The sequence below is a fragment of the Amblyomma americanum genome, chromosome 8 (genome assembly GCF_052857255.1).
Source record: "Amblyomma americanum isolate KBUSLIRL-KWMA chromosome 8, ASM5285725v1, whole genome shotgun sequence".
In the NCBI taxonomy this organism is placed as follows: domain Eukaryota; kingdom Metazoa; phylum Arthropoda; class Arachnida; order Ixodida; family Ixodidae; genus Amblyomma; species Amblyomma americanum.
The window spans coordinates 28955799-29027887 of record NC_135504.1 but is presented as its reverse complement, the minus strand read 5'-3'; the positions used below and the strand labels follow the sequence as shown (position 1 = coordinate 29027887).

At 46.7% G+C, this 72089-nt stretch overlaps 1 protein-coding gene, 1 long non-coding RNA gene and 1 pseudogene across 2 annotated transcripts; 1 reads left to right on the top strand and 2 right to left on the bottom strand.

The window, feature by feature from the left end:
* Positions 1 to 36048: 36048 nt before the first annotated feature.
* LOC144102254 (uncharacterized) lies at positions 36049 to 48578 on the bottom strand. The gene is made up of 5 exons (XR_013308192.1): positions 48549 to 48578; positions 41754 to 41783; positions 40395 to 40410; positions 37565 to 37668; positions 36049 to 36305 (listed from the first exon to the last, which is right to left on the bottom strand). It is a non-coding gene; the product is annotated as an uncharacterized LOC144102254 (long non-coding RNA).
* Positions 48579 to 49442: 864 nt separating this feature from the next.
* On the top strand, positions 49443 to 51421 carry LOC144102253 (uncharacterized; annotated as a pseudogene).
* A 3893-nt stretch (positions 51422 to 55314) lies between these two features.
* On the bottom strand, positions 55315 to 62281 carry LOC144100177 (BTB/POZ domain-containing protein 6-A-like). Its single transcript, XM_077633198.1, has 2 exons — positions 62067 to 62281; positions 55315 to 56058 (listed from the first exon to the last, which is right to left on the bottom strand). The coding sequence occupies exons 1-2, from the start codon at positions 62279 to 62281 to the stop codon at positions 55470 to 55472; spliced, it is 804 nt and encodes a 267-aa protein (XP_077489324.1). The 3' UTR covers positions 55315 to 55469.
* Positions 62282 to 72089: the final 9808 nt, after the last annotated feature.

Sequence of the window (72089 nt, the reverse complement as noted above, 5' to 3'; positions counted from 1 at the left end):
TGATTCCGTTTACTTTTGCGACTGGCTAGCGGAGTGATACAGTATGCCGCGGACCGTGGCCCAATGTTAAAAACTGCGGTTTTTTTAAGTTGTATCCTACTATAGCACAATTTTTCCTCCAAATACCAGAGATCCTGAGTTACTTGGTCCTAACATGCCGACTATGCCGTCTATAGTGCTTCTGAGGCTTGTATTACTTCTTGCTTTGTCACCACTGATTTTTTATCAGTAGCGCAGTGGTTGTCTAGGGGTTCGAGTAACTGTATTTTTTTCCATGTTTCCACTCTTCAATTTGGAGCTTCTTGTTCCAGTCGTACCGTCGAACCTACTTAGAACGGCTGCAGTTATAACGAACGCTCGGTTATTAGGAACGACGGCAGTGCTAACATGCAAATATGCATTAGGGGAATGTGACTGCGTTTGAGATGCAAGAAACAACCGTGGTGGCGTAACTATGTTAGAACGAACGAGGAGGTGCGGTTAACTCGCACCCGCAGTCGTAAAACTCTTCCGTAAGCACACAAATGGAAAATGGTTTCCGGGCGGCCGGTACACTCTCCCTCGAAAAGTACGCGGCTACCCAAAAACGGAATAAAAAAGGCGAGGCAGTGTCAATAAAATAGTGCAGTCTTACCAAATGATACCATCAAAAACGCATGCTTTAAAAGAGCCACAACACCACTGGTGAAAAACTGGGTAAGCTTTAAGATCAACCTTCCATTGTGATACCAGCGGCCCCTTGCCATCGGCAAATCTCGCGTTGTACATTGCTTTGAGAGCTACGTATTCTTACGCTACAGGCCGAACGCGACGACCTGGGTATCGCGTACCTTTAGTTTCATGCGACGAGCGTGCAACCAGGCAAAAATTCCAATGCAGTGGCGGGTATTGCGTACAGTTTGCTCACCGAGTGGATTTTTGTGTTCAACCATGACATGGGAAAAAAAAATACGAGCTCCAACTCGTGCAACGCACCACGTGTTGCCTTCTGTGGCTGTGGTCACAACTTTTTTCTCGCCACCAAATGACAAATGCTGCTATGGGCGTCAGTCACGCGTTCCAGTTGTACGATCATCGGTGCATCATCCAGATGATGTCGATAGCAATTCACCCGCCAGATGGCGATGTTCTAGTTCGGATATCCTACTCGCCGCGGTGGCTCAGTGGTTAAGGCACTCGGCTACTTATCTGGAGTACCCCGGTTCGATTTCAACCGTGGCGGCAGGGTTTCGATGGAGGCGAAACGCTAAGGCGCCCGTGTGCTGGGCGATGTCAGTGTACAATAAAGATCCCCAGGTGGTCGAAATTATTCCGGAGACCTGCACTACGACACCTCTTTCTTCCTTCCGTCTTATACTCTCTCCTTTATTACTGCCCTTACGGCGCGGTTCAGGTGTCCAACGATATATGAGACAGATATTGCGCCATTTGCGTTCCCCAAAAACCAATTTTCAATTTTTGTTCGCTGCTGAGTAAATGATTAAGACCATGTGGATGGGACTGACTGTGGAGTTCATCAGGAATTGCTTCCACAAAGAGTGTTTTATGAGAACATTGTTGAACATCAGCGAGGTTCGACACATGTGGATTTGTAGCAACGCGTTGTTGATGCACAGGTGGCCGGACAACACTTCTCCTGAGATGACTTCGGTGGTGCGAATTATGACGCGGGCATTGCAATGTCATACACTGCCGAAGCCATTGTAGACGAAATGCGATGACAATTTTTTGACGATCAGGAGATGGCCGAGATACCACTGGTTGCCGTGAGCACTTTAACCACTATTAGTTACATCCTGTTGTTAAAAAATTGGCAGTGGCTTTACTTGGATAATCCTGGAATTCAGCGAAAAGCAAGGGCGCTTGCTAAGTGTCTGAAGTTCGTCCATGGCAGCTTCGCTACACGTTCATGACAGACGTTCTCTATATATATATATATACCCACACGATCACGTGGCTATGACGTAGTGTCACATGGTCTTACGACACGCCCATCAGATGTCATCACGTGGCTTCACATCACCCCATCGGATGTTCTTAACGTCAAAGGTCAGAACCCAAAGGTCAACTAAAGGACATGGGTCAAGGTCAGGAGTCAAGGATTCGACACCATAACTGTACCACATTTGGTCATACACGGCTAACGTTGTTGGGCTGAAGGTCGTTCAAGGTCATTCTATGGCCTACGCGACGACTGCTTTACCTAGTGTATAGTGAAGCTTTCCGCTCCAAAAGAGCTCAACTGCTGGCACTTAGCGCCTCGGCGAGGAACATAAAGAACAACCACTCTTGAAGGCTTAGAAAGCGCCGTAATATGGTCTCCTATGAAGAAGGTTGCGTACGATACGAAATTTTGGAAGAAATAGACGCTAGTTTCTTTGGTCTTTCTGGCTGTAAAATGAGAAGTCTACTTACTACAAACCTCGGATACAACGAACGGAATTCGCGTGACCGTCAGGCTCGTTACAAGTATGCTCGACTGTAGTTCTGAAGACGGCAATCTACGCGTAAACGCTGATATGAATCCAAGGATTTCTGCGCATTCCTTGAATCGTAATGGTAAAGGTAAACACATAGTGGTAAACGCATAATGGCAAACACAAACGCACACAAATCGAACAGCTCGCCCGTGCACTGCAATTGATCTAGATGTTTTCTTTATTGCCTGCTGCACCTTTCTTACAGCCTTTGACATGATTCACAAAGCAGCCTTGCTGTCCATTTGTGTCGCCATCTTGGCTGCCCTGACGTTGGCGCTGCCGCAAAGCGCCAAGGACAAAGGCTGTGATTGGTCTAAGTGTTCCGACAGCTGTGTCCAGGACGGCGGTCTCTCGGGAAAATGCGTGAATGGCGTCTGCTATTGCCGTGCAGCTGTGCTAGCACATCGTCGAGAGTCACTCGGACGCTAGCGAGGCCTAAGAAACCGTGCACAAGCTGCGTTCTGTGCTTAGCATTGGGACTAAAATAAGCGTGGAATAAAAAGCACTTTTACCTGTCGCCGAGTGCCGCTGAAGAAGAGATTTTTTTTTACATGTATCTTCGTATTGACGGATGAAGAGCGGAAGGCTCAATGCTAGTCTCTATTTTCCTGAAAGATAGTTGACCAGCAAAAGACCACGGTTAAGAGAAGCGCACAGGCGTCCTTTTTTCCTTAGTGCTAATATCTTTTTTCACTTCTTCTACTATCTTTGACGTCAACAAACTAACTACAAGGATGGCTGCTCTGCTACAACCCATTGGCGGTCTAGGGAACATTCGCTAATAATTGTGTCAAATACGTCGTCTGTAAACTCTCTCCAGGCAGCGCAGAGGGAGGCATTCAACGTCAGTGTGCTCTCTGCCCGTGGTGAATGGTAACAACAACCTCAGTGGCAGAACCACGTGCAAATTTCATTTTTGCGATTTCCGTGATTAATGCGAATTTTCGAGTTGCTTTCGCCGGTCAGAGTGAGCTCGCTATACTGAAGGTCTCCTTAGGCTGTCAAAGGACTTTTCATAAGACCTCCATCGCTCATTGATGCATGCGCCTCTAATGAGCCACCGGAAGCCCGAAGTGCGTCTCCAGCTGTGCGACCAGGAGCAATGAGGACGAGCCCGGCTCTGTGCCTTTCTGTTCTGCATTTCCCAATTTCATGTCAGCACTTTCTTGACAGGGGAAATGCGCAATACAAATGGGCAATGACTTGCATCATCCTAATTTTCTGCGCCACCAATTTTATTGCAATCGCATTAAAATTGGGGTCACACCAAGGCCGCGTATAATAATAATAATAATAATAATAATAATAATAATAATAATAATAATAATAATAATAATAATAATAATAATAATAATAATAATAATAATAATAATAATAATAATAATAATAATTGGTTTTGGGGGAAAGGAAATGGCGCAGTATCTGTCTCATATATCTTTGGACACCTGAACAGCGCCGTAAGGGAAGGGATAAAGGAGGGAGTGAAAGAAGAAAGGAAGAATACGTGCCGTAGTGGAGGGCTCCGGAATAATTTCGACCACCTGGGCATCTTTAACGTGCACTGACATCGCACACCACACGGGCGCCTTAGCGTTTTTCCTCCATAAAAACGCAGCCGCCGCGGTCGCTTCTCGGCCTCTATAACGGCTAAGATCAAAGTGTAGGCCGCGTATCGATGGAGGCGAAACGCAGAGGCGTCCGTGTGCTGTGCGATGTCAGTGCACGTTAAACATCCCCAGGTGGTCGAAATTATTCCGGAGCCCCCCACTACGGCACCTATTCCTTTCTTCTTTCACTTCCTCCTTTATCCCTTCTCTTATAGCGCGGTTCAGGTGTCCGCCGAGATGTGACAGAGACTGCGCCATTTCCTTTCCCCAACAACCAATTGACAAATTTACAAAATTGCGCCGATTCCCGAAACGAAATTTTTTGATTGATGAGAGAGGTCACGTTTCCTTGTGACGTCATCAAAATTTGCCCTTCGTGGCAGGTGGTAACCGGCCCATCGTGCAAGGAGGGAATTAAACAGATGACAGATTAACAGAGGTACGTTACCTTGTGACGTAATGACAACGTGCCCAAGAGGGCATGTGGAACTTGGCCACAAGACGGAGAGTCCACGTGACCTTGTGAACTCGTATGCTGATTCAGCTGTGTCATTGAAGTGGACCGGTTGAGTGCCGACCAGTGTCTGAGGGAAACCCCGAGAAACACCAAAGCAGCAACAACGGGCATGTATAATGATCTCGCATTCCACTTTTATTAGGCGTTAAGAGGGCCCCAAGTTTGAACGCGAAAACATTAATAAACTCGTGTCGCAGAAATTCAGGCGTCGGCGTCGTTTGAAGCTCTTTACATATAATCATTTGTTATAAATATTGTGCACTAACCTTCGTAATTCCTTATACGACCAATAAGAGATGTTCTGCACTACTGTTTACCAATGTTAACCTACATTATTACAATTTCTACGCTTAATATGTTTTGCGCATTGAAGGCACATATTGCTTGGCTTCTTCAGCTGCGGCTTTCTTCAGCTTTTATTTCTTGATTGATACTTCTCCAGACAGCATTCCACGCGGAAAGGCCGCAATGATGTTATACGTTCTGCAAACCCTGCGCACAATACCAGGGAGAGTACAATAAGTGCTAGCACACTAAAAGGGAATTAGTAACACAGCCCTGTTCAACTCTTCAGTCACAGGCGAGCGTTCTCCTAGTGTGGATAGCAATAAAAAATAAAGAAAAACCGACGAGGTTAAAAACTGCAATCTGCACTCTCCGCTGAGCAAGAAACATAGTAAGGCTAACCTATTGGTAGGTAACAGTGTGGGCAAATAGCTGATCATGTATCACTAGTGTACACTGTCACCCAGATTCTGTTGTGGTGAGCGTACAGTCATGTTTTAGTCTTGTAATTACTCACTTTCTTTGATGGGTGCGAGGAATGCTAAATGTAGTGTAATGAAGCAATGATGTTTTCTGCAAATTCGACAAAATGTTTCGGTGACACTCAAGATTCGACAAAAGCAGGATTTCCTCACACGTTACTTGCAGGTGCTGCCTGAGTCGCTTTAGGACGTTAAACCTCATAATTTACGATGCTAAAGTGGCAACCTGCCACCGTGGCACCTGGGCCACCTGCCGCTGGCTACTGACAGATTTGCAGCGGCCGCTTTTCCGTTTACGCACGCCTTTCTAATGATATCAGATTAATAACAAGTGCCAACAAATATTTTTCATATCTCTAAACCACTCATGCCTTCTCAGATCACTGCAACGGTAAATTGTATGAGGTTGATTTTGAAAACAGAGAGAAAATTTAATGACATCATTCCTTTTTCACTATGGTATCGCACGGGAAACAGCTGTCCGGTTGAAGCGGACCAAAATATGTGCTTTGACATTGTTTTTGAATGAGTACGGCTCGGTGCGTTGTTAAGTTGACATCTATAGCGGCTCCAACTCTTCAGTATTTTCTATTCACTTACAATGCTGAGTAATTTAACCCACGGCAGCTATAAGACCTTCCGCTCCAACCTACCTAAAGCTCGGTTAGCACAAAAGTGCTTATTTTAAACAGTACACTATCTGATGGTTTGTAATTCGATATCATTTATTTTTCTATATTATAGATCGAACCTTCTTGTTTAATTCATAGTTTTTAACACTGCAATCCACAGGTCAACCTTATGATGAACCCAAAGACTTCTGCGTATTCCTTTAATCATAATGCTAAGCACAAATGCGCACAAACCGAACAAATCGCAGGCCCACTGAAAGTGTTCTTCATGTTTGGTTTTAATGCCTGCTGCACCACCTCTCTTACAGTCTTCGACATGGTTCGCAAAGTGGCCTTGTTGTCCATCGGTGCCGCCATCTTGGCCGCCCTGACGCTGGCTCTGCCCTCCCTCGCCGATGCCGAAAGCTGCGATCCGAATGAATGTAGCAAGCTATGTGCCATAGTCGGCCTCATCACAGGCGCATGCAAGTATGGCCACTGCTATTGCAAGCAGCAAGGCGTGGTATAACACGTGGTTTGCGTGCTGTGTCTTTCACAAGAAGGAAAGAAAAAACATCAAATAAACATGATACCAACTACTAAATTGTTCTTATTAACGCAGGCGAGAACAAAAATGACGTCAGCAAGTGTCTGATCTCACAGTCCCTTCATGCGCTCTCTCTGATATGAAACAAACGCTGCATTGACCCAGTTGAGTTCGGATAACGGCAGTACGACAGGCCATCCGATTATAAACATGCGCATTCCTGTGCTTTAATGTATCTAAAAGAAGTGTTTAAAATACTGCGCACCTTCATATATATATATATATATATATATATATATATATATATATATATATATATATATATATATATATATATATATATATATATATATATATATATATATATTGAAATTTGGACATATTTTTAAAGTACTGTGTGAAGATATGCTCAAACATCTAGAGTGAATACTCTCTTCATATAACGCGTAAATTTTTAATTTTTGAGGGAAATGCTTTACCATCATCATCATCATCATCATGGTCAGCCTGACTACACCCACTGCAGGGAAAAGGCATCTCCCATGTATCTCCAATTAACCCTGTCCTTTGCCAGCTACGCCCACCCTATGCCTGCAAACTTCCTAATCTCATCCGCCCACCTAACTTTCTGGCTGCCCTTGCTACTCTTGCCTTCTCTTGGAATCCACTCCGTTATCCTTAAGGACAAGCGGTTGTCTTGCCTTCGCATTGCATGCCCTGCCCAAGCCCATTGCTTCCTGTCGATTTCGACTAGGACCTCATTAACCCGCGTTTGTTTCCTCACCCACTCTGCCCGCTTCGGTCTCTTTACGTTACACCTATCATTTTTCTTTGCATGGCTAGCTGCGTTGTTCTTAACTCAAGCTGAACCTTTTTCGTCAGCCTCCACGTTTCTGCCCTGCAGGTGAGTACTGGCAAGAAACGGCTGTTGAGCACTGTTCCCTTGAGACATATTGATAAACTGCCATTCATGATCTGAGAGAACCAGCCACATGCGTTCCACCCTATTCTTATTCTTCTAGTTAGTTCCTTTTCATGATCCGCGTCAGCTGTCACTACCAGCCCTATATAGACGTTTGTGTATAGTTACTAATACGGCCAGCGAAACCTGTAATCAGGTGTTGTAGGGCTGTAATTTTATTTGCATCGATTACATACATTTATCGCACTCTATAATCAGCTACGACCTCTAATAGCCCAAAAAGCTTGAATAGCGCACTTCTTCTGGCACGTTCATTGCGAGTTATACCTATACTGTATTCTTCGTCAATGAAAGTAGACGTCACAGAGTCATCCCTGAGTAACATAGCTACATAGAGGTTTTCACACGACGAAGAGGTTTGCAGCGTTATTTTATTATGGCGATAGCATTGCAGGACTCATCGTGAAAACAATGCGACGCAGGTCACATAATTCCCAGTACCAGAAGTGGCGTTAGCGCATTGCAACAGACGTCACCAGAACAGAACTGACAACTATACGTTTATAGTTATCTCCATTACGTCTGTGTCCCCACATCTTGCCGTTTTCGGGGAAACATCTAACAACAGCTAGATGTCCCGAAGAGTTATTTAGTTTTGTGAAGACACACGTGCTGGGGAAAACAAATTCAGCCATGAAATAATGACACAAAGCATGATGTAAAGGCACCATCGCCTTCTAATGCTTGCACATTGCAAACAAATTGTAACGTGCAACGCGAGGAGAACCTGCGGAGAAGAGGCGTAAAACTGCGCCGGTCCCTAAGTGGTCCGAGCACGCGAGCGAGAGAGAACCATCTTCTTTCTCTACGAATGCAGGCGCTTCTGTTGATTCTACAGTCACACGTATCACCGACCCCTCTTCAGCAGTATCGCCACGATGCCGCTAGGAGGGAAATGTCAGTGAAAACAGAGCTGCAGTGAACCGCTGTTTAGTCTAGTCTGTCGTGGTCAGGCTTCATGCGAACTCTGTGCACGACTTCAGTACGGTGCGACCGGCGCGATGAGCAAGCCGCTTGGGCGGGAGTAACTGCATACTTCACATCACTGATGCGGCGCACTACTTCGTAAGGGCCGAAATATCTGCGCAGAAACTTTTTAGAAAGGCCGCGGCGAGGAACAGGTGTCCAAACCCACATCAAGTCGCCAGGCGCGTAACTGACGAAGCGGCGTCTGAGGTTGCACCTAGCGGCGGTAGTCTCTTGTTGACGGTTAATTCGCAGGCGTGCCAATTGCCGCGCTTCCTCAGCATGCTGAACGAAGGTGTCTGCGTCGAGGTCAGCGTCAGAGTCGCAGCAGGGGTCAACGGGCATGATAGCATCCAACAGAGTGATCACGTGCCGATCGAAGACAAGCTGAAATGGGGTCAGTCGGGTTGTTTCCTGCAGGGCTGTGTTATACGCAAACGTTACGTACGGCAGAATAGTGTACCAAGTACGATGCTCGACGTCAACATACATAGAAAGCATGTCGGCTAGTGTGCGGTTGAGTGGGTCTACCAACCCGTTGTCTGTGGGTGATAGGCCGTAGTTCGTCTTTGGCTGTTGTACGTCAGAGTCATCACGGACTGTGTTAAGCGGGCAGTGAAAGCAGTGCCCCGGTCAGTAACAACTACGGCGGGAGCTCCATGACGCAGGACAATGTTGTTGACGAAGAACTGCGCCACTTCAGCAGCAGTGCCTTTGACAAGAGACGTGGTCTCAGCGTACCATGTCAGGGAGTCGGTGGCAACGACAATCCAACGCTTTCCAGACGAAGATTTCGGAAAAGGGCCAGGCAGGTCCATGCCCACTTGGTGAAAAGGGGTCTTCGGTGGATCGACGGGGTGAAGAAACCCGGCTGGTTTCAACGGAGGAGACTTCCGACGTTGGCAGTCACGGCATGTTTTTACGTAGGCCTGCACCGATGGGAGTAACCTGGCCCATTAATACTTATGTTTGATCTGCGTGGGTGTACGACTTACTCCGAGATGGCCGGCGGAGGGGTGCATCATGACCGACACTCAAAATCTCTGGCTGCAACTGCGATGGTACGACTAGCAGGAACGCTTCTTTGTTGCTGGCGAAGTTGCGCTTGTAGAGAACACGAGGTTGTAAAGTGAAGGTGTGGAGCCCACGAAGAAAAACATGCGGGATGCGAGCGTCGACGCCTTCGAGGTAATCGATGAGCAGCGCGATATCAGAGGCCGCCCGCTGAAGCTGCGCCATTTAAGTGGTACTAACAGCACCCACAAAAGGAAAATCATCGGCGGGATCCTTGGAACCGATTGTTATAGAGGCGCGCTACAAACAGTTCGCATCCTGATGCTTACGGCCCGACTTGTAGACGACTGTTAAGTCGTATCCTTGCAAGCGTAAGCTACATCTAGCCAAGCGTCCAGAGGGATCTTTGAGGCTCGCCAGCCAGCATAAGGAGTGGTGGTCGCTTAACACAGCACACGGAAGGGTCGCCCGTAGAGGTACGTAGGGGGCAGTGATAATGTGCGGAGTACGGTGGTCGGGAAGCGCACCCAGCACCTCCGCCAAACTGCAACGTGCAACGCGAGGAGAACCTCCGGAGAAGAGACGTAAATCTGCGCCGGTCCCTAAGTGGTCCGAGCGCGCGAGCGAGCGAGAACCATATTCTTTCTCTACGAATGCAGGCGCTTGTACTTCTTCTACAGTGGCACGTATAAATACACTATAGTTAGGTGTCCCTGAATATTTTTGGTGACATCGGTTGCATGTCTTTTGGAGACCGAAATTCCACCATCATAAATGTCCTTTCCGAAAATTCACTGACGCATAACCCTTGCATTGAGAGCTCTCAAACGTAATGCTGTCAAGTTGTTACTATACTTTATCCCTTGTTTCAATGAACGGGGACCAGAATTTTTAAAAATACACTTTTTGCGATATGAAGAGCGTTTCTGCGGCAGCCTAATGCCAGTTTTAGCAGACGTCAGAAAAAAGGCGTACCTTATTTACTAGTAAGCTGGTTGATTTCTTTCTAATCAATAACTTCTAACCTTCATAGGAGCAGTTTTCAACCGGCCGTTAGTTCGTAATAGTCATATAACTACTGAACTTTATTGATAGCATCGTTTAAGCTGTCATGCAGGGTCGGTACTCCCATTTGTTAGTGACTTCCTCTGCCGAGCCTGAGAGAAGGGCGTTAGTCTTCTTGTCACGTTTGACGGCTAAATCGTTCTATGCTTGTCGTGTGGGGGCTGTTAGAAGTTCTTTGGGCAGAGGGCTGGCCTCGCATGCCCAAAATATATGGTACTGTGTAGCAATTGACGACGTGCTCCAGTCTGTAATTATTGCACGTAATCTGTGAGGACTCAGGACAGATCCTGTTTGGGTCCTTGCGAGTGTTGTGGCCTGTGCTCTAGTGAGCTCTCAATGAGGTGGAGAAGAGGTTCTCCTTCCTTGTAGCCCTTGGTTATATCATTAAAGGTGTTCAAGGTTTCGGTGTTGATTTTTTGTTGTTGTTGCGGTGTTGCGTTTTTAGGTGTGTGGGTGAGATTGTAGTCGGTCCGATTGGTTAGGCCTTGACTCAGCCTATCCGCCACCTCATTGCCTGAGTTTCCATTGTTTAGCAACCTTCCAGTATTCTCGCGGCTGCCGCACTCACAGAGCTTTTGTTATAATTCGAGATGTCTGTTTTTGAATTACGCATTATTGTTACTATATATTTTGTGGAGATGGCAAGTGCTACCTTCACTTCTTCTGCCACTTTGAGCGAGTTGACTTTCCCTGTGGACAGGGTCAGGGATCTGAGGTCCGACCCACATACCACAGAGGCAGATAAGTATTTTCCACTTATTTTTTCGGCATACATAAGTGACTGCACGATAATCTTAAAACTCATTTTTTATGGATTTCGCCCTAGCTGCTCCCCTACTATCATGTCGTTCTTGTTGCATGCTTTTCAAGAGGGGTTTGTTCTCGATATATCGCCTGATTCGATGCGGGATTGGGTCTCTGGACCAATTGGAAGTTTAGAGTAGGTTAATTGCATTTCCAAAACGTATCTACCACTATTAGTCGCGGACAGTGTTTCCTTTCGGAATGTTTTATGGGCCAATATGACCTTCTCCAGGGTACTATGTTGTCCGTGTTTGAGCAGCTCTTTAGACCTGGTGTATTTAGGGAGGCCTGTTGCTGATTTGTATGCTTTGCTTATAATGTTGTTGATGGCCTCCTTATCCGCGTGCCTCACTAGGCAGTATGGCAGTGCGTATGTAAAGTTGCTGCTAATAAGTGATGTGCGGCAGTTGTTTTTGACATGCCCAACCACGGCGTCTGTACGAAAACGCTTACCCAGGCAGATGGGCCTAGGTGGAACCGCGGTTGTGACTACAAAAAGCGAAACACGGACAATAGCTAAACCGGTAACCGTTCCCTATATGTGAGCAAACCTTGCCCTAAACTTCTTCTTTTAGCATTCCCTTATAATCTCTTCCTCCTTTCTAATCATGCCGTATGGGGCACCGTTCGAATAAAAAAACATCGTCGTTTTTTACCAGGCGAACGCTCGGCTTGTCAACTACGACCGCGATCTATGATATAGTAGAGACAGGGACGCACTGACCGAAGTCGTTGGGAAACAGTGTCCCCTTGTTCATCTAGTTACTCGATCATCATCACCATCATCATCATGGTCATCAGCCTGGCTACGCACACTGCACGCCAAAGGCCTCACCCATTTCTCTCTATTAATCCTTTTATCTGCCAGCGGCCACCGTATCCCCGCTAACTTCCTAATCTTATCCACCCAATTAACTTTCTGCTGCCCCCTGCTACGCATGGCGATATATCTTTTCAATAAGCGAAATTTTTTTCGTGTGCGATTTGAGTCTCTTAGACGGGGAAGAGCAACGGGCCTTGGAGCAACAACCCTGGCCTTGAGTTTTTTGTGCTTCCGATTGTTCGCCAGGACGTTGACTCAGTCTTTCTTCGACTCCTTTTGCGTACACTTTCATTGGGTTGAACATCCCAAACTGACTCAGGCTATGATGGACAGCGTAGTGAAAGGCTCCGGATAATTTCGATCCCCTCGGGTTCTTTAACGTGCACTGACATCGCACAGCACACGGGCGTCAGTGCCGGAAGCGCCAGTTCGTGTGCGCGCATTCGAAACAAAAGAAAAATGCTTAACGCTAATGTATGGCGAGGTTCACCTTACCGGTGGCTGCCGAGCCAAATGGCAAATAACAAACGCCGAGTGAAATTTGCTTTCTATGCCAACGAGATAATACACAATGTTCTTGTTTCTACTTCTCAAGTTCCCTATTGGGCCGGTGGAAGACATTGCGATCACAGGCCAGGTTTCCAGGTGTGTGAGTGATACTTCAGCCGTCTGACGTCCAGGGAGTTCTAGTGGTGGGTTCTCTTTCGTTGATATCTTAGCGATGTTACGAGATATAAAATATACCTAGTTCCGCCACGGATTTGGTGGCAGAACAAAGGGCAGCTTACGAGAAACAGGTGATCAACTCCACTACCTGGGAGACAGCCCCTTTATTTCATGCTTTGTTTTCACGCGCTTATCACGTTTTTTTTGTTTGGCGCATTTAGACTCATCAGCAAAACATGTTAAAAAGAAGAAACTAAACTGGCTACGACGCGACATTATTATCAGGAAACACTGCGGCAAAAAAAGGTCAGCGTCTTTCTCTATTAAGTTCACTTTGCAACTACCCTTTAAGGGATGCAATCGGCGGAATGGGAGAAGTAAAAAAGAAAGCGCTTTTAAATCATCCCGACAAGCTGCACGAAGTCAGCTTGGCTCCTACTTCCAGCGTCATCCCCGTTATTTGACTATGGCGCATCTTTTGAGTGCGATTCTTGGCTTGCATGAAGCTCACCACGCCTATCTCTTGGCTCCCTCACTCTCGCGCACTGCAGTCCTTGAAAACGCTCAGCAATAGCCACCGCTGTAATACGCAAGACAAAGCAATCTTTTATTTTTACTGAGTTATAATAACGATATTGCGTAGTTCACTGAAGCGAAGTGTGCCAGCGTCAGGTAACAAAATTGCACGCCGTTTTGTCCGCGGGGACGTTGTATCTTTGTGTGACGAAGACGTGTAGATTGGCCAACATGTCGACGCGCTTGTACGAGCCGGTCAGAGTCAGCTCGGGGCACACCTTCGTCGAACGGTCGCAGTCGATCGCATACGCCGCCAAGCCGTAGTTAATCGTCAGCGCCGACTCTTTCGTTTCGCAGGCCTGCAGAGCGTGACAGGTCATAGATGAAGTCGCTCTTGACGAAACGTACCTGCGGCAGATTCCCCGTCTGGTACGCAAAGCGTAGCTTCAAACGAACGGAAATGTTGATGATAAAAAGGTCAGGTCCAAATAGCTTTAGACTTCAGAAAAACAGCCGCAGGCGGCCGGGTAATAACAGCGATGTGGAATTCTCGAACACGGCTCTATGCCCGTCATAGTAAAGTTTTCGATGGACGTTATGAATTAGTACCTGATATCAACGGAGCATACCGTGTCGAAAAATACGACATAGCCGGTCCCAAAATACAACAGAATTTTTGTCATCCTGTCGTTAAGACAGATTTTTATTTTGTTGTATTGCAAAGCTGTCTGTTGTGGCGATTGAACTGGAGCTGTCGGTACGACAGGAGACTGCTCAATAAGGCAGAAAATACTGTTGTTAATACAAGACTTCGTTGTCAGGTCCCAAAATACTACAACAAAATCTACTGTTACAACAGAAAATCTTCTGTTGTTATGCTATTGGGATAAGCTTAAATATGATACAAGGCTACCAAAGGGCTTAATATTTAGACTATATCTTAACTCGCAAACCTAAATAATATTGTCGCCTTCGGAATGAGTCGTTTTAACACACACAGATTTATGGCTTATGGGGGTTTAACGTCCCAATGCGACTCAGGCTATGAGAGACGTCATAGGGAAGGGCTCCGGAAATTTCGACCACCTGGGGTTTCTTCAACGTTCATTGACATCGTACAGCACACGGACCTATAGAATTTCGCCTCCATCGAAATTTAACGCCGGGACCGGTATCGAGCCCGCGTCTTTCGAGTCAGCAGACGAGCGCCATAACCTCTTAGCGACAGCGGCCGCTGTTCTTAGATATACGAAAGCGAGAATAAACTTTTCGTTAAATATCTGACAGCAAGATTGGCATTTATTGACAATAAATATACACCTTTACTCGCCAAATGGCGTTGAAATAACTGGCAACTATGAGTACAACTGCCAAATGGGAGCACAACTGCCAGCAGTGCAAGCACGCGTAAGAGGGTCGTCTCATGAAGACCGCGACAAAGATCCAGAGGAGTTCGTATATACATCAGTCTCCAGTTTTCCTCCCTGTAATCCGTATTTTGCACGACTAAAGTGACCTCTAAGAAAATAAAACATTAAAAATATTTGCCTTTTCTATACGTGCAACCAAGTGGTTCTTCGCTAACTCTCAACAATCGATCAGGATCCAGCTCCCGAACACAGGCTCGCTAAGAACACCAAGAAACAACTTGTTCTCAGCGCCTTAGACGGCGGAGCTTTAAATCATTTGACGCGACAATGAAAAGTTCGTCCTTCGATATTTGTCCTCAATGGAATTGGTTATTTTTCTTCTTGCTGCCGTGCTCATGTTTCTTTGGTTTCTTTTTTTGCTACAAAAAAATGTTTCGCGCAACTCGATTCCAGCTGGCGACAGCAGTTACAAAATAGCAAGGTGAACACCTGCTGGGAGTTAATGATAATCTGGTCTAGCATCATTGATTTGCATCAAATTGCCTTTTGTCGTCATTGCGGTTCTGTCATCAAAACAAAACGGCGGAAGTGCCATTTATGCATCGTTTTCGTGGTATATTATAACTCTGGAAAGCTTCGACTTGGCTGATATATCCATCTCTTTTGTCATCATAACACGGGAATCATTGGATTTAGTCCAGCCTTAATCTGCCATTAAGTCGTTGATGTGCTTGAATATCCAAGGAAATATTCTGTTCACGCTAACAACCGCGGGATCTGTTTTCCTCGCCTAACAAGACGTTTCTCCATGCTTCGAATAAATATACGCCGCTCTGAAGATAGCCTCACAGCTCTGCACAGCAGCGTAGTATTACCTTCCTCAGCTGGGCTGCCGCGCTGGCTCGTTGGTTACGGCACTCGGCTGCTGGCCCGAAAGACGCGGGTTCGATCCCTGCCGCGGCGGTCGAATTTCGATGGAAGAGAAATTCAAGAGGCCCGTGTACTGTGCGATATCAGTGCACGTTAAACAACACCAGGTAGTCGAAATTTCTGGAACCCTCCTATAAGGCGTCCCTCATAGCCTGAGTCGCTTTGGGACGTTAACCCCATAAATCCAAACCTTCCTCAGCTCTCACGAACTACGGAAGTAAACTTCGCAGCTGTCTGCAGCTATCGGTTTGGGAAACTTTCAGGGACGAAGCTGAGCCACTGAAAGTATCCTCTGGACGCATCGCCAAATGAATGCAAACAACTTATGAGAACTTAACCTAACAGCGTACCCACCTTGGCGCGTAATGCTCTCTCGCTGTCAAAAGTCAGTGTCAATTCGTCCTTCGTGTTGAATGTCAGTGACCCCAGCATAGTGGTGTTGTATCGGTAGTTGTCCCAACGGCGGTTGCCCGTCGACGGGCATACCTTTGAGAGGAAAGTGTAACGGAAGAAAACAAAGGGAATTGCGTTTGAGGACAGGAAAACGAAAATGTCCGTATAGACAGTGTGGTTTCTCTGGAAGACGCCTGCTTATCGTCCTTATATGGCCGCTTTTTGTAGCATTTAGACAGAAAATTTATGCACTTTACTGAAATTTTACATAAAGAAACATTTAGTCGAATACAATTATTTCCTTATAGAATTAAATGCAGTATTTGCAACTTGATTATTCGGACGGCCAGCGTGGAACAGGGATGAAGGAAGAAAGGATCATTGGAAACTGCGAATGACTCGATCGGTTTACTAAAATTTAGGCTGCCTAGGAAGGCGTAAGGAATATATACTGTATTAAAGCGAAAGCGTTAAAGGCCCCTTTCCCCAGAACATCCAGTATATGCGTTGCCGTCGTCGGCATTTTGAGCGAAAACATGGCCATGGCTCTGGCAGGTGGTCCCGAAAGCAACCTAAGAGGCAGGTGGGCCACCTAGGACACGTGACCTTGCGGAGTCATCACAACCTGCCCACAGGATAGTGGGAAAACTGCCCGCCGTGGCAGGTGGCAGTTGATTGATTGGTCGCTCGGGAAGAGCTACCTGGGTCGCACAAACTTCACTGTTGGGAGCACCTGCCATCGCAGGGCAGTGGCACATCGCTTAACCGCTGCACCACTGCACCAGGAAGGGTATGAGGGCGTTCAGGGATCTACGAATGCAAAGTTAAGAATGTCGTCCTGCAGGTATGGGAATTAACCCATTACACTGTGGCGCCATTCCGTCGAGGGAAGCTTAAGTTTCCCCTCCAATCTTTATCGTAGCGCCTAATTGCCAGTCCTGCTCGCAGAGCTAGGTAGCTTCAGGCTGCGAAGTGTGATGTGAATTAGGGCAGGCACTCACAGTTGCAGGCGAATATAACTGGTCGTAGCCTGTCCAGCATGGCGCGAGTAAGCCGTAGCCATCCAATCTGGCGATCGACAAAGGGTGGTACATGAGACCCTGCATCGAGAACGAGAGTGCCAAGGCCGGGTAGGTGGTCTTGCTAGCGACGTGCCTTAGCAGATCTATGGACTCTCCCTGCGAAGAAGAGCACAGTGAAGATAATGGAATGGAAGATAGCATAGGCACTACCGTAATTAAGCCACAACCTAAACGTCCTGCCTAGGGACCATGTGCAAGGCGCCTTCCTTGTATCAGTTTGCTCGGCCCACCAGAATCACTGACGGGATGTCGCGATGAGATAGAATGTGGCGACCACAATAGATTAATGACCTGAGTCTCGTAGCGGCATCTACATATAGGTCGAACGGTGAGATCTGTAGTCATCGTCGTCGAAGTATTCCCCACTCACTCACTCACTCACTCACTCACTCACTCACTCACTCACTCACTCACTCACTCACTCACTCACTCACTCACTCACTCACTCACTCACTCACTCACTCACTCACTCACTCACTCACTCACTCACTCACTCCTGACGATGATGATGATGATGATGGTGGTGGTGGATTTTTATGGCGCAAGGGCATCTGTGACCAAAGAGCGCCATGGCACAAGGTTGTTTCTTCTACTCAAGGTGAGGTAAAACACCGATTTCTCGAGTATTTCACCCTAAAGAAGCCGAGCACCAGGCAGGGTAAAGGTTGTATCCATTGTATCACCGTGGAGTACCCGGAGGCACTGAGGATCGAACCCCGCACCTCCCGCATGCGAGGCGAATGCTTAATCACTTGGCCACCGCTGCGGTCATCCTCACTCGCTCCGGACCCTTCTCTCTCCTACTCCCACTCGCCAGTTTCCTCAGCAATGAGTGTTTAACACCGAATCATATTCAAGACCGAAGTGGTTCTGTTGGTCCCTTGATACGCATCATCACCTAAAGAGGGGTGGGGGAGCCAGAATTTGGTGGTGACGTAGAAGCTGGATCCAAACCACCGGTCTTGCAACGTACTACACATCCGTGCACGAGTTGAGCACCATTCAAGTTATAATTAAGATATTAATATAGTATGTCAAACGATACGATGCAAACAGAAACTATCGCGCTTGCCATGTGAATAATCTGAGGTGCAAAACCAAATGTGGCGTGTTCACATGGTCTCTCTCTGCAGAATTTTTTTGCAGGAGAAAAGCCTGAAGACTGGCTGAACTTTTTTGTCGCCAATATTTCCGCCTTTCTGGTCGTACCAGGGCATCGTACCTCTCCGTGAGTCTTCGCTCATTTGATGTGTTGTGCTGCGTAATTTTGCATGCTTGATGAGGTGGCTCTAATTGCCTACTACGATTCGCAGTGCAAGTGTTGTGACTCTGACAGCCAAAACACTCTTTGGGTGCCGCTACGCAGAAACTGTACTACAGAGATCAAATTGCACGTGTGTAGATTCCCTCAAGATGAGAAGACTTTTGCGTTGCGCTGTACGTAGGGGTAAAGAATGTAAATATGCCACAATAGTCTTTATTGTACGGTGAAGTAGCTAGCGTTGTCGTCAGTTCTTTCCTTGGTCCAAATGGGACATTACACAATACCTTGACAAGCGAAATCCATAAGTAAAACTGTTTTATTTATTTTTTCATTTCACAAAAGTGACTTCTTTGATCGCAACAGTGGCTATCGGGCTAAAGACGGCTGCTGTTAAATAGCACAAAAGAAGAAATGCCTAGGTACCCTTTGCTGCGCTGTTATAAAGAGATATTATTATCTCATGTTCTTTATATATATCAGATCCTTACGCTTCATAATATAGTACTTTATTTTGCTAAGAAAGCAAGAAAGCTAAAAAATGGGGTTTAAAGTAAACTCCGCTTAATGTATTAGCGTTGACAACGGTTAAGATAGCGAACTGTCACTTATGTAAGGAAGATATTAATCTCCTGGAAGGAGAGGCCCATACTATCTCCGCAGAAATGCTGAGACATCGTAGCTGGATGATATTTGTAAGGGATAGCCACATCAAGTTTTTTTTTGCGTGTACTTCCTTTAGACTCATACAAAAGATGACAATCAGCTTGAATCCCGAAGTGGAAATCCCTTCAGCCCGGTAAATAATTAAATTTCCTCTGCTCTTGCCTTGGTTTAGGTTCCAGGAGCAGAACGTTGGCCTACAGCACTGCAGACGAATTGAGGCAGCGTTTAGTTTGAATCAATCGTAGAAAATTACGATGAAGTAGCTATTTGCGCATTTCTTGCCTCTACGCCGGCAGAGTAAGTTGCAGTAGTGAGCGGAATGAGTTAAAACGACGCAGACGATTTTATAGTGATGTTTTTGCGCCTTACGTGGCCTCAAAGTTGCCACAGGCCGCACGTTACGTCATTGCTTCCGTGTCTTGGTGGGAACCAAAGCCGAAAGAGGTTGGCGGAAAATTTATTTGTAAATTATTTAGCAGGCGCGCACGAGTTCCATGTGCTGATCCATACCAACGTCACACGTACCAGTAAAAGATACCACTCAACGAAACATTTGCTGCCCGAACTCGTTTAAAGCAAGGAGGCACTCGTACATTCCACCCGGTGGATGTCCTGAAGGGTACATTGTGCCTGGGTAAGGCTAACAGTCACTACCTCTGGCCCTAATCCGTGCCTTCACGAAGGCGTAGTTTTGTCGATGTTTTCCCTGTGCCTGACGTATTTGTCGCTGACAAATACTTCAACGCTTCGACCAAGAACGCAGCTGTGAAGACGCCCTCAGAGCGTGTTTAGCGGTATATAGCACGGACATATTATAGAAGCCCTTCTTTCAAGGATATTATCCCTGCAGAAATCGTCGGATCGCGTCAAAGAAAGCTGCAAGCGTTAAGCGCAGTGGGACCTCCGCATTCGAATACATTTTCAGTTTTGGTGTAATGTACATCCATAATTCAGAGCCAAAAAGTATTAGCGGAGAAATTAAAAATATCTGCAGCCTAAACAGGAATAGGCTCTGTTTTGAGACCAACAATAAAACTTTGTTGTCCCATGAGCGCTCCTGAATCCGGGCTTTTTAATTCCCTGAACGCTGTTGGATTTTTTCATAGTAATTATTACATAAAGCAATAAATTCTACAATTTATTCATATGTTGCACAAGACGTTCACAGGAGCGCTTTTGGCATCGAAAAGCGTTGCCTGCATTCTTGAAGTTAGAGAAGAAATTGCAGCCCTGGAATACGACCAAGTGATGTAACGGAATTGTATATACCTCAGAATGCAAAATGTTCATAATAAAAAATCTATTCACAGTTTTCCTTTCATAGACCACACCGTAACGAATCTTCCCTTAGCGAAGCAGGTTTCGTGAGATGACAGGCTAGAGAAGTTCGCATGAAGCACTCACCAAAGTATAATCATAAGTAGTAGTGAAGCCTTGAGGGAATTTGTATACGGTCGGCGGCAGGATCACACAGTGAGTCGTCGGTTTGTGCGAGTACGAAATGTGCCCGATAGCTATGAATATTTCGGGTAGGAATATTTGCCTGTGGGAACATAAAAGAAAAGAATGTACTCGCAACTCAAAACATATATTGTCTGTTGTCCTAGGAAAGGTCGTCCGAGGGAGCACGAGTATTTTTTTGATTACTTTGGAAGGTATTGTATAACAGTAACTTCAGTCTCGCCTCAAGACACTGCGGTACTCCGCGACATAGTTTAATGCACAGCGTTAATTGTATCGATTATCGGAGAACTGGGCGTCGTTGAGAAGGTCGTGAGGTCGCACGTGGAGACGGAAAAGTTAAAATTCAAGACTTTTTATAACTAACACATATAAATCCACAACATGACTCAAACGACATTATGACAGATATGCACAGTAAGTTATTAAAAATGAAATGAAAATTGATTTTTGAGGAAAGGGAATGACGCAGTAAATGTCTCATATATCTCGGTGGACTCCCGAACTGCGCCGTAAGGAAAAAGATAAAGGAGGGATTGAAACAAGAAAGGAAGAAAGAGGCACCGTAGTGTAGGCTTCCGAAATAATTTCCACCACCCGCGTATCTTTAACGTGCAGTGACATCGCACAGCACAACGCGGCCACCACGGTCGGGTTTTAAGCCGGGTACTGCAGCTCAGGTCAAATATTTAGTGGTATACCCCAAGGCGGAGTAAATTTGTACTAAGAGAGTAATTACTTATTGCCATCCACCCGAACGCAGCCATACGGCTACAAAAGAAAGCTATACAGCTTTCTCACAAACTTTGTATTGAAGAAAGAATCGTCCTGCTCCGGGGTATAGCTTTCCTTTGTAGCCGTATGGCTGCGTTCGGGTGGATGGCATTGAGTAATTACTCCCTTAGTACTCCAGCTCAGTAGCCGAGCGCGCTAACCACTGCGCCATAGCGGCGGGTTTAAACGTCTCCGTCATTTTTTTTTTTGGGGGGGGGGGGGTTCCACCTTTAGTTTCTTTGCCGAGTGCTGTGGCAAGTGGGAAGAGGGGGCCTGACATTTGTCAGTCAAGTCAATGCCTTTTCTTTTTTCAGCCCCTTAGGGAACGGTACTATGTTTAAATAAGGATTTAATTTTATTTCGTTTATGTGCATCTTCTAGGCGCGGAAAACAGGAACAACTCACTGCATCAGGTCTGTGTAGGCACTGAAGAGCGACGGTTTTACCGGGGCCACGCCCAGCGCCGTAAACACTTTTTGAGTCGGCGTCGCCTTCGGTGCAAGGTACCTATATATCTTCTGCCGGGAGGGAAGGAAAATAGAAAAAAGAGTAAAGAGAGAAACTCGCCGACAGTTACCAGCCCGTGCAAGGCGAAATTCTGCGACAGCTGCAGTTTGCGCATAGAGGCCGCCACACATCGGTTACGTGTAGATTTACTTAGTGACCCAGCACTCTGCGTAAGCCCTTGTTTCCCCTTGGTTCTTGAAGGGATGGTCGGCGGATTGTCACTCATGTGTCTTCTTTTTCCTCCTCGCTCGCCTTATTTGTGTTAGGCCAAGTCAGACAATGCCGAAGAAGAGACGTGCCCTTCACTGCGGTGGTAGGAAATTGTGCGCCTCAGAGAAAGCCCCATAAAAGATGCAGCTCTCAGCACTTCACACCTGATCACAAACGCTGTGATGCTAGCGTCCAGACGCGACCGTATTGCATTTCCATTCAATAGCCTGTCACTTTTCTTCCATAAGGGTAAACCTCTTCAAACGCTGAGGAACCAGCCCGGCCTCCCGCCTGCCTTCGGTGCATGCAGCCCCACGCATGAACTGAGTATTGGCGCGTCTCTGCTATAAAGGCTATTCGTACTTTTCACTCAGTGCGCACTTTGGTTGCATTCTAGGCGCCATCCGTTTCCAGACCGCATTCCTGTGATGATCGCAGCCCACTCCTCGGTGCATGCACCAAGAAGATAGTCGGCTTCTTTGCCGGTTCCCGCGGAGTTAAATGACGCGCCCTGTGCGTAACCAATAGACAGAAAGCTGTAGGACGTTACACTCCAGCTGCTACAGCGTGTAGTGTGCCGCGTACCTCGTGCACTGTGAGAGGACACGACACGAACGCAACTGGATTACAATGTACCGTTTTAGCCAAAAGTAGCCGAGAAGCCGCGACGGCGGCGGGAGCAGACACTCAGCCTGGCAGCGGCGCTGAAGTTCCCGGCGCTGGCCACTGCTTCCCGGCTGCGAGTGTAAACTAGCTTGCGTAAGCATGCGCCATGGCATGCGCCCTCGCTTAATATGACCGCACTCCAAAGGAACGAAACTTCTCGCCGCACATCTTGTCGACCAAGGAAGGAGGGCGAGAGCGGTGCACGAATAATGGAGCATGTCTGACCTCTGTATCATCATCATCATCATCATCATCATCATCATCATCATCATCATCATCAGCCTTACTACACCCACTGCAGGGCAAAGGCCTCTCTCATGGTTCTCCGATTAACCCTGTCCTTTGCCAGCTGCATCCACCCTTTGCCTGCAAACTTCTTAATCTCATCCGCCCACCTAACCTTCTGCTGCCCCCTGCTACGCTTACTTTCTCTTGGAATTCACTCCGTTATACTTGACGGCCAGCGGTTACCTGGTCTTCTCATTACCTGTCCTGCCCAAGCACATTTCATCCTATTGACTTCGACTAGGATGTCATTAACCCGTGTTTGTTCCCTCACCCACTCTGCCCGCTTCCGGTCTCTTAACGTTGCGCCTATAATTTTTCTTTCCATGGCTCGCAGCGTTGTCCTTAAAGGGACACTGAGGAGAACTCCATCATTTTTGTTTTGTTAGCAAAATCTGATAGTTCGGCATTTCATGGCTTTGTTGCCGCTTGTCCGGGCGCGAAATATGCATTTATTTCAAAGAAATTTGGATTCGAAGTTGAGAAAGTTTTTCCCGCCGCTCTGATTCAAACTCGAGAACTCTTATGACGACACGGAGAACTCTTATGACGTCACAGAAAGGAGTCACGTGATACGTGACGTAAACGCAGACTCCGTGATTTCTGACGGCTAGCGGTGTGGTGCGCAACCTTCCTTTTCCAGCCTCAGAGATTCGTGGTTCCATGAAGTAAGGAAAATTCCTCCAAGGTGGCGCCTCTTGTCCTAAAAAGTCATCACGCTTGTACTTGCGAGATTGGCCTGTGGCGGCGACACCTGTATTTTGGTTCTTGCTATTTTGTACATTACAAGAGCTTTGTTTTCAGTAAGAGTGGCGTTTTTGTGATCAGGAGCTGCTATTCTATCGATACAAGCCAACTTCAATTTCTCCTCAGTGTCCCTTTAACTTAAGCTGAACTCTTTTCGTTAGCCTCCACGTTTCTGCCCCGTAGGTGAGTACCGGTAAGATAATGCTGCGTTGTACACTTTTCTCTGACCTATGCAGATTTTTAAAAAGATGTTTTTCAGTTAGCAGAGTGCTTCATTCGGCACGCGATCAAACGTTTCATCAGACTGTACATCGTAATGTATGAAATTGGACGGTACTCCTTGTGATTTGAAAGAAGCAGAGCGAGAAGTTGGGCATGTTGGTACGGGTTCATATTGTTGAAGCGCAGGAAAAGACGACACACTTGAAGGAACACACGACGAGCGCTTACTAAAAAAATGCGTTTATTCAAAACGCTCCGAATAAATACGGGGTAAGAAAAACAACAGAAAGAGACTAATACCCCTGTCACACGGGACTTCTTCACGGCCTTTGCCGTAAAGTTGTCTTAATGTACTAAAGGAGGAAAACCGAAAAAGAGCAGCGGCGCTGCTACACGGCAAATCAAAAGGAGCTAGAACGCGGCCTCCGTGAATGCCAAAAGACACCGCTGTGTGTGAAGCGGCGCTAGTAACATTATAAAATTAAAGCAGACTGTAGCACTTCAGCTAAGAGGATAAGAGTGCTTTCGTGTATATTTGAAAAAGTAGCTATAACGGTAATAAACGAGTGTTCTGACGGTGACAAACATATTTTGAAACAAAAGTTTCTTTTTTTTCATCGTTCCCGGTCCGACCACAGTAGGCGCACTTTTGCGTTCGGCTCCTATTTGTGTGTGAGAAGCGTGCTTTGTTGCTTATGTCCTTGTGCGTATTTCAAAGAAATTAGGTTGTGCCTGGTTAGCGTGCTGCCGTAATCATGAGCGACGAACCGCAAGACGTTAGAACGAATTGCGTAATTGCCATGAAGAGCAAACGAAGAAAAAACAGCAAAGCGAGAAGCGCAAGCACGTGTCTGTCGATGCGGCTGCTGAAATGCGTTGAAGTCCTTTCTTAGCTGTGAAGATGTCTCAAGTCATGCTCCTCTACGGTTAAGTGCACTGTAACGCAAAATTGACCATTAAATAAGATAAATTAGATATTTTTTTACGTTTTCAAAACTAAATATTGCGTCAATTTTTTATTCTTTGAGCTCGCTAGCTGGCGCTGCCGTCTGGGTTGCTCCTTTAAGCAACTTTATGGCCGCTGACGACCGCCTTTGCGGCTACGGACCTTTTTCGCAAAGGTCTCGACGCTTTGCCGTGTAGATGCGCGTCAGGCGCCTTTGGGGCAAAGGACCTTAATTCCTAAGGCCTTACACGTGCCCGTGTGACAGGGGTACTATAAGGAACAAAATCAGGTCAAAAATTAGCTGTGACATCCTAGAAAAGAAAGTTCTCCGTCAGCGCATGGGATGGCTCACTGATACAGGGATCCGTCTTGGCAATGTCTTGGCATCGTCTTGGCATAGATTATCTATAGATTGAAGTCTATAAGTGCCTTAATTTTTATTTGTCTATAGACGGTCTATAGACTATCTAAAGGCCAGTCTATAACCACAATTCAAGAATGTTAATTGCTAACAAGTAAAGCGAGGAAAGGCAGCCATTACTGAAGTAAGGGCGCCCGGAAACTATACGACGTCGAGCGCACACGCTCTTCCTTAAAGGAATGGCTCGAGGCAATTCCAATCCCCCTTTGGATCGTTATTGTCCAACACGCTTAATTTAGAAACATTTCGTCAGCGATTACATTTCTATTTAAATCATCCGGAAAATAAAGGGGGAAATAAGGGCATGAGAATTCAAGGGTGTGCCCATCCATTATAAACACCGTTAGGAGAGTCTCAAAAAGCGCGGTCCCCTGCGCGATTAGCATTTGCCATTTATACTTTTGCAGTTAGCATTCACGTGGAAGTGGCAGCCTTTTTTTGTTCCTCCCCATACACCTCCTGCTTCGGAACCGAGGACACGCTGATGTCGCCCGTACCAGTTTTCTAAACACGAGTACACGCAAAAAAAGACATTATGCCATGCAACTCTTTAAGTGTTATTCGAAAATTGTGCCACAATCGATTCGGTGGGAGATGGAGCGCGTATGGACAAAGCAGTAAGGTTTCGGTTTTGTTTTCGCGAAAACAATAAGCTTTTTAAAGCTGAGTGGAGAATTTAAGCTTACAAACCAATTTCACTCCGTGGTCTCGGACACCAGATCGAGCTACACACGGAAAGAATGCGAGCAGTAAAGATACGACCGAGAAATGGGTTTCTGGGTCACATTTTACCGGGAGACAGCGGAAAACGATTCGGGCTGCAAACAACTGTGTGCGCGGATGTGTCGGTGTCGTCGGGGTGTTCTCTCGTGGATTACGTTTTCATCGAAACCCAACTTAATCGTCTACTTACGGTAAGTCCACGCTATTATTTTTTGTTCACTTGGTATCCTAAACCATTCTAAGCAGAGCTGTGTGTGCAGAACAGATTATGTGCGCAGAGACAAACTTCCTATCCTCCATTTGTAAGCGGCGTTATAAGCATCGGAAGCCATCGGGTTCTCGACTAATGCCGCTTATGTCTTCGCCGCTATGTCCTTCCTAACGCACGGAATGGCAGTATGTGCGTAACCCGTGGTGGCAAGCCGCTCCCCGCGAGCTGTCGACGGGCTTTTTCGTGCTGCGAGGTATATGCGCGGCAAGAGATAACGCTTAGCCCTTTTGAATGGCGGCCGAAATGGAGCTATGCGTTAGTTAACGCCGTGTGATCTCGATTTACTTGGCGCCTCCGGAAACGCACACTCACGTTTGAGGTATATTACATTTTTTTTTCAAATCTTTGTCTTATCGCCTGTCCGGAACATGGAGTGCTGTTCATTGACAGGTGTGCATTGCTTGTTACGTGTAGACGCTCACTCGGTGCGTGTCGTGGACAGCGACGTTTCGCCTAATATGCTTTCTAATGCTCTAGATTGGAGGACCGGAAGTTTGCCAAAGTTGTAATCAAGCAGCACTTGAGGAATGCTTATAGTGTGATGGTTGAATAAACGTCGTTGCCTGCGCGAATGTTCAGCGTGTACAAACACCGCGTAGAACCTACGAGCTGCATCCCGTATCACCTTTGGTTGCACGCGTATGAATTCGTCCATCCTTGCTATGCGAGCCGCTGGCTACTGCTGCTGGCCTCGACATGAGATGGCTTACATTTCGTCCCGAGAGGCTCGTTTATGAACCCCGCTCACGCGTGCACATGTTTCTCCAATAGCATTTGTGCGAGCGGAAGAGTATGCGTTTCTGATCTCAGACTGCTACATTACGAATACGCCAAAGCAACTCGGCCATGAATACAATTAAGTTCACGCTGTGTGGTTATGGCTGCGCCTGTTGATGAACACGTTGATTGTTTCATTGGAATAGTTCCTACTTTGAGCGCGTTGCTTTCGGTGATTTTCCTAGCGGCGTTAGGTACATGCATGTAAGATTCATTTCTTTACAGCTCTGTTCAGGCTGCACTTGAAGGATAAACTAAGTTAATTTGAGACTATTTCGTCGTGAAAGCAATGCGTATGTTGTCTCAAGCTCATGCCTGTTTCTGAAACGGCGCAGCTGTAGCCACCATGTGCTATTTGAGTTTTTCTGGATAATGAGCGCGGCATGGAAGCGATGCTTAATAATAAAAACAATTGGTTTTTGGGGAAAGAAAATGGCGCAGTATCTGTCTCATATATCGTTGAACACCTGAACCGCGCCGTAAGGGAAGGGATAAGGGGTGGAGTGAAAGAAGAATGGAAGAGGGAGGTGCCATAGTGGAGGGCTCCGGAATAATTTCGACCACCTGGGGATCTTTAACGTGCAGTGACATCGCACATCACATGGGTGCCTCAGCCCGCTTGTTTCTAAGGGCGCACGCTGATATATGCACGAGTGTGCTTTTACGTCTTTGTGTTGCAAATTATGGGCTCAAAACTGTGGTGAACTGGTTCGCAGTGTGCCTGGTAGGTTTTGCAAGGCTTGTGCTGGCTTTAGTATCAGCTTACGTATACCTGGCTGCACGCAGGATAGTTTGAAGTGCCTGTTCAATAGCAGGTATATAAGAATAAATGCTGCAATATTCTCCTGTTGGGAACCGTGTGAAATGTGAACAGAATGTGCATTTTATGGGGATGGCATTCTCAACAGCTCGTAGCGAGTCATAACTGTAATGTGGCACAATTCTTTGAAGTCTTCACTTCTAATTATTGCCAAAAGAATGTCATACGGAGATTAGTATTTGCGGTAGGTATTCAGTGTAGAGGTAGAGTGCTCCAGGGATTATGGGTCTTAGTTGCAAAGTTTTATAGAAACCACTTAGAATTTGTCATGCGTATTTACCTAAATGATGAAGCTGGCGCGATGGCTCAGTGTTTATCGTGGTCGTCTGGTGACCTGAAAGATGCAGGTTTGAGCCCCGGCCTCGACTATCACATTTTGATAGATTCTAAATGCTGGAGGCCTGTGTGCTATGCGATGTTAGTGCACGGTAAAAAACCGTAGGTGGTCAATATTACCCGTAGCCTTTCACTACTGTGTCCCTCGTGGCCTGAGTCGCCTTGGATCTTTGAAACCCATAAAACCAAACCAAAGATCAAGATTACCATTCTAGAATGGGATAGCCAGGACATCCCTTGCGTTGTAAAACATGTGTGCAGAGATGGAGTTAGAATTTTTTTTTCAGTTCCCCCTATATTATTCCTTCCTTTGCGCTGCACAGGTCAACGTGTCCAGATGATTGATTGCAGAAAACAGGTCGTAAGAATGCTTCTGAGGAAACTATTCGGACCGTTACTTTCAACATTTATTTGTACAATGTGGAGCATTCCTGTAGTGCATATATTGCATATTCCTAGCCTGGAAAGCTTAGATATAAACTGAATTTGTAAGTACGTTGTTCGCAATGTCTTTTGTGAAGACCTTGCGATAACTTTTTTCAGCATTTGTAGACTGCTATAGACCGTCTATAGACAAAGGTCTACTGAAAGTTTTGTAGGCAGAGGCCTACAGACAATCTATAGGCGATCTAGACTTATGGTCACACACTCTAGACTTTTGTGTATAGACTGTCTATAGACAGAAATGTACAGAATGTGTGTGGCCACAAGTCTATAGATCGTCTATAGACTAGACTTTCAGTACGCATTTGTCTATAGACTGCCTATATACGGAAATCTATAGGAAGTGTACGGCCATAAGTCTAGGTCTATAGACTGTCTACAAGTCTGTGCCTATTAGACTCTCAGTAGACATGTCTGTGTACTGTCTATAGACAAAAGTTTACGAAAAGTGCATGGCTATAAATATATAGACTGTATATAGACTAGTCTAGGATTTGACTATAGCGAGTCTATGCACTTCATAGACTAAAGTCTAGAGATAGTCAATGGACTGTCTAAAAAATATTTTTTAAGGGCGGCTATTAACAGCTACGCAAACCGCGGAGCGAAGAAACCGCACAGCGAGGAACGTGCCAGGCTGCCGTCCTGCCTCCGAACAACTGTCGAAGTGATAGTGAGGCGCTCCGCCTATGTATCCATATCTTCATTACCAAGAGGCTTCAGAGCATATATAATAACTTTTAGTTTCAGCGGCGTACCGCACTGCAGCCGCTTTAGCGCGCCCTCGCAACTGCACAGTCTTTTATCGAAACGTTCAGCGACCGGCCAGAGTTGCACTCCTACAGAGATGGTACGTGAGCCTACCCAACTTCAGATATACCAACGCGGCACATTGTGCACCATTAGTCATACACTGCAGACAGTAACCACCGCCGCCGTACGCAGCACCAGCACTCTGGAGGCAGAAGAGGGAACTATCGCACTCCCTATAGTTTCCAGCCCACAGGGGGGAATCTGAATACATCCTCGCCGACTACTACACCGTGAGTTCATTGAGCACTAAGTACCGGATGTTTCTTTTTTGAACACATGATCACCAGTCCTTTCGCGGAAACCAGCATGCTCATGCTATCACCAGCACTTATGCAAGCCTAGCCCCGCACGACGGCTCAATATTATCGGAACCGCTGCTCCTAAAGCCCTAAAGCAGAGTGCTGCCCTTCAATGCCACCGATTCGACCGAGAGATTTACTCCCGCCCCACAAACACCTGACGCGGGAGGAAGCAGTAGCATAGAGGCAGCTCCAAACCAACACCTGTCCATATTAGCCTCCTTAACATCACATAACCCGCACTCTACCCGAATAAATGCCACTCTGCGATCCACACCCCACCCTAAATTACGCTTAACGGGCTTGTCCTTAAGTGAAGGCAGCCCCAGTTATCCCCAACCCTTATCAGTGAAAATTCGCAATATCCTTCTCTAGCCTGGAATCCCCCGCTGGTACACAGTGTCCAGCTGACTGAAAAGGCCACAGGAGCCCTGAACTGTGTCCCCTTCTCACACAGAGAACCTCCTTTTGAGACAATAAATGTTCGCACCCACTACGGGCCACAAGTCCCGATAGCACGCGTGAGCGCCTGACTGTCGTTACAGTTGTCAGCTTGTCATTGCCTTTTTTATTTTGCATCGATAGCCAAGGCTTCCGTAGCCGATGACCTTTGCTGCGACTATTCCAGGGAGGTGATTATAGCGGAGCCTTAGCAGGGTTTTAGTCCGCCGCCGTGGACAATTTTGTGCCTAGGCGACAATTCACAGAGGACGGCAAAAGGACCTTCTTTAGGTAATTGACTGCGGATGTTTGCTCTAGAAAGCTGCAGGTGTCCATGGTACGTCCTGACAAGTTTGGAGGGCTGGCCGGGCCCTAAAGACGATGCCCATAGCCAGACCAAGGTTTCCGAGAGTGTGGATGAACTTCAGGAGGATAGCGGCTGCTTTTTAAAGCGAAAGATTTACTACTCCAGCCAACGAGCCATTTAGGCTAGTCTAGCCGTATGACGTATGTCATATGCCGTGGCCCACGAACGACCTTGAGCCGCCATTGCCTAGCAACGCCGCAGCCGCGCTCCAACAGATGGCGTCGCCGTCGACGCCGCTGCCGTCGCCGCTCGCTCCACCAGAAGTGCTCCGCTGGGGTAAACGGAGAGCAGGTGTTGCTTCGGGGGAGGGATATATATTATATATTATATATATATATATATATATATATATATATATATATATATATATATATATATATATATATATATATATATATATATATATATATATATATATATATATATATATATATAAGCTTTGCCTCAGTGTATTGTAGTTATGGAGAGCGCGAAAGAGGCGCAACAAGGACAGAACGAAGTGAGGAAGAGACAACGCGTTCATGAGACGCCAGAAGAACGAACCGCATGACTCGAGAAGCGTCGTAACGAAGATGCGGCTAAAAGAAGTCGTGCCACGTCCCGGAGTGACTCTTCAACTGCGGAAGAGACCGGTTTGTGTTCTCGAGAGTGTCGGATTGAGACGATGCGTAGACAACGTGGCGAGGAAACGATGCTTTCGCAATTCAACTAGGGTTAACCAGAGCTAAACCACAGCCAATTTCTTACGCTTCTGAGAGGGAGTAGCGAAAGAATCAGCAAGCTGGCAACCTTCTTCGCCATAAGTGGCGGGTGGGAAAAACGTTCGGAAATTGGGGGGCTGACATCGGTATGGGGAGTAGTGTACATCGTGAAGGGAGGCTTGCAGCCATGCACGCAAAAGTATGGGTAGAATCCATTTTAATGGCTTGCGTGGCACACTCTTAAGCCAGGCTGACAGATAGTGAAAGGTGGTACCAGTTGCATTGATTCAATGCAACAGACGTAGCCATCATAACACCTATGGTGCGTAAAGTGTACCGAGTCATGCCATTTGTGCGCGGATTGTATGCGGCGGTGCTACTGTGAACGATGTTTCATTGCTGAAAGGTATGTCGAGTGTACCCATCGCGAATGATCAAGGACGAACACGAAGACGAGCAGGATTGGCGCTGAAAACGAAGACTGGCGTCTTTGTCGCTTCGCGGTCCCTCACCTCGATATAAAAACAGAGCAATAACCCAAAACGAAGCTATGGTTCACTGAAGCAAGCTCGGAGAAGGAAGGGCTCGGCGGGGAGGGGGCTTTTAAAGAGGGTACTCAGTATATAGTCTGTTTTAATCGGTAACAATACCGCAAAGTGCATCCGTCGCAATAACGGCAAATTTTTTCGATGATCAGTAGGGTGGCCAAGCATCCCTTCGCGACGGACTATTTGACTTCAGCGTGACAGCTTTCAGTTACCGTAAGGAACGATGTACTTGAAAACGCCAACCTTGTGCTAAGGGAGAAGCAGACCGAGGCCAACACCGTTTGCAATTTTTTATATTTATGTTGGAGAACTAGGGTAGAAATGACGTAGGATATGCGAAGTTCTCGGAAGGCGGCGCAGCTTCGGAGGCCATAATCACATGTTCGCGACGGGGCAGAATAGAGGTGTTCAGCCAGCATTCTTTACAGCATTGACAAACGTCACAGCATCCACCTAGGTACCACAGCTTCTGCTTTTGGTGCCAGCTGGCGCCGGCGCTTCAAGAGAAGGTCTTTGATAAAGTGCACGGGTATTTGATTCTAATTTAATTCACTTTTGAAGCACATCTAGCATCCTTGATTCGCCTTTCAAAAAGTACACTTTAAACAGCATTGTCTATTACTGAAGCACTTCATTGTGACCACAACTTGATCTAATATGCGACAAGACACTGCGTCATGACTGAAAAAAAACGAAATCATAAGTATGGATTAAATACCTTTAGCACGTGCAGCGCTCTAGTTATGTTGCCAACGGAAGTGTATTCCAGGTAGGCGTTCAAGAATCCGAAGTGTGATATCCTTTGTCCCCAGACTTGATCCAGGCCAGCCTGGAATGCATGCGTCGTGTATTCCGTTTCGATATGCGTCGACCTAAAAGCGAATGAGACGAAACAGCAGTAGTAGTGGTAAGGAGTGGTTTTTTTAATGCACGGCGTCTTTTTGGTCATAATTCCGCATAGACAAAGTACTGTGTCGGTGGCACTGTGTAAAATAAGGATCGAAAATGCCATTTTAACGATGCGTACAGGATTAGATACTTAGAAATGCCTAATATAAAACTCATCATCAGCATGACACCGCCCACTGCACGGCAAACGTCCCTTCCATGTCTCCAATTAACGCTGTCCTTTGCCAGCTGCGGTCACCCTATCTCCGCAGACTTTTTAATCTCATCCACTCAACTAACTTTCTCCCACCCCTTGCTACGCTTGCCTTCCCTTGGAATTCACCCCGTTACTCTTAATGACCAGAAGTTATCATGCGTTCGTATTACATGCCCTGCCCAAGCCCATTTATTCCTCTTTATTTGGACTAGGATGTCATTAACCGGCGTTTGTTCCCTCACACACTCTGCCCGCTTCCGGTCGCTTAACGTTACACCTATCATTTTTCTATCCATGGCTCACTGTGATGTCCTTAACTCAAGCTGAATCCTTTACGTTAGCCTTTACGTTCCTGCCCCGTAGGTATGTACTGGTAATATACAGCTGCTGTAAACTTTTCTCTTGAGGGATATTGGTGAACTTCTACTCATGATCTGAGAGAACCTGCCGTATGCCCTCCGCCCATTCTTATAGTTTTAGCTATTTCCCTCTCATAATCCGGATCAGCTGTCACTACCTGCCCTAAGTATTCCTTTACCACTTCCAGCACCTCGTTGCCAGCTGTGTACTGCTGTTTCCTTGCTAGACTGCTGAACTTTACTTTGGTTTCTCTGCGTGCTAATTTCTAGACCAACCGCTCTGCTTTGCCTGTCTAACTCATTGATCATGCTTTGTAGTTCATCTCCTGAGTGACTTAGTAAGGCAATGTCGTCAGCGAATCGCAGATTACTTAGTTGTTCTCTGTTGACTCTTATCCCCAACAGTTACCAATCCAGGCCTCGCAATACGCCTTGTAAACAGGCCGTGAATTGCATTGACGAGATCGTGTCTGCCTGCTTCACGCCCTTCATTATTCGAATTTCATTGCTTCCGAATTTTATTATGCACAGTCGGCTTTGGGAAGATGCACAAACTACGTTCTTACATCTGCGCATACACGCCAAAATGTGAAGTTGCAGACAGTAACTTTTTTTCTTAGAAACCGTAAGCAGACCATATAGTTCAGCTCTATTTGCTGGCGGTTGCAGAGTGAATTAGACCCTTGTACTTCGGATCCGCCCGATATTCCTGCCGTTAACAACAAGGGAGGGACCCGCTGCGCTCGTTCTATTTTAATCATTCTATTTTGATGCTGTCGCCATCAGAACAGCGAAGGTGAGCTAGGAGCATGGCTGAAATCTTTCGGTCCAGAGGTAGCCATATTGGAGTTCTACACAAGAGCAGAATACCGCTCGACTGATTCGACAACACCACGATCATGCGGCCGCTCACGAAGCTGAAAGTGTAGGTGAGGAAGGCGAGCGCCAAGCTAAGGCCGCAGAAGGATACGCGATAGTACCACGTCGCAGTAAAACCTATTTCACGCTTATTCCTGATTTCGGGAGGGCAGTTTTTTTTTAAATACGTGCCTTCCTGTGTAAACACATATTTTATACATATGCATGTAGTGAGGCTCGCACGGATGTCATGGGGGGTGTCATCCCGGGAAAGCGACTACCCCCCGACACGAGGCCCACCTGTTTACGGAGCGCCACTTACTCGATGGCGAAGGACACTCCGAAGGACGTAAGCTGCGCCTGCGCCGCCAAGTGGATGAATTTTCCCGCGTCTGTCTGCGCATCCACGGGCAGCTTGCTGCCGTTGTCGCGGTACAGTGAGTCATAGAAGAGCACGCCGCACAGACCGTCTGGCGGATAGGGTTGGTACTGTACCACGGTCACGGTGCAAAGAAACGGTGCTGCGGCAGGGCCTGGGATCATTTCGGAGTGGAAGAGAGGGAACGAATGCTTTTTTTTGGTAGTTCGTGCTTATGATCTGTGTTCAGTACGTGTGGGCATGTTGTGACCGTGTGCACTTGTCCTGGCTAAGGCCTGCTTACGCTGACCGCGAAATGTGCGCTTCAGACTGCCCGGGTAAACCGCCATAAATCGCGTGGACAAGGGGTGACGGAGGGACTTCGTAAAGGCGAAGTCCCCAGCGGTACTTGGCAAGAACAGAAATGACACGCGATGGTTGTCACCTTGCTGACTCCAGAGGTTGTTTTTAATGGCGCACTGGCAGCTTTGCCGAAAAAGCTCCTTGGTACAACGTATCCATCGTCTACTCAAGAGGGTGTAAGAGACAAATTTGCCAAGCACTTCACACTAATGAGCCGAGCTCCAGGGCAATGTAGAGCTTGTACTCATGCATCATCGCTGGGTTCCCGGTGGTAATGGGGATCGAACCCCATACCTCACGCTTGTGTGCCGGATGCTCAAATTACTACGGCACCACTACGGCAGAGTTTAGGAGCGAGCTTTTTGTCAGAGCCAGCATGGTGTTCTCCGTGTTGTCACATCAGTTGTTTCTACACCAAGCTCAGTAGTTAGCACGGCATTGCGCACAGCGAGCAAAGTATTTTGCTCTTATCGGCTCTTCTAAACTTGGGTGCTTTGAATAGAGTTTAACGCCCTAAAGCGATTCGGGCTATAAGGGGCCCATAGTGGAGGTATCCGGTTAATTTCTACCACCTGGGGCACTGACGTGCAGTAACATTGAGCAATGCAATGTTCTCTAAAATTTCGCCTCCATCGAAACCGACCACTACATACATTCGCACATACATACATGGCATACCCCGCAATCCGAACAGCCGGTGCCTACAACGTTGCAGCAAGTGGTTTTCGCTCTTTGTTGAGCATCTCCTGAGGAGAATGCGCTTTGTCATTGTTACTGTCGGTGCTGGCGCTCACTGAGCGGTTTCAACTCAGGAAAAAGTTCACCGCATCAAACAGAACAGATTGTGGATCTCACGGCACAAACAATAGTAGAGTCACGAATGCGCAGGGTTGTGTAGAGATGCCCGAATCTCGCTCAGAAAAAGGAGAGCTGCTTTGGCCATTCTGCAAGTGACATCGGATCCTTGGATTGCTGACAAGGTTCCACTCTCGTGCATAGAACAAGAGCGCAGTGAGCGCAAGTGTTCTGTTCTGGAAAGACCAGCGTGAAGCACGCCAACCATATCAGGGTCGACAAGTAAAATTAACATTTTCCGACATGCACCAAGGAAAACTGCTCCACATGGAGCAGTCGAAATTGCGTTAGCCTTCATAGTGCACTAACCAGCCTTGGTTGAGGCAGTGGACGTTTGTGAAGGCGGTACGGCCGGGTGTGTGGTTGACGGCACAGGGCCCTGGCTTGATGGCACAGATGGTTGTGTCTCGAGTGTTGGCGCCGTCGACGGGTTTAGCGTGCTGCCCCCGTCGGGTCTGGACGGAGGTTTCGCGAGGCCCGGTCTCCTGCGTTCGGGGAGCCGGTCCGACTGGCCCGAGCTTCGTCCTTCGTCGCTGTCCAGGTCTATGTCTTCAGTCTCCACTGCGCAAACGTTGCGATATTAGTACAAGGATTCGCTTCCGAATCGCTTCCATTTCGGATTTATTGTTTATAAATTTATGAATCAGCTACTTAGTGTCGACTGTAAACGCACACAGAATGACGATATCTTTATAGCGGTGTCTGTTATATACAGACTATGCGAGATCGGTCGGAGGCCGAAGTCTGTTTTAATGAACTTCAAAAGTATTCTGTTAGATTTGAGGGCATATTTCAAGAATTCAGTATTCACATCGTTCTCGCCGGGTTTTCAAAATGCAGTGTGTAGAACTTTATATGTGGGGCACAAAAAATCACTCGTATTACGTGCATTGCGCAACACGACACGATTCTTTGTCTCCCACTAGGGGTAATACAACAACAACAACAACAACAACAACAACAACAACAACAACAACAACAACAACAACAACAACAACAACAACAACAACAACAACAACAACAACAACAACAACAACAACAACAACAACAACAACAACAACAACGACAACAACAAATTTATTTTCATCACCGTATGTTTATAGGGGGGCGGGGAATAAAAGCGATTAACGCTTGACAAAGTTCCCACCCCCTTTACAGCAAGGGAGCAGCGGTATACGACGGCACTTCTGTCCCGACAGCAAACAACTATGTTAAGAAAAAAAAGAAAGAGCAAAGGCAAAGTTCACATAAACGTGAGCACGAAACAGCAGTTCGCTTAGGAAAAGAAAACGCCCATAAAAACAACAATCATTGAAACCAAAATAACGCTTGTAAGACACTTATTGTAAAAGGTAATGTTTACACATGCGTGACGAATAGACACGAAGAAAGGAAAGTTTCGCGGAGAAGGAAGTCGAGGAGGTTAGTGTAGCTAATGCTTTCTATGTCTATGTTCACATCGATTAGTTTACGGAGGAGTAGCGGAAGTTGAAATCCAACCAGTTTTTTTTTTGCATAGCTTGCTCTCATGCGCGGTAATACTCAGTGTAGATTGTAACGGCAATATAACCGGCACGTATGATATAAGCGCTCAATTGGCGATACTCCGAGAAATCCTTGACAACTTTCATCTGGTTAGGTGTGATTGGGGATAAAATTTTTCCATAAAGGAAATAATAAATCGGGGAATTTTTAACCAAATGGGCTCTACTGTCAGGTCCGCAGCCCTAAGGGAGGGGGTAGAAATGGTGGTTTGGTTAGAGGAGAAGACAGTTGACGGCACCGTAAGTGGCAGGTGCGCCAACGCACACGGAACTCACGTGTCATGTTGAATGCCATGATGAGAGCGACGCACATGACGGAAATGAGGCCGAAGCAGGCACAGCACAGGAGCCCACAGACGTCGTGCGACGAGTCGGCTGGCCTAGACGCGAGAACAGTGCACACTCGATAAATGATGATAGTGAACTTTTATGGCGCAAAGACATCTGCGGCCAAAGAGCGCCATGGCACTAGGTATTTTTTTGTTTGCTCTAGGTGGGGTCAAAGATCATTTCCCCAATCTTTTTAACCCTGATAAAGCCGAGCACCAGGGCAGGAGAAGCTTGTGCCGACTGTATTGTCGGTGGGTCCCCCGGCAGCACTGGGAATCGAACCCCGCACCTCCCGCATGCGAGGCGGATGTTCAACCACGAGGCCACCGCTGCGGTTCTGACACTCGATAAAGTTTTCGCATAAGTTTTCGCGCTGAATGCAATGAGTAGTTTTTTTTAACGGATCTAAAAATAGCGGGGACTAATAGCTTATTCTTGGTAATTTCGGGAACGTGCGTACGAACTACACGAAGCCCCATCTCTTTCCCACGAAAGGGGAGAGGGCTGAAACTGCTTAACTTAGGTCCAAAGTGGACGCCGCTACGTTGCTTAATAAGAGGTGCTTACAGGCTTCCTAGCATTCTTTTTTCCTTGCAGCGAAAGAGAAATAAGCTGCGCACCATGCCATTTTTTTTCCATAGCTTAGCATGAAAATATAAATTGGACCAGGCAGTTCTGTCATTGCTCAGATACCTGCTGATAGCACCTGCGCTGTTTGCTCGTATACCAGCGCAGCATTATATGGGAGGAGCTGCCTGTGAACAGCACATGAGAAAAAGGCATGTGGTTTAATGCACTACCAAAGGGGAATTGATATTGTATGCCAGCCTATCAGGATTTTTGGATGAAACTTCACTTCCTTTACCTTTGTCCAGCAGCTGAAACGCTTCACCGCTGCGACCTTTATGACGTGGAAATAAAAATGAGGTGAGGTGAGCCTCGGTTTTATTTCATTATGAGACATTGCACAACCGAGCTTGGTCTTAAAGCCATGGCAACCATGGTGGCAATTCCAGAGGAAGTGAGCAGCTCATAAGCACCCCGTATAAACTTTCATTTTGTACTTGGTTCTTCTAACTAGAGATTATTGATATTAAGGCACAAGCCTTTAATGGCTCATACTCGCGCATCCTGTGTAACGTTGTCTTTCACAAATAACGCAAAAAATAATCAGGATAGCATAAAACGAATAATAGCATCAGATAGAGGGGACAACATTTAACCCGCACGCTAAGTTTTATGACTGTAGATCGATTAGTTAAGTTATTACAGCCAATTATAGCGAAAAAACAAAGCGAACAACCAAATTCGTCGATATAGCGATGGGAGAGGGTGGCGTCACACCCGAGGTCGTCATGGTAACGGCGCGTGGTGGTGGCGCCACCTGCATGTCACCACCAGAGAAGCGAGAAGCCAGAGAAGCCAGAAGCCAGAGAAGAATTAGGCCAGAGAAGCAGACCGCAAACGCCAACAACGTCGTCTAGATCGAAAGTGTTGCTAGGTAGAAAGATTCCTTTGGGAGTGCCACTGGTATGGGAATCTGCGAAGCTAGAATCGCAGTCGCCAAGTCCAAAGGCTTTCGCTTTGCCGCACTTCAGATTGTCAAAGTGCTCCCATAATTTTTTCTCTTAAGGGACTAAGACAGCATACATGCCGATTGTTTGTTTATATATATAAGGGTGGCGCCCAGCCCCTTACGAGTTGCAAGTACGTTCGAGTAAGCGGTAATCCAGTCACTGAAACTAAGTTTGGCGCACAAAGATTTTGTTCCTGTGACACTTAGTACTGAAGCTCAGCACAAAAGAACGGCCGAAGACTGCGTGCGCTCAGAGACCAACCGCGCATACTCAGTGGGTTATTGTGGTTGCACGCGGGTTTTGACGGTTTTGTGAATGCCAGCTTAAGACAGGGTAGCATTTGCTTCACAGTAAGTTGAGTGCTCATGATGCTTTCTTGCTATGTCACAGCCAGCGGGAGACGAAATCAATGCTGTAGGTTTAAAACTGCGGTGTTCAATGCATTTAAAACAGACTGCGAAGTACGGTTTCTCTTTGAATTGGTCCGAGATTTTATGTATCACTAACAGTTAACAAAAGTAAGCAGAGTCCTAACAGACACTAATGAGAGGCTGCACTTGCCGTCCCCACTGCTTCAAGTCTAAAGTACTGCAGGAACTTTATTACTTGCGTGCTTTCTTTCGCTTAATGGTGCATGAGACATTCTCGGGCTGTTTTGGTCCTGGTTTCACCAGCCGGACGATGGCTGTGACTTGAGGGTGTGTTTAGATCAAGTGAGGCATGAAAAAGTATAATATGAAAGCTAACACCTCACTTGTTATTGTTCCATATCTTGAAGCCGGTTGGCTTAGGCGCTGTAGTCAACTAAAACTACGTATCAACGACTGTACTTAAGTTTTATTCACGCCTTACTTGTTCTAATCAATCCTTAATCGTCACAGCCACCATTAGGTTGCGGAAACTGATGTCCAAGCAGCATAAATAAGAAATTGAACCACAAGTCATTTGGCGCTCGTAGGGCAATACCAAAGGGTGACCCATCTACATTAACTTTTAAAGCATGAGTTAAAACGAAAAAAAAAACACGCAGACAACATTTTCTGGTGTCTATACTTTTTATGCAGCCCCAACCTACCCATGGTCTCTGAGCGTGCCTGATGTAGTTGGCCTTTCTCGTTTTCATGGCATTATTTTGATGTCCCAATATCGACTGGTACGCGCGGGAAAAAATTAAAAACTTCAGGAGAACTTGTACTTACTCTTCATTCGTTGAATCTGAAGCAGAAAAATTCACAAGGATGCCTAATTATATAATCTGTTGACATTAGAAGCTATTGCTGCTTTTCATGAAGTTTTATGTAATTCTTTTACGATTGTGTTTATGGACGCCACTGGTCTGTATGCGCAGAGCCAGAAATATTTGCGGGTCATCTAGATGGCATTTAGATGTTTCCCTTAAGTGTTTAGAGTTAACGGCTGGCACACGGGCACATCGAAGATGCATCGAAGCGCCTACTTCTCACTTTCTGTCCGATGCGATCCCTTCGTTTCACCCAATGGGACCCATCGCGTCAGGTGACCTCACTTCCAGCCAATCAGTGGGCGACTTTTATGACAAACATCACATATTTTCCACCACCACGCCTTTAATGCTTGCTGTATTAAAAATTGGGCCCGTCCATTCTGAGAGCTAAGGAAAGTTACTAGTTTAGATCTTCCATAAACTTTGATATATATTGCATAGAAATCAATAATACTTTTGATTTCTATTATGATCTCCATCATAACGAGTGAGTTAATGAGTATCGCTGACGCAATCTGAGCTAAAAGTTTGTTTTGAGCTTTTGTAAACTTCGACAGAAGGTCCGTCGTGTTCTTCCCTCATCAGGATTATTAATCTCATAAAGAATCAAATATGTTCCCGCACAAAGTCCTGTTATGCTTACCCCCCTTTAATTATCCTTTGTTGTCCACTGTCTCAATTATTTAGCTTCGGTGTCGAATGGCAAGAAATGTTTCCTCGTATAGGATTTGACTGCCAAATACCATGCGCAATGTACTACCATGGCGCCGACGCGCTCCGCTGTTCTAATTTAGTTTGATCGCGTTTTTACCAGGGTGGTAAGGAAAGACGTGAAAGTCGTCCTGGAATGCATTACGGAAAACTCTAGCGTCTTTTTGCTGCCGTCGAAGTAAAAGAGTGATAAAAAGAAATGCCAAGAACGTAGCGCCCACCTTACAAATATGTGTTTAGAGTCTATAGACTGTCCATAGGCTCTTGTCTATAAAGTCTATCGACTATCTATAGACAAACCCTAGAGAACAGTCTATAGGCAATGCAAATCCTATAGACACTCTATAGACAATCTATAGATTTATGGCCATACACTTTTAGTAGACTTTTGCCTACAGACAGTGTGCAGTGTATGCATAGAGAAAAAGAAATATCTAAAGGAAGGCAATAAAGTCTATAAGTAGTCTATAGAGCGTCTATAGACCAGTTTTGCAATGGTAGGCTCCGCTCTGTTCGCGGTTCTTTCCATCGCCTTTGTTCTTAGCGTCAACCGCATTAGCAGCCTCTGTAATCACTGGCTGCAATCACCAACATCTATACTTACCGTTGAACGTGGGCGTTTGGGCTGTAAATACTAAGATAACAAAAAGGGTAGTCACGATTGCACAGCTGACGAGGGTAAGCAATATGTTTAAAACTGGTTTTTTAAAGTTTTGGCATAGCGTAGACGCACTAACGTCGACGCAGCCCGTATAATCTGATACATGTGAAAAAGCGGGTATTGCACGCTTCACAACATCCACCGAGCTGCCACTTCGCTTGCGCAGCAGGCAGCCACTGATGCAGCATAAGTCTACGTTAGGACACCTCCGCTATGCTCTCTATATAATTAGGGATTAATTAGCCACAAGAATACACCAGAGGGTGGCCGTGCTGCTAAGGGAAGGTGATACAGCTTTATCAAAAGGTTTCCAAAAAAATTACGGTGCATTAGCTCTGCTAATCCAGGATATACAAAGCGAAAGCGAGATTGAGGTCTCCACTGACCCACGGAGCCGGCTGTGCTCTTTTCCTTTCGTGAAAATGAACGGCCTTTGCAAAGTTTCCAATTGCAATGAACTCTATGAACGCCGTCCACTCACTTGTTTTGTTTGGTTTTTGTGGAAAGGAAATGGCAGAGTAACCGTCTCACATATCTCGGTGGACACCCGAACCGCACCGCAAAGAAAGGGATAAAGGAGGGAGGGAAAGAAGAGAAAACTGAAAGTTGGATTTTCGAGGAAAGGCGCGGCGCTGCGTAGCTGCGGAACACCGGTGGCTCAGTGCTACTAGTGGCGCATGCGCAATAGTGACTAGGGAGCCAGAGAGAGAGAGAGAGAGAGGGAGAAATATCCGCGGCTAAGTGCGCGTTGTGACGTCATGTGCCTCCTCGGAGCACCGCCACGGCGAAATTGCAAGTTCGCAGCCAGTAAAGCGTTCGCTGTAATAACATCCTACAGCCCAAATTAAGAAGAAACGGACATTGGTAAGTTATCTAATGCTAACGAAGGATAACCGGTGTTCTTTTAGGGCAACGCCGCCAATTCGAAGAGAAGGTGGGAAGATGAGATTGGAAAAGCTTGCGGGCATAATGTGGCAGCAGCTGACGCATGACAAGGCCACTTAGTAATGAATGGGAAAACGCATTTTTCTGCCGTGGATGTATCTGAGTGGATGGCGGTGAAACCCAAATACCCTGCACCGCTTCCTCCTTTCCTACTTTGCTGCTTATGTCCCAATCGTTAGTTGCAGATGAAATGAACGGCTGCGTAAATCAGGACACAGACAAGAAAGAGACACCACATGCGCACACTACCAACTGTTTATTCTATGGACAGGTGGCATATTTAAACAGTTCCGCTCAAGCATGATACTCATCCCATTATCACTTCGAACCCAGCACGTGGTATGAAAAGCCGCTACATCAGGTTAACAGACTATATACTGCAGATTAGACTAACAGACAACTCTGATCAAAGGAATTAAAAAAAAACGAAACAAAGGGGCCATTTTTTAGCAAAAACAGTGTCAAACAATCGCAGCAACAGCAGAGTCATACAGAAGAAGCAAAAGCAGTCATAAACCAAAAAAACAAAATATAAAAAGTAAAAAACCAATAACAATTGTAGCAAAAACAGAGTCAAACATATGAAGCAAAAGCAGTCAGAAAAAGAAAGATAAAACCAATAAAACAATTAACAACCCACCTAAACAAACAGCAGACGGCCGCTAGAAATGCTAGGCTGAAAAGTAGCACAGAACATGACGTCACAAAAAACTGTCTAGGAAGGAAACTTCATTTCTACGGAGGAATAGCGAGGCGTCGCTGACACATGTGCTTCCTTTCTTTTTTATCATAAAGGCCTCAAGTATTTCACGCGCCACCTGATCGCGACTCCTGCCCAGAATCTTTATTCCGTTAAGCACCGGCTCACACTTGCAGTCTCTGCAATGAGGAGGCAAATTTGACCCGCCTCCGCTTTCTAACGTTTTTCTCATGTTCCCGTGCCCTGCCGTTCATGCAGCGACCCGGCTGGCCTATACAGACCCTTCCACACGTCAGTGGGATTTCATAAACCACTCCGACAGCACAGGATACGAATTGCTTGCCGTGCCTCTTTTCGCACAGGGCTTTCTTCTTCTGGCCGATCCGCGAACATAACCCGCTCAGCTTTTTGGGCGCGGAAAAAACGACAGGAACGTCGAACCGGCCATCAACCTACTTCAAACTGTGCGGCACTCGGTGTATATAGGGGACCACTTGTGGTCTTCTTGATCCCGGCTTAGCAAGGGATTTTTTCTTCTTGCCTTTCATTTTTTGAAGGAGGGTCTCTGCTACGCTGCAAACGACAGAACACGGGAAGCCAGCCATTTGAAGCCTTTCGATCTGATGGTTGAAGCTAGCGTCAGCCATGTGAGCACAGGACTTAAGCAATGCAGACTCGAGGCAAAGAGAAGCGATAGCCCTTTTAACTGTCTTTGAGTGCGCTGATACGTACGGAAGCAGTTCCTTTTTTGCTCGGGGATGAATACATCCAACACACTCATAGTCTGCGTCTTGATTTGCGCAGCCGTTCATTTCATCATGCACCAACTCGCCCCTCAGGCCGTTATTCTCAACGCTGTTTGTTGGGCCTACATGGTGGAAGCTGGAGCATGCCAAGTGGGATGTGTTTAAAGAATATGCCACAATAACACACGAAGGTCTCTCACATCTAACTAGAGATGAAGAAAATATGGCGATAATCCAGATAATAAGATCAGAATAAGATCAAGATCAAGATAATAAAGGTAATCATTTATGCAGCTTCAAGACCAATCTCCCGTTCCAGTGGAAATGTTCCAAAACGTCCAAAACCGCGGTGGAATGAAGACTGCCGTCAAATGAGGAAAGCACAAAACAAGGCATGGAAGATATTCAAACGATTTCAAACCATCACAAATGTCATAACATTTAAAAAGAAACAAAAGGGAAAGGGCGTTATATATGTTCGGCGGAAAGCAAACGACGGGTGATGGAAAAAGTACGTTTCTGGAGTAAGCAGTCGTACTTCAGATAAACTAGTGTGGGTAAAAACACGCAAGATGATGGTGAAAACAAGGCGTTTACGATCTCTCTTAGTAAAGCTGATGCTAGGACTACGTCCCTTAAAGAACAGGCAGATATCTTGGGAGAACATTTCTGTAGTGTATTGAGTTCTGCAGGATATACACAGAAGTTTTTGAAAAATAAAGAAAACGCCGAAAAAAAGGAGCCTTCCACACCGCAGCGCAAGCGAAGAGTACAACTACCAGTTTACAGTGTATGAACTGGAAACCGTGTTAGCTGACTGCAAGGCGACTGCAGGTGGTCCAGATGAAATTCATTATAGCATGCTGCAAAATCTGCTCCTTCTTCACTTGAATCATTGCTGTCCTTTTTTAACCGTATTTGGAACAAAAGTAAAGCATGCCTAATGAATGAAAAACTGCAATTGTCATTCCAATCCCCAAGCCGGAAAAAGACCGATGCCTCACAGAAAGCGATCGTCCGATAACTTTGACCAGCTGCCTCTGCAAAACCTTTGAACGTCTCGTCAGTGCAAGGCTAGTGTACATTTTAGTAATGAACGAGCGAATAGATCGATTCCTGTGTGGGAGTCCGGGAGGCGCACGCAAATGGCCAATACTGTCTGTCGATATTTTTTAATCTATAAAAACCATACGACACAACCTGCAGGTATGGAATCCTCCAGAACCTCGTCAACACTGGAACTGCAGGAAAAATTCTCCGCTGTATTGAAGACTTTCTTTCTTTCCGTATCTGTAGAGTCTGGTTGGGTTACACTCTTTATGATGTGTTCGTTAAAGAAAATGGAGTCCCCCAAGGTGGCGTGTTGATTGTGACGCTCATTTCCCAAAAATAAATTCATGAATTCTTATCATCCCGCCTAGCGGGCAGCACTCGTTGTACGTAGATGATCTGCTAATCAGTTTTACATCATGAAATTTGCTATTTACGAAGGACAAATACAAGCAACTGTCAATCGCCTCACAAAGTGGGCGGTTGAAAATGGTCTAGGCTCTATCCAGAAAAAAAAAAGACGGTTTCAGTCTGCTTCTCAAGCAAACGAGGCCTGCTTCCGCATCCATCCCTGCATCTCAATAGGGAAACCATCCCCGTAAAAGCCAAGCAAAAGTTTCTTGGTTTTATTTTTGACTCGAAACTAACATTCGGACCACGCATCAAACAGCTGAAGCTCCGGACTCAGAAAGCAACAAATATCCTGAAAGTTCTGTCCCACAAGACATGGGGCGCAGACAGGTATTGCTTACTCCGCCTATACCGATCACTGATTCACTCAAAGATGGACTATGGTTGAGTTGTTTATTATCCAGCCCGACCATCCACATTGAAAGCTCAGAGACCCCGTTCATCATTCTGGTTTAAGTATTACTTTAGGCGCATACCGAACGTCACCTATTCAAAGCCTATATGTGGAATGCCACGAACCATCCTTGCATTCGCAAGTAATGTTCTTAACACTGACATACGCACAAAAGATATTTTCATTGCCGGAACACCGCTGCAAACCTATTATGGGAAATACACATCAGGCGACTCTCTTCCGAAATAGGAGGAACTACATACCAACCATGTGAATGAGGCTAAAACCAGACAGCCACAGACCGCCGAATTATGTGAATTCAGGAGTAAAACCAGTCAAAAGACGGGACACAGCGTAGAGACGAGGCACACACACGACGACACACCCAGTCGTCGTGTGTGTGCCTCGTCTCTTCGCTGTGTCCCGTCTTTCGACTGGTTTTACTCCTGAACATGTACCAACTGACCCAGATTTCAACACTACGTGAATTCAATCTTTCTGTAGAGCATCTGTTCCCGCACGAAAATGACGTCGCCCCCTGGATGAAAACGCCCGTGCACTGTAGTTTTGCATTGGCCAAGTACGATAAGAAAGCTGTACTATTGGTATTTATAAAAAGCGAATTTTTTAAATCTAATAAATTTTCTGTAGCGAATTTAGAGCTTTATACACAGATGGCTCAAAAACGCATGACCGGGTTAGTGCAGCTGATGTGCAAAATGGTTCAACCAGCCGTGCCATTGTAGTTAACCCAAAAGCAAGCGTGGACACTGCGAAATTACATGGAATATTATTAGCACTGGACAAAATAAGTGATCAACACAATAAAAACACAGTAATATACAAAGACTCCTGAAGTACCACGAGTGGAATTAGCTCGAAACGAAGATCAAGAAACCCTCTTTTACTCCATACACTAAAACAACTTCATCACCTTTCGATACGCGGGTAAAAGGTACATTTCTGCTGAATTCCAAGCCATGTTGGGATTCCAAGCAACGAGCTCGCAGACTGCATGGCAGGAAATGCAACCAGAAGCGATGTCAACAAAATGAAGATTCCCTGTTAGGACTATAAAGGAACAACTAAGCGAACGGCTGAAACCTAAATGGCATGTTGAATGGAACCTTGAAAAAATAATAAAATGCACCTCATAAAGCCAAACATAAAAGAATGGAAGGTTTGCCATCATAAAAACAGGTTTTATGAAGTCATAGATTCAGGACAACGAATCGGACACACACACACTTAAGCTACAATTATTTGCTCATGGGAGCAGAACCACCGGAATGCGAGCACTGCAGTGGCCCGCCTGCAGTCATTCAAATCATTTTAACCTGCCCATTTAATGAAACGCATCCTCATACTCATTTTGCAAACATTTACAAACATCAAGTACCATTCCATCCCTCTCTTTTTTTTTTAGGTGATGAACCTACGGTATCATTCGACAAAGTTATGGAATTTTTAAATAGCACTGGAATTTTAAAGCTCGTGTAGCTTGTTTTATATCAGATCATTTAAAGGGTATACTGTCACAGACAAGGAGGTGCCGTAGCCATGCACGGTGGGAGGCAACTCCTCGCCGTCTTGTTCTTGGCAATGCCCTACATTCGGCCTCCATTTCAATTTTTTAACCGCCATAATTACACCACATTTTAAATAATGATAATTAGATCTCGTGATCTTGTCCCAGCCATTTGCACTGGATTTTTATTTTCTTTATTTGTTTAATGAGCGCAGTGTTACATAATTACACCATTTTCACTATTGAACAAGATTCTGATAAACATTGTTCTGGCGCTCTTTGGCCCTAGTAGCACTAGCGCCAATAAACACCCAACTAACCAGCCAAAACCTCACCGTCTACACCTCGTCCTCCCATACGGGCTCCAGGACATGAGGTGCTCAGCGGGACCCCACAGTCGCATGACTCATCCACCGGGCGGAGCGCTCTACTCAGCCTGCCGCTTCCTCTGACACTTCCCATGGCACTCACACTCTACTTGTTGCGTACACGGAGACCCTAAAGCATTATCGGTTCGAGCGGTTTCTGTACCCCACAGCACATCGGCAACTCTCCTGGCGCAACGCCATCCATTGGCGCAAAATGCTAACAGGAACCTTCCCTGAGCCATAGTTATATAGAGACTTTTCCCAAATCTTATTGAGCCTACGTGCAAACACTGCTCACAACTGGTAATATTCCTTAACATGTTGTGTACATGTACACAACACAACGCTGACAGTTCAGCAACCGTAGATGCGTGGCAGTCCCTCCTGCGTGCCACCGAGCTGGCCCAACAGCGCCAGCTCATTTCGCCCGCACTGAAGTTTGCAGGTTCCCAAGGGATCCCTGCCGACCTCTCTAATACAGCGCGACCAGTCTTCGGGCTAGTTCCCAGTTTCAAGGGGTGTAAATGAATAGTTTAGCATGAACATCTTGTCGCTGTTACGATGCTAATAGAAGGAGGAAAGTGAATAAATCTTACCGCCGTCGTCAACAGGTAGATCCACTGTGATGGAGGCTTGATGCGAAATACGGGAAATAAAGAACAAGCAGCAATTAGGCGTGAAGGTTCACCAGGGTTGTCTTAATTACGGAAACAGGTCACACGGTATTGATGTGTGGGTGTTATGTTCTAAAGCAAGTCATAGTGTATCAGAGACGATGAGTAGAAGGCTCCACTACTATTTCGACCACCTGGTGTTCCATCACGTGAAAGACTGGAGAAATGAGAAAGATGGAAACAGAGGACGACAGTACATGGAACTCGCAGCTTCATTTTTTTTTAACAGCGATAAAAATCTTTGGACAAAGTTGATAAAAGCCGGTGCGTTCTCTAAGAAACCGTCAAGTTGTTCCTTTTTTTTCCCGTCAACTTTCAGTTTCCGTAGTGAGATTACCGTAGATCTTATCATATGTCACTGACCAGATGCATCGATCAGGAGGAGAGAAGGCTTGTGAGCTAGTAGCCAAACGGAGGCATTAGCGGATGTAAAAAAAAATTAAAAATCAAGCCTTGGGTGAATTGGCAGTAGGTTGCAGGTATTACGTCGCATGTGACCGGGGCTGCCTTTTACGCAAGTGATGACGGTACGTATTGCAGCTATCTATCTTCCTTTCGGGCTAACCGCACAGGATAAGCGGTCTAGGTCAAGGTCCCTTGACTGCATGCTGGGTCCACGCATCCTGTCTGTGTTCCTCTTCTGCCTGCTTTCTCTGCGCCCTTTCGTTAATGTAAACCTAACTCTCTCAAGCTCCCACTTGTGACCAGCACCCTCTTCCCTTCACTACCACATCCAATGAACTGCATCATAACATGCATTCCAAGTGGAAATGCACGGGGAATCCCATAGAGGGAATGTTTTTGCCACGAGGGGAAATGACCTCCGCCCAGTATGTTCATTGAGGCTTGAACCGACCGGGACACCAAGCTAACGTGGCTGCGGTCCGCTGCTACATAGTTCAGTGCTGACGCTAAAAGCACCCACTGAAGAGAAGGTTGGTCACGGTATCTCATCAGAAGCAGTGCCAAAAAAGAAATTCGTCCGTTGTGCTGGGGCTAGTTAGAAAAGGCCGTGCAGTATGATGCGAGATAAGCCTAATGTTTCGCAAGGGAATATATACCTCTATATGTTACAGCCACTGTCACAGCGAGATGTGATTCAGGATCCAGTAAACGGGAGCGCATGCAATACCAAAACCTGTTTAGAAATGCTTTTAACTCTTTGTCGTTGGGAGCTCGTGTCACAGAAAATCAGGGGCCGTCGCCGCCGCCTTTGACCGTGCGCGAAAAATCCCCGAAAAATCTCGATACCTTAGGAGGTAGGCGGTCCAGCTGTGGTCACGTGACATTGTGGCGTCATAACCTGCCCATCGGGTTGTGAGCGAAATGCCCATCGCGGCAGTTAAATTATTGATTGGTTGCGAGAGTTCGCTGGGAACAGCAAGCTGGAGCGCACAAGTCCCACCGATTAAAACACCTGCCCATCCCAGGGCAGTGGCGCATCGCTTAACCGCTGCACCACTGCGCCAGGAGTGGTACGAGGACTCCCAGGGATTCATCAATGTTAAGTAGAGAATACCCAATTCCCCATATATGGGAATTAACGCATTAACTATCGCGTCATAGCCTCAAGGCAGAGATGAAGTCTCCCCTCCAAAATGTTTGTTTTAAAAGGTGGAAGTATTCCTTTCGCACTCGCTGCTTTTCTACAGCTCTTTTGCCTTCCTCTTGTTCTTCTCGTGCTTGACACGATTAGTCGATGTCGAAGTTTGTTAACCGGCGCTTAGCAGCTGGCTTGTTGTGCAATGACTCTCAGTACTACCATTTAGCTTCCCTGCAATAGGAGCAAGGAAAACTGCTGGGCGTTATTACGCAGAGCAATTTTCGTGCAACCCATAATCTATAAGAGCACATTCTTATGAAAGAAGTCAGTGCTAATACTGCTTCAATGCTATCTTTAGCTAGTGAAGCGATCTTGTACATTTTATGCGTTGTTCAGTAATAACCCACCTCAATACAAGAACCTTATCCGCACAAAATAGGTGGATATTCTCGAACGCGTTACACACCCGAATAGCCTGTGAATGAGCCGTTAGCAGGCTTCCTTCTCCTACAGAGAACGATACGGCTCGGTAGCCAGCGTGGTGGATCACCAGCTGAGGGAAATCAATCCCGCTTCGATCAAAACAAACAACGTCCTCGAGGCTGAGGAAGCAGCGATCGCACTCGCCATCACCCACCAGGGTAAGGAGCCCCATGCACACATAAGTACGGACTCGCAAGAGGCATGCAGAAGGTACATCAGTGGACGCATCTCCACCGCGGCCATCCGCATACTGGAGGCGAGAACAATCACCTTTACGAGATGCTTCATCAGCGGGACATCAGGCCATGAGGCTGTCAAAGGGAACCAACGTGCGGACGACAACGCCCCAGCATACGCCCACCGGGAGGCGCACACCGAAAGGGAACTGGACAGCAGTCACTAGACGGTATGGAGCCATCTTGAAACACCAACGACCCCTGAGGAGGACCTGCCCCCCTCCACATAAAAACCTTAGCAGAGAGTGCAGTCGGTTGCCTGGAGACAACTGCAGACTAATACATACCCCAATCTCAGTTTACTAAGCAAAATCTATCCTTCAACATGTGACAGCAAATGCCCACTCTACGGGGAACACTCAGCGCTTTATCGCATTACATGGGCCTGTCAGAAAACGCAGGCAGCGCCAATAAACAACGCGCCAACACCAGGGCAGTAGGAGGCTGCGCTGTCCTGCTCGAAGCCTGATGAACAGCTCAAGCTGATCGACAGGGCTCGCTAGACTGCAAAGGCAACTGGGGCCCTGGACTGAGGGACCCACCTATGCGCCGCGAGAATCCTCCTTGGCAATCGAATTTTTCATTCATTCATTCATTCATTCATTCATTCATTCATTCATTCATTCATTCATTCATTCATTCATTCATTCATTCATTCATTCATTCATTCCTCATAATTTAAGAGCAGCCTGTACGATTACAATCGTGCATGCGAAGCTCAGGAAACCGGACTGCTCGACAGCACCGCACTATAGGGAATAACTAAGCTGCTCGCGAAGGCTAATTTTCATGCTATACCTGATTCGTAGTCTTTCGTTCCACTTACTCATTGCCGGAGGATGCTTATATGCCGGCTTTATTCTCCTTCTTCCTCTTCTTCGAGTCCCGCAGAGGCACGCGCCCAACGTGATGCAGCGTCCACGTGTTTTATCTTATTCCTTCAATTTATGAGACCGCTTTATTTTTGGAAAAATGAACAATTTTCTAAACTATGCTTTATCAAAATGCGTATTCGTTTCTAAATGAACTGCAACAAAAATAGCTTCCTAATAACACCGTCCCAAAGATGCAGCCAAAGTTGTCACCCTCTGCGCATCTCCCGAAACCTAAACTAAAAGAGTTACATCGAAGTAACCGCCTACTTTTTCAGCATAGGTCATTTTTAGAGCGCAGCTGTCCGGTGCCGGTCCCTACATTTCGCGTCGTGGTGGTCGTCGTCGGTGGTGGTGGTGTCGGCGTACTACGGCGTGCTACAGGTGGCGTGTAGGCAGGGAGCAGCAGAGCGAAGCGCCACCACGGTGAAAGTGGTGGTTTGGGTAACCGGAAGGTGCTTGCCACGAAAAGATCCAGGAGGGTGCGTAGTATACTAACAAGTCGCCGTCCAGCACTGGCAGGTAGTAGCTGCCACGGCTGCCACGACTAAAGAGATGCGTGCAAATTTCGCATTACCGTCTTTCTGATTCGTCTCTCAATTTTTTATTCTTCGTTTTTCAGTTTAGACTAATTACAACTGTTTCTTATTATCTATATTCTTGTTTCGATATAATAACTTAAACGCTCACAAAAGCGACCCCAGGCATTTGGACAGTCTTGATGGTTATGTGTTCCAACTAACACTGAAGTTTGGTTTGTGCGATTCCGTATGTCATTTCAACAATGACAAGAGAATGGCGCTGAACGTTTTGAAGCACATTGGGATCAAACCTGGTCTTCAAGCACGAATATCTTGCCTGACAGGTGACGAAGAGTGTATATGGAAATATTCTGTACGGGCTACTGATTCCTCCAAAAAACCCAAGAAAAAAAGTCAGCTTCCTCACGAGCAAATGCGAGGAACACCAACAGTAAGGAGGAGCTGATCTAGAAATGTGGATTTATTTAACCCTCTTGGACATTCCGTTATGGCATTTGAAGTTAATCGCAATATTTTTAAGGTTTTTCACGCTACTTTTTTAGTTCCCATTCCTCTTTACGAGAGCAATCCTTACTTTTTTCGTGTACAAGATTTTCTATTGAAACCTTAACCCTCCTGAGGCAGTCTCAAGAGGCGCAATTCGCCCTACGCAGTCCCAGCCAATTTATGCGCGCGACGCACTCCTCACGTACCATGATATTACCTTGCACTATCACCTGTGCATATATAACGTGCACCTGCATCGCACGGCGCCATTATGCGTTTCGCCTCTATCGAAACGCGGCCACCGCGGCCGGGTTGTAAACCGGGAACTCTGGCTCAGTAGAAATATTACTGCGAAAAAGCTTTGCGCGGTGTTCATTGCGGTTAATGGCACAGAAAACACTTTCCCTTCAAGCGGAGCGCGCACCTATGCTTGTATCGCCTGCTCAGCGGATGCAAGGAGCAGATCTACGCAATCGTCGCTAAATTTGTGGCGCAGTGAGTGCGCCGTCGTATGAAGAGTCTGAGGTTGAGTTCCTCATGTCATGCACGAAGCATCCCTTCTCCTGTCACAACTAGGGGAGCAGCTCTCTATGCCGCATTGCAACTTTCGTCCCGCGGTCTATTGCGTGTACTTTAGGCGGCTCTTTCGGCTCAGTCTGCGAACTCAAGGATCGCTTTGATACGCCGCCGTATTAACAGGCAGACGTGAAAGACACCAGTGTCAGTGTAGAAAGCTTCTAACATATTCAACCACGTAGATCACCATGTATGCAAACGACCTACTTTTTTTGTTTGCGTGGTAACTCGGCGCCAAAGATACCGACCGGTTTAGTAGAGCGGAGAACTGGGCGAGCAGGTACATGACTGTGATCCTGTATTGTGTTTCCGTCCTTTGGGCTGGTTTTCGTTCTGCAATACCGACTGAATGAGCGTGGCTTATCTAAACGTGAAGTATCGTTCATCAGCCTGAAATACAGACTTCCAGTCGTGTAAGCGATTCAGTCTTAATAAAAGAGCGGGTTGACGCTGTCTTTGACGCGCACGTGAACAATCGTCCAGGCGGTCGAAAATTTGTAGGCTTGTGAGGCAGCGCTGCAACCGCTAGCGGCGTTTGTCGAAAGTGAATGGTGCGAGTTTCAAACGCCCGCCTCCACTTTTCGTCCACTAGCATACACGTCTAAAAGAAGCGGTGTAGAAAATGCACGTATCATGCTACATACGTGCAAAATAAATGCGCCCGTGCAGGCGGTTAGAGCTACACTTTTTCTCCACTGGCAAAAATAAAAAAAAATGGAGCCATGCTACACTGGCTACTACACTTGTGCAGCAAGTGTGGTAAACAAATTTGGCTCCTGCGTTGTGGCACTCGCAGAAACCTTCGAATGTTTTTATTTTAAAACTGAAGAGCATTACAGTTCGTTCTTGTCCATCCGGTGGCTTTAGAGAAAACTTAGAAGCATCAGTGGTTAAGGCAAGTGACGGAGGCATCCCCGGCAGATCAGATGATCATAAATAGGTGTCTTCAGTCGTTAAACTCGTGGTACCTGAAATGGGGTATGGAAATAAACTACCAAAAATCTAATTACATGCAAATAACAAGGAAGCAGAATGTTATGATGTTACGATACAATATCGGTGAAAATTCCTTAGATCAAGTAAAGTGTCTCAAGTACTTGGGAGTGACATTAACAAATAATCTTGACTGGCGCACCCATATTGAAAATGTCTATTTAAAAGCCTACCAGAAGGTCTGTTTCCTGAGGAGGAAATTGCCGAATGCGACTAGAGAAATTAAATTGATTGCGTACAAGACGTTCGTGCGGCCACTCATAGAGTACGCAAGTGCAGTGTGGAGTCCTCATCAAAAGGGTTTAAAACGGCAACTGGAAAGATGGCAAAGGATGTCAGCACGTTTTATATGCTCTAAATACCGCCGCACTGATTCAGTCACAGCAATGCTAAAAGAGTGTCAGTTAGAATCACTAGAAGTAAGAACAAAGCAGAAATTGAAACTTTTTTTTCTGATAATGAATGATAAAGTCAAAGTTAATAAACATCACTATGTTACACCTCCCCTGAAGCGTTGCCCTCGGAAAAATCACAGTAAGGTATTACAACCTATTATTACACGTACTGATGTCTATCGCTACTCCTTTTTTCCCAATGCTGTAGAAATTTGGAATCAACTACCAAGTGACGTTGTGGACCAAACAGATGTAGAAAAATTTGTGATAGGTGTGAACGCGTTTCTGCAAGATTGCTGTGCAAATCTGTAATTCTGTGCATTTGAGTGTTTCTTTTTTTTAGCGAAGAGAATTGCACTTGTGTCTGTATATGTTTCCCTCCCTGTAATGACCCTCATGCAGAGGGTTAACAGTATGAATAAATAAATAAATACGTCAGGAAAGCTGAAGTTTTATTCGGATGAAGCCAACATCAGGAGCCCATGAAAAGGGAGCAAGGAGCAATGAAAATGAAGAAAGAAATCATTACAATTGAAATAAGCAGGATCTGGCTGCACTGAAGAAGAACAAAAAATGTTTTGGAACAGTTATGCAAACTTGTCTAAAGTTAGCAATCAAAGGGGTGTGTTAAATGGGAAAGTGAGCATTATGAGCCACATCTTTTTGCACTTCGTTACGCGGACGTCATGCGATGAGGGCAAAAGCGCGTTAGCGAAGTTACATGCGAAAGCTGCGGATTCGGGAGAAGCCATCTGGCATCGGTATTGAGCCGTCCTGGATGATATTGCAGAGCAAGGCGAGGGCTTCGCTATCACTCAGCAAGCCATGCAAGCTCGGCCCGTGGATGAACTCCATCGGCGTGAGTGTGAGGAACCGTATCTTCGGGAGGAAGCACGACACGACCGACCTCACGGTTAACGCCTGTCCGCCGCTCGGCTCCCGGTGACAGCACTGATGCAAGCCCCAAGCGTGGAGGGCTTCCAGCACTGAATTCTCGGAGACGTACCTCACATTGTCGAGGACGTAGCCGACGACGCTCTGCGAGCTGGTTTTGAACGTGTCCGAGAAAAGCACTGAGCTACTGGACTTGCGGATGAACTCCGTGGCGTGCTCGGTCACTCCGCCGTCTTCACCGGTGGTTACGGTGTAGTCGAGAGCCGGACACACGTCTTCGGGCCCCATGTTATTCTTTACGTGATCCAGGCACATCGCGGCCAGCTCCGTCACGAGGTACTTAATGGCCGCACTGCGGATGCAGAGAGCCTGGTACACACTTTGGGGCTCCAGCTTCCCGCTGTAGAAGAACCTGCATCGGAGATTAACACGCCCACATTGTGAACAGAGTTCAAGGCAGTCCGCGGATGCAGTGCTGTATCAAAAGCTTGTATTGGGCTAGTTGATTTCTCTATTCAGCTTAATGGGAACGCAAGAAATAACAAGCGCTTACCCACTAGATGACTGTTGGTCGCTCGAACCGTACAGTGTGTTTCTCATAACTTCAGCCAAAGATTTCAGAAAAAGCGCTCCAGCGCATCTGGGTGAGGCCAACGGCGTATTGTTTCCCGTCTTGTGACACTGCTCAACTTATTTATAAAATCAACTTAATTAGTTAATTAGCTCAGAAGTATAAAACCTTTTTAATGGTTTCTTTGGGGTCAAGTTCGTCCCGTTATCTTGCACACGGGGTAGAAAACAGCCGATCCACTCTTTTGTACCAACGTGGGTCCTATTTTTGTAGCATTTAAAGAACGATAGCGAAATAGGACAAGAATCACCCAACCGCGATCTCGCGCTACCGTATCGTCGTGCTGCCAAATGCGTTCTGATTAAACGAAGCGTCTGCGCTCACCGCCTCGAAGTGAGCGGCCGAAGCCGCTGTCGGCTTAGTCAGCAAAATGCGTGAGCGCCTTCCTCCGGAACATGGAAAGGGGACAGTGATGCGCGATAAGTGAGAGGTAGGCCAACGACAGGCGCTGCGGACGGAGCTTTCGCTGAGCTCTTATAAAAAAACTAGACAAAAGAGTAAAGCAAAGCAGTGGAGTCCCGTAGTTCAAGGTAGCCTCCGTTTTCTTTTGAAGCGAAAAGCTCCACTACGCTAGGCAACGCAGTCATCGCGTAGGCCGGCGAACGACCTTGAACGACCTTCAGCCCAACCACGTTGACCGTGTAGGACCATATGTGGTACATTTATGGTGTCTAGTCCTTGACCCCGTGACCTTGACTCATGACCTTTAGTTGACCTTTGATCTCTGATGGCATGGGATGACCTTTCGGTTGACCTTTGATCTTGAGAGCATCCTATAAGATGATGCGAAGCCAAGTGATGGCATCCGATGGGGGTGTCGTAGGACCATGTGATTCCACGTCATAGCCACGTGGTCGTGTGGGTATGTATAGAAGGGCTGTCGCGAGTGTGTGCGTAGCGTAGCTGCCATGGACGAACCTCAGACGCTTAGCAAGCGTGCTTGCTTTTCGCTGAATTCCAGGGTTAGCCAAGTCAGAGTCCCTCAATACTTTATTTGTTGCATTGCGCAGCACGTCGAACTGAGCGGCTTACCTACGCCCTGTCTGAGAGCACGTTTTTTTTCTCCTTCTTTACTCGGTTGGAAAGCTGCAATATGGTGGCGCATGAGCGCAGTCATGTGGGTTTTTCTTTTGTGTCCTCCTGTTTCGCGGGTGTTCTTTAAATACCAGACAATAATGACCCCGCAGGAGGTACGTTTCCACAACAAAAAAAAAAAGCTGAATGGTTGTAGTTTCTGAACCGCCTCGACAGCTTCACGAAGCGCACTTCGCCCTAGAGAGAATATTTAAAAATTTTTAATAATTCATTTTAGTTAGTTTGGTTTATGGGGGTTTAACGTCGCAAAGCGACTCAGGCTATGAGGGACGCTTTAGTGGAGGGCTACGAAAATTTCGACAACCTGGTGTTCTTTAACGTGCTCTGACATCGCACAGTACACGGGCCTCTAGAATTTCGCCTCCATCGAAATTCGACCGCCGCGGCCCGGACCGAACCCGCGTCTTTCGGGCCGGCAGCCGAGCGCCATAAGCACCGCGGCGGGACAGTACTTTTGGCTGCATGTAGTCTGACCATCCCCCTGGTGCTCAACCACTGATGCAAAATGCACTTCCCTGCATGATACATTCCCGGCTAAACTGGCACGATGCATCGTACACTTCCTAGATATGTAGGTTTCGAGAAGCTTACGGTAGAATACTTCGGAAGTCATTCGCGTGTGCTGTGCCATTGGGTTTGGTGGCGAAGATGGCTCAATGAGCTGCTATAAGCGTCGTTGTTTTCTTCTTTCTTGCGACTCCTATGAATTGCAGAGCATTTCATGAACCCTCGCGCAGTTTCGCAAAAAAAAAAAAGGACGAAAGCAGAAAAAGTAGTACGGCGTCTATGTCGGTTCCGTTCTGAACAAGAATCTATAAAACGTGGGAGTGGCTATCCTGACGGAAGCCGACAGAAGAACTGTCGAGTTAGAATGACAGCAGCATTGTTCGATTGCCTCGGTGTAGTCACGCGACGTCCACAGCCGTCCTCGCGATGCAATTTTTTTTATAAACGAAAAAAAAGAAAACCGCAATAATCGGTATTTGTTACCCCTGAGAATGTGTCGCCTTTCGTTAACATTGAGATTCGTTCGGTTAGGTTTGATTGCCGGCTGACGACAGCTTTTTGTGCAGGGTATTCTGCCAGGAAAACGCCTAGAAAAAGAGAATTTCGGCAGTGTCGTTTTATTGGCTGTGTGCCTTGATGCGACCGGAATCAGGCAATGGGGGTGGCAGCGTTTCAATAGAGGCGAAACGCGAAGGCGCCCGTGTGCTGTGCGATGTCAGTGCACGTTAAAGATCCCCAGGTGGTCGAAATTATTCCGGAGACCTCCACTACGGCACCTCTTTCTTCCTTTCTTCTTTCACTCCCTCCATTACCTCTTCCCTGACGGCGCGGTTCAGATGTCCGCCGATATGTGAGACAGATACTGCGCCATTTCCTTTCCCCAAAACCAATTTTCAATTTCAAACGGACCCGCCGCGGTGGCTCAGTGGTTAGGGCGCTCGGCTACTGATCCGGAGTTCCCGGGTTCGAACCCGACCACGGCGGCTGCGTTTTTATGGAGGCAAAACGCTAAGGCGCCCGTGTGCTGTGCGATGTCAGTGCACGCTAAAGATCCCCAGGTGGTCGAAATTATTCCGGAGCCCTCCACTACGGCACCTATTCTTCCTTTCTTCTTTCACTCCCTCCTTTATCCCTTCCCTTACGGCGCGGTTCAGGTGTCCAACGATATATGAGACAGATACTGCGCCATTTCCTTTCCCCAAAAACCAATTATTATTATTATTATTCCTTTCCCAAAAACCAATTATTAGTATTAGTATTCAAACGGCCGGCAAACTTCCCTGCCGGGTTGTTTTCCGGCTGCCGGCACAGAAGTCTCGTCCATAAAATATTTTCTGCTCTCGGGAGAATTCTCGTGACTGATGATGTTATTTTTAATACTCTGGTTCAGAGATCCGTTCTGAGCTTGTCCGGCCAAGCAGCTCGTTTCCTCTTCACTTCTACATTCAGGCGATATCATGGGACTGTCGATTCCGTCATGCAAGACTTTCCTCTAAATTCGGAGTGGATACATTGTCAAAATCTCACTTTTGGTTTCCTTTATGTTAGTTTTTATCGTCACATATGGTTCCTTGTTTTTTCATGTTGAGCCCTCTTTGAAGTTCTGACCAAGTAATACGCGTTGGGCGGGCCAGTTGATTCATGGTTTTGTATGAAGACGGGGCGCAAAAAACAAAGCAAACAAAGAAGAGATACGAAACTTGCGCAGCTGTGTGCTGTATTTTCTTGCACTTCGTCCTTTCACCCATCTCACCAATAACTTTCTCATTTCTATCTTATGTGCCCTTCTTTCTGCACGTTGTATTTTTCACCGCCACACTCCTGATCAGTCCCTCACAGTAAGTATCAGCCTGCCAACCCTCCTAAAAACCTGCCAGCAAGCAATAACGACGCCGACAGTGACGGTCACGGGACGTCTTTCGGCAACGTCTTTCGGGTCAGCAGCCGAGTGCCATGCTACCACTGACTCACCGCGGCGGCTTCGCCTAAGTTAATGAGTTGATTAAGCGGAATATATCAAATATTGTGAGCATGGCCACACGACGGCAAACAATATGTCGTTCGTTTCATCCAACCGCGCTTCCCCGATTTTTATTATTCCTCGCCATAAGTTATGTGAAGCACGCCACATATGTATTCCGGGTAATTTGTTTTGCCTTTAGGGATATTTATTTCAAAATCTTTGAGCGCTGTGTCGGTGCGTGTAATAATAATAATAATTGGTTTTTCGTGGAAAGGAAATGGCGCAGTATCTGTCTCATATATCGTTGGACACCTGAACCGCGCCGTAAGGGACGGGATAAAGGAGGGAGTGAAAGAAGAGAGGAACAAATAGGTCCGTAGTGGAGGGCTCCGGAATAATTTCGACCACCTGGGGATCTTTAACGTGCACTGACATCGCACAGCACACGGGCGCCTTAGCGTTTTTCCTCCATAAAAACGCAGCCGCCGCGGTCGGGTTCGAACCCGGGAACTCCGGATCAGTAGTCGAGCGCCCTAACCACTGAGCCACCGCGGCGGGGCTCGGTGCGTGTGTCTAGGTTGATTGTACAACAAGGTGGAAAATTTGTACGTGATCGAGCTATTGATTACTTATCTGAAAGTAAATCATCAACTGTTTTAGTTTTAATTTTAAGGGGATGTCGCCGAATTGAAGGCCGCCAACGTCGAAGGTTAGCCAGTTTTGCTGCAGAAGACGCAGTGTGCTAAAGTCTTTCCAGAGCGCTTGGCGCGGTTGCAGAGCATTGGCATGGAGGTAAAGCCCACGGACGGGAGAAGAAAGCCTTCGCTACTCCTTCAGAGGCACCTAATGGTTACTTGAATGTCACTTTGACCATGCCGGCTCGCGCAAAATCTTGAAGGAGAGGCCTTTGCCTTGCAGTGGTTGTAGTCAGGCTAATAATAATGATGCAACAGACGTAGAATGGCGGATGAGGATTAGGCACTGCAATAATCTGTACGTAGAAACAAGCACACAAGCACAAAAACACCTTCAGTGCCACTTTAAATGAGGAATGTAGTGCGACAGCAAGGTTGTTAGTTACTTATTCTTAAGCAGTAAAGCCAAACGCTGGGGACGATGCTATCCCGACGTGTTTTTTGTTTGAAACGAAAGCAACACTCACAATTTTCAAGCTTTGTTGACAGCTGCGTGGCTTAAAAAAAAGCTTGCATAGAATATTTTTGGGCCCTTGTGGTTACGAAAGATTAGTCTTCTGTATGAAACACGGTGCTTGTTGAAGGAACACATAATTCTGCGTACATTCACGGCTGATGAACTCTTGTAAAAATGATATATAGACAGTCTGTAGCCTTCTTGTAGACGTTATTGCCTTCCTATAGATATTTCGTTTTGTCTATTCATGGTCTATAGACTGTCAATAGACGTCTATAAATCTGTGTCCATAAATCTTAGATTGTCTATAGACTCCCTATAGGATTTGTATTGCCTATAGACTGATCTATTATGTTTGTATATAATCTACAGACTTTATGAACAGTAGTCTATGGATAGCGTATAGACTGTTTAAAGAAACATTGGAAGTGAAGCTTCTCAGTAGAAGCTTAAGTAGTCATGAGACCGCAGCTGAAAATACAAAGCAGTTTTAAAGGTGCCCGGGATGCAAACCAGAAGGCTTCAAAATTCCAACAGCGACACATACGTTAAGGTATTAGAAAGACCAAGTATATTTCAGAGCGCAAAAGAAAGCCTGCATTCCGACAGAACCGACATATTTCGTGGATGCTGTTAAGCTGACTAGTGATGCTTAATGTTTATTTATTTATTAATTCAAATACCTCACGGCTCTGGCTGGATTGTTATGTGAAGGGGTTTACATAACTGGGATGCGAAACAGGAGCAAAAAAGGAGCGAGATCTTCCTCAATGCACTAAACGATGACTTTGCCGTGCTGATATTTTATTTTTTAGCACGTGTACTTCGCATCGTATGCAACTTTTGACCACAACTTTATTTCCCTATACCCTAGGGGCAGCCCTTACCGAGCATCATTTGTTTCACTAAATTGGCAATACAACAGCTTATTTGCTGTTTTATTGCCGTTGTATTAGCTGCAATGTAAGCTAATTTCATGCCTGTGACCGGATATTGGATTTTTAACGAGAGTAGAGCTTAACTGTACTAAGCTTACGATTAAAAACATCTGGCGTTTAGGAAAAGCGCTCACTTCAGGAGTCCTTCAAAACCATCCGGATGGAGGTCAGTGATGACGACACGCTCGTTTTCTCCGAAGTGGCCGAAGAACATTGCCTTGAAAACCTCGTTCTGCAGGGCCAGAATAACCCGATGCGCCTTGAACGTGCCTGTTGTGCCCGGAAAAAGTTGCGGCTCCACGACGAACTCTACATCTGTGAGCTCGTCGCTCCCCAAGAATCTCTCCATAGAGAACTGCGAAAGCAACAGGACAGGACAGCATGAAAATCAGCTGGTGTCGACAGAGATACTCGGCAATGTAATAGGAATGCGACGCCAATGACTCCCGAACGGAAATAGCAATACATGGACAGCGACTCCCCGTGTTTTCTTACCAATGCGAACAAATTTGCCGTAGGTTACGTAATAGCTTTGCATGTCTCCTTTTATTTAGGCGAAAGCCTTAATGGCTCATACTCGCGCATCTTGTGTAACGCTGTCTTTCACGTATAACGCGTCAACTAATTAGGATAGCAGAAAACGAATGGTAGCACCAGGTATAGGGGGCAAAATTTAACCCCCACGCCATGTTTGATGACTGTAGAGTGATTAGATAATTAATTGTAGCCAATTATAGCGAAAAAACAAAGAAAAGAACCGAATGCGTCGATATAGCGCGGACGTCGATATAGCGACGGGAGAGGGTGACGTCCCACCCGAGGCCGTCATGGTAACAGCGCGCGCGCTAGTGGCGCCACCTGCGCGCCACACCCGAAAAGACAGAAGCCAGAGAAGAAAACAAGAAGGCCAGAGAAGCAGACCGCATGAGCTAACAACGTCATCTAGATCGAAAGTGTGGCAAGGTGTGGCCTTTGGGATTGCCACTAGTATGGGAACCTGCGAAGTTAGAATCGCAGTCGCCAAGGCCATAAGCTTTCGCCTTGCCGCACGTTAGATTGGCAAAGTGCTCCCATAATTTTTTTTAGCCTTGTGCGTTTCTGCGCACAAAGGTTTGATTTTAAGAGTGTTAGCTTTTACTCACCACGATTCTCGATTTCTTGGTGTTTGCTACCACTTCCCTTCGGCGTGAAATTTTCCAAGTCCGAGGAATTCAAAATGGCGGCCCGCATAGTAAATCGATATAGCAACCCAACTGGTGATTGACTGGTGGCGTCATTAGCACATCAAATTGGTGATTGATTGGTGACGTCACTGATATAGCCAATTGGTGACTGACAGGTGTCGTCACTTATAAATCGAAGAACTCAAGACTTCAAGTCTTGAGAAAGGACAGGCTCTGTCCGAACCGTCGGCTCAAAATAAAACTACGGCAAAATGAAGTGGTTCTCAACTTTGCATTTTACCTCTAGCAACCAAATACATTTATATATATATATATATATATATATATATATATATATATATATATATATATATATATATATAATCACCAAAAATTGAAGAATCAACAGGAGTTAATTCACGAAGTTTCGGCTGGAGGACCAGCCTGGTCCTCCAGCCGAAACTTCGTGAATTAACTCCTGTTATGTTTCATCAATTTTTGGTGATTTTATATTATATTGACCAAATTAGCTGCCAGAAATCACTTTTAATATATATATATATATATATATATATATATATATATATATATATATATATATATATATATATATATATATAATATTATTGTTATTATTATTATTATTTCTTGCATGTTTCTGTTTTTTATGTTACGACTGCTTTATGATCAGTATATGATTTCTATGCTGTTGGGTACTTTTCCACTCGTAGGAGCATTCAGTTTTTAGCCTGGCGTTTTTTGGTGATGACGCCGACGCCACGAAAATTTCCTTGGACGGTAGAGATATACAGCTTCGCTGTAAAAACTGCGGCCTTACTTCGGCGACGGGTCTTGTCTGTGTCGACTCGTTGCGACGGGGCCGACTGTGGTAGTGCCTACAGTGTGTTACACAGAGGCAGGCAGCGCAGGTCACTGAAAGAGAAATGCAGGAGGAGATTTAGGCATATCGCACTAAGTTCTTTCGGGTAACTTTCAGCTGCAAAAGGGGAAAAAGAATGCTCACAATAATTGGTTTTGGGGGGAAAGGAAATGGCGCAGTATCTGTCTCATATATCGTTGGACACCTGAACCGCGCCATGAGAGAAGGGGGGAAAGGAGGGAGTGAAAGAAGAAAGGAAAAAGAGGTGCAGTAGTGGAGGGCTCCGGAATAATTTCGACCACCTGGGGATCTTTAACGTGCACTGACATCGCACAGCACACGGGCGCCTTAGCCTTTTTCCTCCATAAAAACGCAGCCGCCGCGGTCGGGTTCGAACCCGGGAACTCCGGATCAGTAGTCGAGCGCCCTAACCACTGAGCCACCGCGGCGGGGGGAATGCTCAAAATAGAGCAAATTTTCTGCGCGCGAACGAAAAAAATTCAGGGAAGCACTTAAGTCACTTTAAGTGCATCAGTGCGAAAGCCTTTGTATCCTCTTGTTGAGCTCTCTAGCTCAACACGATCGTGCCACGCTTCTCGAATTACTTTCGGCTTCAAGTTGCGACATACTACACCCTTGTTATATCCGGTGTGTTCGCTATATCTGGTTTCAAATCACGACACATGCCTTCTAAAGCACTCTCTTTCGTCGGTCTAGATTGCCGAGCGGTTAAGGTGATGGTCCGCTAAACCATCGGGCTGTGCCCGTGTGAGGTCGAAATTTATTTTCCTTTCATTTTATTTCATTTACAGGTGGATCGGACACTTAACACGTTTCCTGCGGACGAGTCTCGCGCAATGAGGCAAAAAAGGCTTTCGCCTTAAAAGACAAGAAGACACTTGGAGTTGGACAAAGTCTGCAACTAGCGGTTGGGACATAAGCAGCAAAGTAGGAAATGAGGAGGGGGTGCAGGGTATTTGGGTTTCACCGCCATCCACTCAGATACATCCACGGCAGAAAAATGCGTTTTCCCATTCATTACTAAGTGGCCTTGTCATGCGTCAGATGCTGCCACATTATGCCCGCAAGCTTTTCCAATCTCATCCTCCCACCTTCTCTTCGAATTGGCGAAGTTGCCCTAAAAGAACACCGGTTATCGTTCGTTAGCATTAGATAACTTGCCAATGTCCGTTTCTTCTTAATTCCGGCTGTAGGATGTTATTACAGCGAACGCTTTACTGGCCGCGAACTTGCGATTTCGCCGTAGCGGTGCTCCGAGGAGGCACATGACGTCACAACGCTCGCCTCGCCGCGGATATTTCTCTCTCTCTCTCTGGCTCCCTAGTCACAACTGCGCATGCGCCCCTAATAGCAGCGAGCCACTGGTGTTCCGCCGCAGCGCCGCGCCTTTCCTCAAAATCCAACTTTCAATTTTCAATTTTTCTTCTTTCCCTCCCTCCTTTATTCTTTTCTTTGCGGTGCGGTTCGGGTGTACAGAGATATGTGAGACTGTGCCATTTCCTTTCCTCAAAAACCGAACAAAACAAGTGAGCCGACGGCATTCATAGAGTTCATTGCGTTGACAAATTTGCAAATGCCGTTCATTTTCACGAAAGAAAAGGCGCACAACCGGCTCCGTGGGTCAGTGTAGACCTCAATCTCGCTTTCATGTACGTGGCGTTGGTGTCCAAATGCAAAAGCCTGCTTCTATTGCCTTCCGCACACTGGATAGGCAGCGCGCCCTCCCTGCCACCCTGGGAGGCGGCATGCAGTTAATGGTTGATCGCGAGAGATTGATCACCAAATGAACGCTGCGGCCTAGCTATTGCTGCAGTGCCGCATGTCAGCCACAACGTTTTCGGCGCTTATGCATTCAGGCCGCATCTATCTCTCACCACTGCCACATGTAGCAAAGCACGAATGAGGCGTCCGCATATCCACGGAGCCATTTATACGCCCTTCCTTTCCTCAAAGCCATCGCCGTCTAGAACATCCTCAACGCTAACGCCAATGAACACTGTGAACGCCATCTTTCGCTTTGTATATCCTGAATTAGCTGAGCTAATCCACGTTAATTTTTATTTCCCTTTAGTTCGATAATTCGCTCTACTCTCTTCGAGCCTCTTAAAGTTATCCGTGTAGATTTTCCTACGATAGCTCGCTGTGTCGTACGCTGCATTTAACTTCATGTCCTCTCCTTAGACCATAAGTGTGGCAGAAAATTACGGTCTATCGAAAGGACCAGACGTCACCAGTGAGTACTGCCATAATGAATACAGGCAAGAAAGAACTATTATATGCCCAAGGTCAACTTTCCAGGCCTATTATGCACAACAGAAGTTACAAGCCTGAGCCACCAGCTTTTGGAGTCGTCTGGTGCGCCCGTGAATGCCTCAAAAGGATGCTCTTTTAGAAGCCGCTGCCTGGCGCTAGTTATTAGTCTAATGCAAAACCACAAACAGAATGCATATCCCACGTTTCCTCTTTCCTTCTTCAGCACTTCCATGAGGGATGACTATGGAGTAGCATTCTTCGGGTGTCGCCTTTTAAAGCGAAAGCTTGCCTATACTAGCGATGCCAATTTCGCTGCGTCTGCACTTATGACATTGAACGGCGCAGATGTGACCTTGAAGCGGCCTCAACTAATAAAACAAGAAAATTGTGTGCTGTAGGTGGGAATCGAACCCGGGCCTCCGACATGTGAGGTGGGGACGCTGCCAATCCGCCCCGACTGTTATTTATTTTTTGTGTTTATTGCCTGTTTTGACAGTTTACAACAGATCACAAGGATATGTTCTGCGCTGCACTCTGAAATAACAGGAGCGGGCATGTGTTTCACTCACGTGAGAAAATGACAACTGTTTCAAGGTACACAAATGTTCGACTCTTTAAAGAGAACGAATCCACAAATTTCTAAGAAAAGTATCTCGGAGATATGTACAGAGGTGTGCATGAATAATTTAATAATGAGGATGAAAATTACAGATATCCCAATTAAAGCAGTAGCTAAGTAAGTTTCCGTTGAATTTCCTTCGTTCATGGTCATAGTGTTTCTTACTGTTAATAGTAAGAAACTCCATGTCCATGGTATGCAGTCTTAGCGCTATCATGCGGCGCCCCATGAAACCCGAACACGCAATGTTCAGCGATGGTCGAGCAGATGGCGCGCGTCTACTGAACGCCCAAATGTCTCAGAAACGTGTCTTCCAGTTATGTACCCGGGTTCGAACCCGACCGCGGCTGCTGCGTTTTCATGGAGGAAAAACGCCAAGGCGCCCATGTGCTGTGCGATGTCAGTGGACGTTAAAGATCCCCAGGTGGTCGAAATTATTCCGGAGCCCTCCACTACGGCACCTCCTTCTTCATTTCCTCTTTCACCCCCTCCCTTATCTCTTCCCTTACGGCGCGGTTCAGGTGTCCAAGGATATACGAGACAGATACTGCGTCATTTCCTTTCCCCCAAAACCAATTATTATTATTATTATGTACCGAGGCGTTCATGAACGGCCAACATGGACGGGAATGAAGACGCAGGCGCTTCGACTATCTCCGGTGCTGGCAGTTGTCCAGAACGCACTCAACCTTACAGACACCAAACTGCATCTAGTTGCCCGGTACACCACAGCTTTCGCTCTTTAACCAGACTCACCAGTAGTTACACCACAGCTAATTTTTTATACATATCTACTTCGGTCCCGGCCAATTGGCTCCAGCCGCGTCGATTGGCACGAGCCGCGGACGCCGCGGCCTCGAGCAAATTCCGAGAAGGCCACGCACGAGGTAGGACTGCGCATGGACAATCGAAAGTCCCTGGACAACCTCCGCAGCGACTCATCGAACTTTAGGACGATCTACCGCGGTCAGACAGTGCTGCCGTCGATTACTATGTTCAATGCTGTCGACATTAGACGCTTGCTTCGCAACTAAAAAAAGTAGCCGTATTCTACGCAGCCACAGTCGTGCAATTTTTTCATAGAATTAAAAAATTTCTTTCTTTTTTTTCGTCTATTTCCTCTCTGGATGGCGTAGCAAAGGTTTCCGGCACGGCTGATCAATGGTTAGAGTGCTCAGCTACTGAGTCGAAGTACCCGGGTTAGAGACCGCCGGCAGCGGCCGCGTTTAGATGGAGGCAAGAAGCAAAATTGGAGGATGCTTAAGCTTTGCCTTTGAGAGTGGAACGCGACAGCGTGTTGCAGCACTGCCAGGGAATCCACAGAGCGTCATCGCCCGTTCAGCGCGACGCCTTGCCCATTAGACAAATCGCTCTGCTAATTACGGTGACGCGGACGCGCGGAGCGGCACACCACGTAGAAGCGCTGCCAGGCGCCTCGCCGAAACGCGCGGGACTCAAGTTGCAGTCGTAGTTCGTCGGCACATCTTTGTCGACAAACCCGATGCCAAGGACGCCAGCATAGCTTAGCCGCAAGATTCGTGGTGAACGGGCGTTTGATGTGCTTTGCATTGTTCGCCGCTCACCGCGTGATTTCTGCGTGCCCGCACGGCCCCACTGCGCCCTAACGAAACGAGCGGGAGGCGCTGCCGTCGCGCGCTATCTGTTGAGGCAGTGGCGTACATTGCGAGGAGGAGGAGGAGGAGGGATTTTTCGCTCACGGCCAACGCCGCCAACGCCGACGACACTGGCTTTTCTGCGGCGCGGGGCCCCTAACGCTGTCGCGTTAAAACATAATTGTTTATCAGGAAATAAAAGACGCGGTAACTGTTCCCTTCCCGGTGGACATCTCCACCGCCCCGTTGGAGATGGGACGTAGGCGGGAGTAAAAAATGAGAGAGAAAGGGGCTGTAGTGGAGGGCTCCGGAATAAGAGTCAGTGCGCCATTTCGTTTTCTCAAAAACCACAAATTTTTTTTTCATAGTTACTTCCGCCAGCTTACGACCACGCGGCTCTTCCTTGCGATGGCCCCACATGGAACAGGGTGCGTTAAAATCGCCCACTATCATGAGGGGGTCGCGACCCGCGTCCCACGGCGCGGTTGAGGTGTCCACCGAGAATAGAGCCAGTGCGCCATTTCCTTTCCTCAAAAACCACAAACATTTTTGTAGTGAGATCTACACTGGGGCTACCAGTCGAGCATTTCACGGTGCATGGGAGAGGAAAGTTGTGCGCATGCGCTGTTAACATGGCAACCGAAAGGAGCAAAGTGCGTCCTACGCGCACTTCGCCGCGGCCGCGCGCCCCCGCTCCACCATCAAAGCCGAGCGTGACATCACGCGGATGAGCAATCGTGCGAATGCGCCGATACCATGCTAACCAGAGAGACCCCAACTTTATTAAATAGGGTGTCAAGTAACGTTGGAGGGGCCCCACACCTGCGCTGCGTTCTTCGTCGCCGCCTCGCTGCACGCTACTCTATCACCCGAAACCGCGTCGCATGCGCAGCATTGCGTATAAAGGCGGAAATGCAGTTAGCGTCTATATCACAACGTTTGACATGCTTGCAGAGAAGGAGAGTCCAGCCGCTGCTAAACGACAGAATAGACAAGAGAAGATTAACTCCCGATCTTGATGTTGTCCCCTGGCAGTGTGCTTGAACCAAATTGAGCTTGAGTCTGTGTGTACGAGAAACCGCTGTAGGGCATCTTTCGATCGCCGCTGTAAGACATCTCCCTTCGGTCGCAGTGAGTAATGGTGAAGCCTGCTGTGTTCGGCTCTGGAAAGCGGCATTATCATTCAAGGAGTCTACGTGCCACCGGCAGCATCTGTCAAACAGACGGTTGATGTGGTTGCCACGTGTATATACCAGCCTACGGCACGGTTTCAAAGCTGTGTGTGACTTTGGGTGACTTCAACAAGAAAAAGAAGGACTGTCTTAGTCAGTTTACGAAAGAAAAGTTTCACTTTAATTTCGCTTCGGACCCTCACGTCCAGACTACACAATGGGGAACTACTATAGAGCTTGTACAATAGAGAGGCTCTACCAAATTGAAATACTGTATCGACAAAAATTGAGACCGCTGCTTGCTACTAAATTTTCACAGATCATCGGGCAGTCTTCGTCTCTGTCAAGCAAAATGAATAAAGGATGTGTATACCCAATGTCTCTCATTGCTAGGCATGCAGTGACCAACAACAAGCTAAACCAGGAAAACGTACCTCTCGCTACGTATATCCTGGCACATCCGAGCTCAGCCACTGCCAATTTTTTCATAGTGAAATAGCTACTGGGCCTTTCATTTCGCTGCATTATGCTCCATCTTTCGACAACAGGCCCAAGGTTCCTGCGTGCCTCGAAATCTCTTGCAGAATACGGTTGCTAGACGCCGGCCTCGCAACTGCGTGGCATCCGCGAAAGGCGGACGCACCATCACTACGAGATAGGTGCACGCTGTGCAGACCGTAGATCTATGTGCCTCGATGCACGTGGTGGGAATTGGCAAGGCAACAGAGCTTTTCTAATAATAATAATAATAATAATAATAATAATAATAATAATAATAATAATAATAATAATAATAATAATTGTGTTTTTGGGAAAGGAAATGGCGCAGTATCTGTCTCATATATCGTCGGACACCTGAACCGCGCCGTAAGAGAAGGGATAACGGAGGAAGTGAAAGAAAAAAAAGAGGTGCCGTAGTGGAGGGCTCCGGAATAATTTCGACTACCTGGGGATCTTTAACGTGCACTGACATCGCACAGCACACGGGCGCCTTGGCGTTTTTCCTCCATAAAAACGCAGCCGCCGCGGTCTGGTTCGACCCCGGGAACTCCGGATCAGTAGCCAAGCGCTATAACCACTGAGCCACCGCGGCGGGTGAGCTTTTCGAAAGGTTCCTTAAGGTTCCTTAGCTGTGTTTTGCCGCCGCGGTGGCTCAGTGCTTATGGCGCTCGGATGCTGACCCCGAAAGACGCGGGTTAGATCCCGGCCGCGGCGGTCCATTTTCGATGTAGGCGAAATTCTAGAGGCCCGTGTACTGTGCGACGTCAGTGCACGCTAAAGAACCCCAGAGGGTCGAAATTTCCTTAGCCCTTCACCACGGCGTCCCTTATAGCCTGAGTCCCTTTGGGTTATTAAACCCCCTTAACCAAGCTCTGTGTTCCGCTCAGGGCTGCTTTCTGTCGTATCTGAACTAGTTATGCGGCTGCTGTGGCCACGAGAAACTCAATGCGCGTTGGTTGTATAAAGTGTAGCACATTTGCTTTCTGGGAACTCTGTCATGGGAGCACGCTCGTCACCCGTGTAACACCGGTAGCGAGCGTTCGTCGCCTGCTCATACTCACATGTAAGTGCTGTCTTCTATCGACATGAGCTTAACACTGCTATTTAGACAACGCGAGACCGGCAGGTTGCTGCACCATCGTTAACACTAATGGAGCTCACTAGCAGCTCCAAACTGAATTTCTGAGCACTTCGAATATACCCTGAAGGCCAGGGATAGATCCTGGAGGGGAGTACAGCGTTAATATTTTTCTCTCTCTCGAGATAACTTTTTCGGAACTAATAGACGGGAATAACGAAAACGCGTGAACTTACTGTTAAGAAGTGGGTCGAAGTTGTGCGGCATCCGGGACATGATCGGTTGGATGGCACGTGTTTCTTCTTTGCAGACACGAAGAGCGTATGGCAGCACGTTGACTGACTTACTGATGTTTCTGAGAGTGAGAAGGAAAAGGAAAGTGCATGGGCATGCCTATTGGCTCAAGCCGAGCCACGCCTTGCTGCCGCGTGCGGAAAGTAGGAGGGATAAAGGATAGGAGAACAAAAAGTAAAAGAAAAGACGCGCCGCGCTAATATGCCGTGGGCCGATCCAGGAGGCAGTGCAATACCGGGCCCTGGTCACATTCATTCGCCACAGCTTTGGTAGGTGATGGAAAATTTCCTTTTCATTAAATATAGGCGTCTAAGTTTAATTTCCGGCGAGTAAATCGCGGGGACGGCGTTCGCAACGAAGGGAAAGTGCTTTATAGGAACGCATGCACGAGGCGAGGCGCGCGCATGTACTTACTAGTGGCCAAGGTTGAGTAGAATGAGGCGTTCGAGAGAGAGAAGCAGCTTTAATAAAAGGCCAGCCAATGAACGCCAGGAGAGAAGTCCATCTCCCCTGTCGCCCCTAGCTGTCGACCGGAATCCCTTGAGACACAGCAGCAGCAACGG

Coding starts and splice junctions, on each gene's coding strand:
- LOC144100177 (XM_077633198.1), bottom strand. CDS start 62,281: ATGGAGAGATTCTTGGGGAGCGACGAGCTCACAGATGTAGAGTTCGTC. Junction 56,059..62,066: donor GGTTTTGAAGGACTCCTGAA/GTGAGCGCTTTT, acceptor TCTCCGATGCAG/GTTCTTCTACAGCGGGAAGC.